Here is a 62,405-nt window from a genome sequence, read left to right on the forward strand (position 1 = left end):
TAACTAAGTTGAATAGTTGAATTTCTTTTTAGTTTTACTTTGTAAAGTTTTAATGAAAAAAGAATTTACTCTAAAATCACAAGAAGTTAGCATAGTATTGATCTAATGTTATTGAAATTTCTTTTGAAGCAATCTATAAATTTATATATCAGCAACCTTTGTCTTATTTTTTAATAGGATGCCCCATATCTTAAAATACATGTTATGATTTTCATTAGTATTTTATAACCATGCAGATTTTTTATATTATTAAAAAAAAATCATAAGTTTGGGATCAAACTTATGGCAGAATCCATTACTTTAGTGAAGGATGAAATGTTATGAATGTGTGAACAATGTGGCTATAACGTATAATGTTGCAAAATAATCCTTTTTGTGCATAGCAGAGTTTTTTCAATGCATTAAAAAAGAAGTTATTATTCATAAATATTTTAGATAAAGCAATTTTTTTTTCAATTTTTACTCCAGAGGAGATAATTAAATATCCATCATGGATTTCTTTAAGTGTGAACTATGCAATTTTTTATGATTAGTTGTACAAACAGGAATGCCCAGTAAATTTTTATTATATGATTAATATTACATACACGTTATAAACTTATTATTTTGGAGTTATTTTACCATTTTATTAATCAATTTCCGGGCGATGATAATGCCCAGGAGTTTTTCCCCCACAAAAATAAAAAAACAAAAGGAATGCCGAGTAAGAGTGAACCCAGTAGGGTCCACAGATTTCTTAAATCTAAAATAAGTTTCCTAAAGATTATGCTTATAACTTCTAAAAAGATTCCATTGTTCATAACTACAACGATTCTCTTATTGATGTGTCAGAAAGAGAACAAAATTTTAACGTAAATATTTCACTAAAGATAAAGTATATTTCTGTCTCTTTCCACTGAACATTACAAGTGTAAACATCATTAGCTTTGAAGAGGATTATACATGGTGGGCTAAAAGTCAAATCTCTCTTACATGTTGCAGATGTACATACTGTAAGATAGGAAATATTGATTCTACAGTTGATAATATTCAGCTATTACAATTACCAATCAATTGTCATTACCAATCAAGTTTATTTTTTATTTTTATTGAAAATAACTGGTTAAAGTAACAAAACATGAATGAGTTTTCATGTTTCAGTTTGTGAAGAAATAATTATGATTCTGCTGGCATTCATAAAGAATTAAATGCATACATTTACATAAAATTTGAAAATATTTTTGGCACTGGGAGATACCCCACTATTAGGCAGGCCTACCTATCAGCTAACTAGTTGAACTTAGAAAACAATAAAGAATATTCTAGATACATTACTAAAGAGCCTTAGAATTCAATCAGAAAGGCTTCATTAAGCTGCAAATATCCAAACAAGTTTATGAAAGATTCTAAAAAAATTGCTACTGGCCAAAAAAGTGAATGAAAGAAGTGTTAGTGGCCAAGATTACTTCAAGCAGTTCATAAAGATTTTGGCAGAAGGGTATTTATGGGAGGACATTATTTGTTGTAAACCATTTCTTTAGCTCAGTGATACAGTCTGTTGAAATATGGTTCAAATTTTATGCGTTAGTAAGCCATAACAATGGGTGTTTATTAATTTATGGAAATCCTTGGGTAATTATGAGAAGGAACCTAATTTACATGGAATTCATATTTGGTATGGAAACACAATAAAAGGAGTTGTTTCTTATTGCTTTGATGGAAGTGCAACAGACAATTCACATCTTGAAATACTATAATTTTTTGTTATCCCTATGCTGTTAAATAAACCTTTGTGTTGACATTTGGCCTTTGTTTTTTCTCTTTTGCAGCATGATGGGGCATCTCCTCACTGTACTCTTCCAAGTTAAATTACCTCACTTTGAGGAACATTGTGATTCAATTGAATCGAGGATAATTAAATTTCATGAGATTTAAAACCTGTAATTTTTTGTTCTTTGGAATTCTCAAATACATGATATTTTCTTGAATTCCAATTGACTGAACCACCTTAATTGAAAACTCAGTGTGTTTATAAGTCAGGGCAAAGCTTGAAATAAAATGTGTAATTCAGTGATTAAATGCTACTACAGTTGCATAAGGGTAAACACTTACTCTTATGCGTGTTACCTTACACTTACCCTTATGGGTGTATTAAACATATAATAATAAAAAACCTTGTTTATTAACTTCTTTTTTACTAGTAATTGGAGGAACTGATTTTTGGTCTACTTAGTAGATTGGTGGAGAATAGTGAATACTCATAGTATGGATTCAGGTGAACTTACACATTGTACACATTGGTTCTTAAACATACTTAACAAATGAGTGACTCCAATTACTCATTGCTCAATTTTTTGAGCTTCCTGCAAAAAAATCTGTATGTTTTAGAAAAAAAAAAATAATCTTATTTTTCCACTTTCAATATAAATTAGCTAGGTTTTGTAAAATCAACCTAAAAAGATTATAAAGCTTGAATATTATGTGCACTGATTTATATCTACTTGTTAATTATTATAAAAATATAATTGTAAAAATTATAATTAATAATATAATAATGGACTGCTAGTTTATGGAAGCACATTAGAAATTATTTCATAATGCTCTCTATAGATAATTAATAGAATTAACTTTGAGAAAAGGACAGTTGTATTGTACTGATAAGCTTTTTGAACAATTTAAAATTATTTGATATAAAAAATTATTTTTAAAATCCCTGCTGCTTTTCACCAAAAAAAAATCATGAGAATTTAATTAAGAATGCCAACAGAATTGTTGCACATGTATTGCTATCAATATGTAATTTGTATTGTTATCAAGATACAAATATTAACTAAGAGTTTAACACTAACTGCTATAAATATCTATTAATTTTATTTTGCATAATTTTGTAAAAACATTCCAATAGTAATAAAATCCCTTAAAAATGAGGAATAAAATGTTTTTTGAAATAGAATGATGTGAAATATAGTAACAATCAAACCATTTATAGATGTTTGGTTAAATTAAAATTCTATTAGATTTCAACTAGATACAGTAATGAGCTAATAGTAGTAATTTATTAAGAAGTTTACTGTACATTTTGAGTTAATAATCTCATTTAATATGTTATCTATAAATGTCATGTTTAGCATTAGAAACTTTTTTATAGCTTACTATATAATTAATTTTTGTTAAATTTTTATTTTACAGACACTATAGTCATTATCATCAATACTTTTTAACTGTACTAAGGTTGTCTAAACGTGTTAAGCCTAACACAGAAAGGTATATTTCCTCTGCCAAATATAGTTATTTTTCAGCAAAGTCTCCTTTCAAGTCGATACACTTTTTCCAACAATGCTTTAACCTCTTTAACCCTTCCAAATAGTAGCTGGCATCTTCCTCTGCAAAATAGGCGTTTACGTATGCGATAACCTCCTCATCCGATGAGAATCTGTTTCCTCCAAGCAAAACTTTAAGGTTAAGAAATAAGAAAAAGTGCTTAGGGCCAGATCTAGTGAATATGGTGAGTGGTCAACCAATTCAAAGTGCAATTCGTGAATTTTAGCCATGATGATTGTCAAAGTGTGAGCAGACGCATTGTCCTGATGGAAAAGTATTTTCTTCTTCTTCAAATGTGGTTTTTTTTGCAATTTCTGTCTTCAGCTTGTTAAGTAATCATACGTAATACTCTCTCGTTATTGTTTTACCTTCCTGAAGATAATCGATAAACAAAATTCCGTTTCTATCCCAAAAAAAAAAACAGTTGCCATTACCTTCCTGGCCGATGGAACCGCATCTTCATCTTTTTTGGAACAGGTTCACCCTTTTCAGTTCACTGTTTTGATTGTTGTTTTGTCTCAGGAGTGTAGTGGTGGATCCATGTTTCATCTACAGTTATGAACTGACGTGAAAAATAATAATAATAATAATAATTCTTTATTCCATAATACATATACAAAAAAGAATGTTTTTACAATATACAGTAACATATAACTATGATAACTGAAAAATATAAAATTAACATTAATAAACTAATTTACAAAATTTCTCTTAAGTTAATTAAAATCACAATATCCTTAATTTTGTTTTTAATTACTACTACAGTTAAACTAATTTAATTAATTAAACGTAGCGTTAAATGAATTTTCAGTAAAAAATGTTAATTCTTAAAAATTAACATTCATTTTTCATTGAGTGACATTAATTTATTAGTCATTGAAAAATCTGACACATCTTTCTTAAACTGCTCCAGCAGGGCCTTGGAAATGTTCATTCGAATGTATTTTTGGTCCAAAGTGAGCAAATACAGCACCCAACACGAAGGTAGCTTACGCATATCCAATTCTTCAGTTAATATAAGACAAATACATTCTTTTGATATCCCATAGCCTCTGCTATCTCTCTAACTGTAATTCATTGGTCTTCCAATACCATTTGGTAAACTTTTACGATGATATCAGTGGTGATTACAGTTTTTGGCCGTCCTGAACGCTCATCATCAACCAAGCTGGTATAACCAGATGTTTAAATTTAGCTGCCCATCTTTTCATGGTGGCAAATGATGGGACACAACCTCTGTAAACAGTGTCTAACTCGATTTTAATTTGCATAAGCATATTGACTTTCAAATGCAAGTATTTAATCACGGCACGATATTAAATTTTTTCCATTTTCACAAAAACACTCACAATGACTACTCAAATGATTATGAAACAACTGAATGTCCAACATGGCTGAAATTTTAGTGACTACCTTTCAACGCATGTGCAAATAAAATCCCTAACTTTCGTTGATGAGAGCTGCAATCTTCATGTTGAGGCTCAAAACTTTTCAGACAACCCTCATACTTTAATTCCATCTCTATTTATTGAAGTTAGCAATTATTATTATTCTTTCATCATGATTGAATTTATAAATTCTTATACTATTTATTTATATTGCTAATTAAAATATATTATAAACCTGACACACACACGCACACACACCCACATACACACACACACACACACACGCGCGCGCGCGCGCGCGCGCGCACACACACACACAAACACACAAACACACAAACACACAAACACACAAAAAACAACAACAAGACTAATATTAATCAATTAATCAGACTAATATATCAGAACAATTAAGACTAATATTTATTTTTTAACTCTTGTTCATGAACTAATTTCTAATTTTTTCCACCTTCATGGAGTGATAGCCTCTGATTCAGAGATCCCAGATTTTAGTCCCAATCAGGCAAAACATTCTTCCATTCATTACAAAACTCATTATCATCCATCAGTAAAACTGTTAATGGCCATAAGGCTTTAGTAGCTAGATAAGTAAATAAATAATTGTAAAAGTTAATTAGTTTCAACAACTATTACATTTATTTATTGCTTAAACAATTCATGAAAATAAGTATAATGAAAATGAAATTAGCTGGTTTAAAATTCCAGAATTTTGATAACTAACTTAATTTAACATTTCAGACTGTTGTTTTATTCACCAATTTGAACTACCAAAATAGTACATTTTTATATATGTAATAGCACATCTACCCATACTTAGTGATCTAAACAATGTGAATGCATCAATCTAAATAATATACGTATTATTCACTGAATGTAAAACAAATAAAATTATTCACTTTTTTCTTTCATAAAAAGTTAAATCAAAATGGTTGTGTAAGAAATATACCAATATGTGTGTGCAATTTAATGATATTGTATATCTATCTACATAAAAAGAACAAAATTTAACAATTGAGTAAATGGCTCAAAATGAGGTAAAATAACATGATAAAATTTTGAATAGGGCTCAAGTAATTTATGTTACAAAAATGGTCTATTATCTTATGTTATTAGTTAGAAATACCTAGAAATAGGAATTCATCATTTAAAAAAATGTTTATTTTCTGTTATAGTTGAAATTGGAGGAGAAATAACAAAAGAACAAGAAAAAATGGAAACTGAGAGAAAAAAAAGTACTGCATCTGCTGCAAAGTAAGAATCTATTTCTGAGTAAACATTTAACATACAGTAATAAATAGAAAGAAAAGTTATAAAATTAAATCAGATGGTTAAAAAAACCATTTCTTGAAACTCAAAAATAATTCAAGTAATTTGGTAGCAAACACAGATAGTAATTTGAAATAATACCATAGACGGTGTCATTGTATGATGTGTCGAAAGTCACCAACTTTTCATTAAAAAAAAAATTCAGTTTGCTGATATTTGTTTGAAATTAGACAAATTGAGTATTAATAATCTAATGAATTCACAAAACAAGACTAGGTTAAAAAAAATAAAACCATTTTCAGTTTTTTTTTTAATTTTTGTGATTTTTTTTAAAAAAATGTACATTTCTATTTGATAAAGAAGTATAATACAAAAGTGTTTAAAACTAGAAAGAACAAATAAGGCACTGATGTGATGAGTATTTTTAAAACATTTATTAAATTTCATTACTGTAAGTTTTCCTGAAAGATAAAAATTTTAATAACTTTTCCAGATCTGAAAGTTTATCTGAAGAAGCTGACCTTCCTGTAAAGCAACAAGAACATGACAAACTTGTAGAAATTCTGAAAGGAAAACTGAATGAGTTAATAGCAGCAAAGAAAAAAAATAAACTTCTCACAAAAATTATTGTTGATTATTATAAAAGTAAAAAGGTAAATAAACTATTATTTATCTGTAGTTTTTTCTAAATTGAGTAGAACTGAGTGGAAAGTTAGCCACAAAATGCAAAGAGTATAAAATGATCCAATCAAAAGTAAATATTTCAAATTTTTGTGATTTAAAACAAAAAAAATTAATTAATGAAGTTATCTTTTGGTGGCATTCTATTGTTACAGGATGTAAATTTAATACAATGAAGCAACTTGAAAAACACAAACACATTTTACGTCGCATATGCTCTTTTAATGCATCAACTACATAAAGGTTTTTGGAAACATTATCCAAAGAAGTTCTATTTAAAATGAAAGCTAGCTCACACCCAAATTACCGTAATTATAACTTTCACATTAAATTAAAGTACTGTGGTCAATTTATAAAATTGTTTTATATTTTTAAGAATGGTACATCATGGATGATACCAAAATTCAGGCTTTTAAATGACTATTGATATTAATATGTATATGTTTTTATAAATTTGTAAACAGAAAATATTTAAAGACCATTAAAAAAATTTATAACAGTTTTATGAGTTTTTCTTTTTATTAATTTATCTCATTGCCATTTAGTGTAGCGCTTCCTTTATACAAACTGTTATTTGAAGACACCTAAGTATGTGTATAAAACCATTAGAAAATGCCCTGTTTTCCAATTTATTTACAAAAATATAAAAAGAGGGGAAATAAATTTCATTTTGTTATTTTATTCTTGAACAAAGTAAGAGAGGAACATGGAATTAGGTCAGGTAAATTTGGTATGACATGCTTTCAAAAAGTACTTAATGAACAATTTTAAATTAAGTATTCTAAATACTAATTATAAAAATTATGTAAAGAAAGTGAGTAACAAGTTTTGGCCATTGAAAATTACATTACTATTTACTGTGCCACTGCTGGACAATTTGTGAGTGGTGTTGTTCTGGCAAATTTACTTCTGAGCTTGCATGATGAAAATATGTACTATTTTTAGAAAACTTAGTTCATCACTGGTTTTTAAACTTTGCCTTTTAAATAAATTTTAACAGGGTGGAGGTATTTTTTAATAAGTTTACTGCAGTTAAACAATGAGTTAAATATCACAAGTTTTTCTGTTTACAAATTCAGTTTCATCACTATGTTCTTTTTCCTTTTAAATAACTGTAATTTAGTGTAGTTTAATTTAAGCTGTATGTTAAGCTGTACGTAAATTATGTAAGTCATTTTAAGGAAAGTCTAAATTTCTTTCTACTTTTGATCTGTTGCCCCTAAGATTGAAAAACAAAATTTGTCCTACATTATTCAATCCAAGGAAACTTAGATTAAAAGGAATTGAAAATGATAATGATATTTAATGCTATAACAAACTTTTGATCAAATATTTCATAAATAAAAAGACATTAGAAATTTATTGTATTAACATTTGTACTTATTTTACACCTTTAACAGATGACTTATGTGTATGATGATGAGACTCCAACAACAGAAGCTGTAAGAAAATATGAAAAGCGATTACTACTATTTGAAGAGATGAAAACATTTACGGAAGCTGATCTAAAAAAAAGAAATGGAGAGGTTAGCTCTGATGTTTATAAAAATTAAAAAAAAAAGTATAAATAAAAATTAACATGCAAATAAAAATAATAGATCTTTAGATAATAAAAGCTAGTATTTTTGTTTAAAACTTTTAACATATTATTTTATTTTAAATCTTCATGTTTGGTATGATTGCGGATGAAAACAAACTGTCTTATTAACAATGAATCAAAATTAAAATTTAAAGACTTACTTACACATGTGCAAATTGTAATATTAAAGGATAAAAAGCATCAAACATAGTAGAAAGTCACAAATTAGGCGCAATAGAACAACAAGAAATTCATTTTCAATGAGGATAAGTTAATACATAAACCAACAGCTCTACAATTTAAAGGGTTTATTTTCAGTACATAAAAGTACATACTGAATAGATAACATTAACTGGTTTGCATAACATACTGGAATGAATGTTTGAAAATCAAATAAAAATGTAATGATTTGTTTATAAGAATTGTGAAGACATGGCTGAAGAAAATATTCTTGAACATGTTGATATAAAATACAATGGAAATTTATTAATATAATGAACAAACACAGGCATATAAATGAAGTAAATTACTCTATTCCTAACCATTAAAAACAATACATAGGCCAAAAACTGAATTAAGGCTCCAAAAAAAACTTTTACAAGCATATTAAAAAAAGTTTACAAAATGTAATTAGATATACAAAATAAAAAAGTTGTTATATTTACATTTAAAAAGTTCATATGAAACTTAGTGTTTCGTGTTACTTACTAACTAAATCTAGGAAATTCAATATCAGTAGTTTCCAGACCTATTAAAGTTGATAAGTAGAATGTTTTTAAATTATTAAAAATGATAAATAGCTCATTGGAATTATTTTTCCTAGAGCACCTTTTGGAACTACTTATGCAGTTCCAACTTCAGTTGAGTTCTGATGGCACTGTTATTAATGATGTCCATCTTAAAAAGGTTATAAAACCTATTGAGTATGTTGCTGAATAATATATTCAATCTACATTGTGTTTGTTCATCCAATATTTTATTTTTTGATGAATTTAGTGTTTAAAAATTTCATATAGTTACAAGAATGTTAAGATATTATTGACAGTATGTGCTGTGTGTGAAACTTGCATGCTGCAATTAATATATTTGCTAGTCTGTTCCCTATTTCTATAAGGAGATTTGGAAAACATTGTGTAGTTATGTATAGTGCTCGCTCATTTGTGTCCAGACTGTTCAACGCAGTATTTAATGCAGCCAAAAAAAATTATTAGATTATTGCATACAGTTGTGCTGCCATGTTTGTCAGTGCATGTTTTGTTAGTCTGCTGTATGATCTTATATGTTTTTTGTAGTATTGAGAGCAACCTTTCCCAAAAATATTGGAAATTTTGTATGACTTGTATATTATGTATTTTCTGTCTCTAGATTTTCATTTTTTCTATTCTGTGCAGCATATTGTCTATAAAAATGGGTGAGTGTCCATCTGTTAAGATATATGTATTATCAACATTAAAATATTAGCAATACACATTGAATCAATCATTTCGATCCCTACTTCTGTATAATTCACTGCCTCCTAAGTCTAACTGCTTAAATAGGGGTGTTTGTTGATATAGTTAGTTCAAATCTATTTTAGGATATAAATTTTTCTTGTTTATTTTATTTATTTCTAATACATAAAAAATTAAAATTATTATCTTCAATAAAAATAAAATTACTTCCCTAGAGTGAGCAGAGCTACTGCTTAGGAAGAAGTATTATTCACTTTGGTGTAATATAATAAAAAAGTATAAAACTTTACATAAATAGAATTATGAAGGATTGTATGGCTGGGAAATGAAGTGCTCTATTGCAAATAACCAATAACTGAAAAGAGTCAAATGAAATAAATGTGGGATATAAGTTAATATTATTTGCAACAAGAACTTACAATTATTTTTCCATGTAGTCACCATTTAAACTTAACACATTTCTCCCAACAGTGAACCAGTTTTCTCATTCCATAAACAAAGAATGCTGGTGATCTTTCCTTGATCCATAACCTCACTATATCTTTTAGGTCACCATCCTTTGTAAAATGAATGTGAACACACACACATACACACACACACACACACACACACACACCTCCAAAACATCAGTAAAAGGAAGTGGAAATACGTCCTTTTGTCTTCTCATCAGTCACAGAAACTGGTCACTGAAGTTCATCAATATTTGCTTTACCAGCTTTCGATGCACAAAATTTGCCTACCTACTGACAGTACTTCTATTACTAGCAACCACTTTTTCTGCTCTTAAAAATCTGATCATTGCACATTGTTTTAGATACATTAATAAACAAGCACACTTAACTCTTAACAATGGCAGGTGACAGAAAATGAAAGGGCGTGTGTAAATGAGTTTGAAATATTAATAGTAAAGGAATAAAATTACAAGATGGCAGCACCAGACGCATCGGTTATGTTCCAGTATGCATTACATTTCAGCTGGCAATCACACAATAATTTTTGAAATTTCAAATATAAAGAAAAAGATAGTGTAAAAAGCTAGACATTAAAATATAAAATAAAAACCAGATAAATAAATAAAATAAAATAATTGCAACTATCAATTATACAAAAGGATAAATAAAATGAAAATCCTCACTACATAAGAATTTGGTTCTGAAGCAGCAGATAATACGTAAAGTGTGTAATTTTAAAGAAGTTTAAAAAGGTTGCACTGAAACCTGTTTTTGGATAGTTCTCTAGAATTTTTAATATGTACTTGGGTAATTTTAATGATCAGAAGGCTGATTAATATTCATTTTATTGAAGGAGTTATTTTTTACAAAAGCAATGATCAATTTCAGTATAGTTTCAGTATAGGTCTATATTAATTTTAATTAATTATTTATTTTCTTTTTGATTTAATAATATTAATAATAATTATATTTAATGTTAATGAAATTTTTAAGAAAATTTCTAGAATTATAGTATTTTTAACCATTAATCTTTTGTATAAAAAAATTCCAGGTATCTGCAATTAAAGCTGAATTGGATATGCTTGAAGAAAAGTATTCTACTGAATTCAATGCATTTATAAACAGAGAAATCGAACTAGGGAAACTTTCTATAGAGTCAAAGACTGGAAAACCTCTAGATGAATCGGTAAAAATTAATGTCATCACATTTTTAATAAAGTAAAATACCACGCATAATCATGAAGAGTAAATGGTAAAAAATCTTAAAAAACCCAAATTAAGTCATTTTGATTGTTACACAATCATTTTATCATTAGATACAATGATTTATCATTAGATAGGAAATGGGCAAAATAAAAATTGACACACAAAACAAAACTTGAAAATAAATAAATATAAATATACAATAACACATATTAACAATATATTAAATAAAGACAGAATTCTAACTAAACACATGCTTTCTGTGACAATATTCTTAACATGTGTCTAATTAAAATATACTGCCAGCAGTAATATTAATGTTTATGGTGTGATAATAAGAAATACAATCTTCATTAGTTTTTTTTTTTTAAATTACAAAATTACATATTTAACTATTTTGCAATGTTAATATTTCTTTTATTCTTGAGTTATTTTATTTTGGTACTCTACTTTTGCTTCTTCTGAATTTATTAGTTTATTATTAGATTGTTTAACAATTGAAATACTCATCTAAGTTTAAATTGAAATACACATCTTTTAACTGTTTTTAAGCATTTTTTCTTTATAATTTTCTTCAAATATTCAAGCATAGCTCTTTTCTGTGATTCATGCCCAATGTTACCTTTTTACCTCTTACAAAAATTCATAAATGTAAATTTTAATTAGATTTTTACAAATTTACTTTAGAAAAAAACGCTTAAAAAATCAGTAAATATATTTTAACAAAAAACAAACTTGCAGAAAGTTAATGCAAAATAAGAAGATTGTGAACAATTATTTGTATTCACCTTTCGCATTAGATAGTGGATTAAATAATAACAAATATAATTATAAAATAAATAATTGTAATAATAGGAAAAAAATGTGTTGTAAAAGATATTTATTGTATAAACTGCTGCTTTTAGTTTCATGAAAAATGTACTGTATAAAAGTCTTAACATATAACAAAAGGTGTCATATATTTTTACATCACAAGTTTGTTGAAAAGTAAGGATGAAAGTGTTTAAGGACAACATAAAAGGTTTGGATAAACTTAACAGTGTTTTAAGAATTGAATAAACATCTTTAGTTGCACTTGATTCAATGAAAAATTCAAAGTTTCAATGAAAAAGAATAAACCGGTAACTGAAGTGAATTCTAACCTTTTTTAAGCTGAATTGACAAGGTTACTAATTAGAATGAAACATTTGTAATTGTGATAAAGATAAAGGAAAACTAATTGAATCATGAAAGTACTACTTAACATTAATAATAATATTGTTAAAAAGACTACAAATTTTCATTAAACTACCAACCAATAGATCACTCTACCGACAAATAGACCTCTGAATATTGAAAATAAATTAAGCAAAATTATTGGCAGATTAAAGTAAATTATAAAATAATGACAAATTCAGTTATACAATCTACAAAACAATAAGAATTTCTCTACCTAAATTAGTCCATCTTACTGTTGATGAAAATCTAGAAATAAATCAGATTAATATTATAAAAGCAGGTAAACTTATCTCTGTGACCATACTAGTACAGCATTCTGACAAACATAATCCTAAACAAACAAAAAAATGCGTGATGGTTTAGCATTTTACAATGTAACATAAGAAACAGCACAGCATTAATATGATAGTTTACTACCTGTGTCTAAGTTCTAGGCTTTAGTAATTTTAATCACCATTAACTTATAAATTATATGACACAGAAAAGCCTACATTGGTCATTTATCAAAAGATAAAAGCAATTTTTTTTATACAAATAATTTTATTCTTTTAAATTAATCTTGACAACAGTTTATGCTGCTACATGCTTATAAGGACATTGGCTTATGAAAAAAAATGTAAACAGTTGTTACTAATTTTTTTTCTCTTTTAAGCACATAATTGAATGAAATATATGAGAAGTGTAAATTTTACTGTTTCTGTCATGGATCAATAAAAACTGAGATAGTAATGTCATAAAAAAGAGGAAAATTTTGTTATTTACTTCTTGATGATGAAAACAACAAAATAATTTATATTTATATATGAGATTGGTTAAGGAGGAATAATTTTATATTTAAAGGAATAAAATATAATGATGAGAGGTATATTTTATACAGTAGATAAAGACAATAAATAGGAAAGCTACAAAATTGTTGCATTTACTCAACAATTGGTATATAGAAGTATTAAATAATGAGTGGGGAATTAATACACTCCCTATCCACTATTTAAAGATAGCACATTCTTTTAGGGAGAGTTAAGCAGGGTCATTTCTGATTGATTTTACTGATAAGGGCCAGCGGTCAGCTAACAACATAGTTTATTAATGTTCTTTTGCAGAGAACTTGAAGAGAGGGTGAGTGGTTCTTCCTGTAAACTGAAAATGGCAATTTTCAACTTGGCCCATTTCCAAGTAAACTCCATTTAAAGATTTTTGAATGGTTCAAGTAGACTTATTTATACCTGCAGTCACAGCAGCAACAGCCAAGCAGAGAGCTTTCCAGTCTCATAATCAAGAGGTCTCAAGTCAGAATTCCAGAGTTGGTTTTTTAACTTTTTTAATTCTTACAAATAATGAAATGATTTTTTTATAATAAGGCAATTGTAAAGGCAATATATATATATATATATATAAATCTCATGTTTGCTAAATATTATTTGAATATAACAATTTTTAATGTAAAAATCTTTATGAACATTTGGGAATATGGATCACACAGGGAATTAAGGATTAACAAATAGGCTTTGTTTTATAAAATTTGAAAAGATTTAATTAAATAAATTTATTTTACTTTTCAGCTTGCCTGTTACAATCAGGCAAGATAGAATGATAATTATTAAAAAATCAAAAGAAAGATCATAGATTTGAACATGAAACATCTTAATTATGAGATTGGAATACTCCTGGTTCGGCTGCTACTGTGAGTGCAGATATATAAACTAGCTCCTTGAACCACCGGAAAATCTGAGTTTACTTAGATATAGGGTCAAGTTTGAAGCTGCCATTTTGCTTTTAAAGAAGGGACCCATCTCCGATCACCCTGCAAAAGGCATCATAAACTCCATTGGTACTCCATTGGAAAATATAAAGCCTCCCACCCGTGTGAGAGGCTTTATATTTTTAGTATTTAATATTTACTCACATCTTTTGTTAGGAGTGCAATATCTTTCTGATACCTTACACTTTGAAATTAGCTCTCAGGTAATAATTTATTCTTTTACAGATATATCAACAGCTAGTACAAAGACATATTACCATATCAAACCAGTTACGTGAAACAAAATTGAAATTAATAAAGCTGCAACAAAAAATTACTATTAAAAAAAATACTTTAAAAAATCTTGATGCAATTTCTGGAAACCTTCGTTTAATTGATTATGAGCAGATGCGAATTGATAACCAGAATTTTACAGAAAAAATTGAAGAAAGGTATACAATATAATTATTTTATTACAAAAACAAAAAATTGGAAATCCTTTATTCAGTAACAAAAAGTGAACTCTTAAATTTTAAAATGCAAAAATAGTTTTTTTCTAGAACTTTGGTAGTACAAGTAACACTTGGCTACAATTTTAAATATTTGCACACATTGTATTTTAATTATGTTAAATTTAATCAGTAATTCTACTTGAAAAAATAAAATTTCAAATGTGAAATCACTTCCAAAACATGCAATTTTAGGTGAAAGATAACATAGATGGTTAAGATATTTTATTTGTAATCTTATTCCTCATTATATTTCTAGGGAAATACTGAGAGCAGATTCGAAATTAGCTTTTGATTACTAAAATCTTATCATATACTGTGTATATAACAATATTATTATTTAATGATAAGCATAACTTAAATTTATGATAATACAATTTTGATTAAATTGTTGAGTAATTAATTTTTATTGGTCTGTGTAGTATATTGTTGAAGTTCCAAAAATTATACTGTAGCTTTATTGATTGGTAGTCCCTTTGAATTACATGAATATGTCTGCAGCTTGTTACATCCCTGGATTATTAGGCCAGTATGTTGTTATTAGAAAACAACAACAAATGATGAATGGGTATCAAGTAACTGTTAGTATTATAATATATCTGTGCTGGACCTCAAACTAACTACATTCTGCAGAGGAAGGCCTTCCCAGTTAACTGCTTGCACCACTTTGACTCACTTTTACTAACTGAAGAAATCTGATATTCTGACTTTTTTTAATTTTATTGTGACTTTCTAAAATGGTTGTTCTTACTTTCTAGATAACAAGAACTAGGGGTTCTTGTTTGTAGTAAATAGTGTTGCATTGTAGTAAATTTTTGTATATCTATATGTTAAATTTCAGGTAAAATGTGATACAGAAAAGAAAACAAAAAAAAAATGCAAAAGAAATATGATATTGGTCACTTCTGACCAATCTCATCTTTTTTGTTTAAGGGTAATGAATATCTCAGTCTAATGTACTGTGTAAATGGTATTCTTTCATCCCAAGTGGTAGCATCTCTCCCATCATGTGGAAGATTTTGGATTCAGACCCTGGTCAGGATTGGCATTTATCATGCATAGACAAAACGCAATCTATCATTAACAAACTATAGATCTCCATTGTCTAGAAAAATTAAGTAAATGAATAAAATACAAGCTGTGATCAAAAGCATCCTACCTTATTTTTTATTGCAGTAACCAGATGTAGTGTGGAAGGGGAACCATCATAGAATGTGACCTTGACTTGTAATGAATGCCTATGGTTCTCTGTTTTGCTGTCATTGCAGCCAGTTGCTGATTACAAGCCGTGAAAGTTAAATATGTGAGTAGTCAATTGCTGCTTAGAAGCCGTGAAATTTAAATATGTAAGTAATGCTTGTCATGTTTTCATTGCCATTAATAATAATGGGCTGAGCAGAGAATCTGGATTAAATTTTGTCAAAAAGTTGATGATAGGCAAGTAGAGGCAATAAGGAATACTGAAACAGTTTTAATGATCAAGCTACAGGTATTATACAGGTTAAAGAGTGATATTGCTGTTTGCAAGATGGTCAAACATCTGTTAGTGATGAATGCTCTGGCAGAACTTCAACCTGCAAAAATCAACAAAAAAAATCAAGCATCCAAAAAATGTGTGACAGATGGGGATGAATGATCATCGAAGAACAATTTGAAGAGAATTTGAAGATGCAAGTACGAATTACATTTGGCTCAGAGTGACTGATTTTAACAGAAGATCTCAGGATGCAGTCACAGTAGCAAAATTTGTTCAAAACATTTCACTCATGAACAAAAGGAAAACTGACTGCACTGACGTGCTGCTAATAGTGGTGATCTGACTGAAGAAAATAACTAGAGATGAAACATAGATCTATGAGATATTGTTTGATGCTAAAATAACAGCCTTGGGAAAATGGCAATTAAAATATTCATCACAGCAACACTCCAGCCCATACATCACAACTTGTCCAGAGATTCTTGGCAAGACAAAGGATCAAACAACTTTAGCGGGCTCCTTATTCACCAGACATGGCTCCCTGCAACTTTTGGCTCTTTCCTAAGCTTAAATTCGGCTTAAAAGAAAGAGACTTGGAAAGAGAAAAATCAAAAGAAATGTGACAACAGGACTTACATGGTTCTCCCTAAAAGTGATTTTAAAAAATGTCTCCCAACAATGTAAACATTGCTGGATATATAAGAAGGGATTACTTTGAAGGGGAAAAGTAATTGAATTAAATAGGTTAAGTATTTTTATAAGCCAAGGTCAGATACTTTTTGATTACACCTTATATATAGATAGGAATCATCACTACTAGCATATACAAAAATTTCTGAAATTTCTTGATGATTTTATTCCATTTAAAAAATTGTTTTCTAAATACTGAAATGAAACTCAAATTATTAATAGAAGTGTTTTAATCTTTTTGTAATGTTACATTTATTGTAATATTTATTACATTTATTTAAGTTGCAATCTACTTTACATGATATTATATTAATTGTCATTGTTTTGATAAACAAGCTATTGTTTATTTAAAATGAAGCATTAAAAATAATGTCTAATTTATTTCTAAAAACATATTGTGTAAAAAGTTTTGAGTTCAGAATATTTCATTTTTTCAGCACTACATAAATACCAATTACATGTTAGACCTAACTGAAAATTAGAAAGTAAACATGTCCATAAAATTTAAAATTTATACATATATAGAACAATCTAAAATATATAAATAAATATTGCTGTTTTTCAGGGACAATGAGTTAGCACGTTTAAGATTAAAAGTACTGACTGCAATTCAAACACTGGCACATGTTCGTGAAAAATCTGATGAAGTAACAACAGACATTGGCCATACTCAGGAAAAATTACTCTCTCTAAATAGTAGAATTGCTTCTGTAAGTACTTTTTAAATAACATTTTTTAATAGGAAGTAAAAGACTAAAGCTATTAAATAATTACTTATAAGTAAATACCAAAAGTCACATCAATTAATGTACAAGTCATTGCAGATTATCTTGCATTATATCTAATTATGACCTCACTATTATAGTAATGAAATATGTTCTGGTAATTTATTGTTACAAATTTAAATTATTTATGTCTAATATTTTGTTCAAGATGTGTATGAAATTATTTATTTATTTATTTATTTCTTGGAGATGTATATATTTTTTCAAGTATGTTAAACCAAGGTTTTACTATAAATAAATGTGTATACTAAATAAATGAATAAATTTGTATAAATTTGTATACTACAAAAGTATATGAAAACAGTTGTTTATTATAGGCTATATTGTTACAATTTTCTTTGACATGATGTAGTTATTTACAAAAATTATTTTTAAATAGTACTTATGGACCAGTAACTAATATTCTTTAGAGCTTTGTAGGCCTACAAAACTACAAAACAAAAATATTAAATTGTACAAAAAAATACATAAATAAATAAAATGTTAAAGAAATGCGAGTAAAAGTAATATAAATATAATCATTATTAAATTTATTATAAAAAAAAATTATGAATACTGAAGAGATATTAACTTCGTATTATAATAAGCATAGAATTAATTTAATTAAATAAAACATTAATTCATACCATATTTTATATATGTAAAACATAAAATGATTTCATAAAAAAATAATTTATATAGTAGCTCTAATAAATAAATAATTCAGTAAAATAAATAAATAACAGATGAAATATAATGAATAATTAAATGGAAAAATTAAACAAATAAATAATAAAAATAAATGAATATGGTAGAATAAGCAATGATAAAAAAAAATCTGTATAATTTGGAGGTCTTACTTTTGTGGCAATGAGTAGCACATGTTCTGCATGCTGAGTATAAGTGTGGTAGAGAAGGCAAGTAGAAGGTAGAGGCAGCTTGTAGGGAGAACCCGCCTTTAGATTTTACATACACTATAATATAGACATATTAAAAACTATTTATGATAACTAAATTGATTTTAGTCTTAATTTTTTCACACCATATTGCTTTCAGTTATTCTTATTACTGGTATTTGTTCCACAGACATTTTTTACAGTCACATTTCAAAAAGACATCATTTTCAATTAAAAAAAATTATTTTTTTTTTTAAGAACATAAAATGATCCTATCTGAAATACTTTCTTGGGGAAATTATAGACAGTTATGAAAAATTATTTCTCTTGTAATATTGATACTTAATTCTCATTGTGAGTATAAAAACAAATTAGTTGCTAAAGCCAACTTTTTGCAGGCTTATAATTTACAATACCAAAAGGTGTGTGTGTGTGTGGGGGGGGGTGTATGTGTGTGTATGTGTGTGTGTGTGTGGGGGGGGGGGCATGCACATTTGTAAGTAATGTTCATAGTTCTTCTGTAATCAATTAAAAAAATAACATTTTGTAATTGTAAACTGAAAAATCATTAATTGTAACCTAGTTTGAAATGTTTTATAAAATATAAAAACATGGATGTCATTTCTAACTCAAAAAGTTTAACTATAAAAGTTTAAATTTTTTTAATAATATATAGAACTTGCAATTTTAAAAGATTGATATATAAAAAGCTAAGGAAAATTTGGTTTTTATCTTCTAAATTTTACAAGCTAGATTTATAACTACAGCTGTCTCTTACAAACATGATTATATTTTAAATTAACATGCAGAATCTAGATTAATTTACACCTGTAATGTTTCTTAAAGTCCTGATGAAACAATCATTGACAGACAAATAGTACAAACAAATAGTGAGATTTAAGTTTGTTACATCAATGTAAAATATAAGATGAATAATTTGTTGCATGTATTTACATTTTAAAATTAATCTCCCTATTAATAAATTATCCATCCAAATAGAATAATAGATTTATTCTATAATTCTAAAACAGAGCTTGCTGTTATAGAAACAACTTTCAGTCCTCGATCAATTCAGTATTCATTATTAGTAACTTAATGACTTTTAATGTTAGTTTGAATTTTAATTATCAATCTATTATTAATTCACTAATAATAATATTTAATGCTAAAAAAATAAATAATAAGACCTTAGAAAGGGAAAAACTGTTATAATGATCATTTCTGCACTTGATCATAGAGTATGTAAAATTTTGTTTTTAGATCTAACTTCAAACTGTAAAAAAGGTTTGCCAACATAATAGTTTGAAATTTCTCTTATATTGTATCAATCTTAATTCCCCTGATTACATAAACTATTTGAGATTCAACCTTACTTTATTCCTCTGTTTTAGGAAAGATCAACAGTAAGCCAATTAAAACAAAAACGGGATAGTTTACGTGAAGAAACAAGGAAATTGAAAGATGAAGCAGGATTATTACTTAGACCAAAATTACAAGTTGACCTGTACAATTCATTAAAAAAAATTGAGGCAGGAAAAGAAAACTTGAAAAAACTAACTAAAACATTCAATAATCAAAAACAAATTATTACAGATTTGCGAAAACATATAGACGAGTATACATAAAATAATTAAGTTTTTCCAAATGAAAATTTAAATTTACCTGTAAAAGAATTGAATGAAAGTAAATAATGAGAAAAATAAATCATTGTATTAAAAAAATACAGATTAAATCTTTTAATGATGTATATTATTTTATCAGTGAGAACTTATCACATGTATGTAAAATTCAGAATAATGTATTTTATTATGTAATTTATAAAGAATAACTGCATCAATCTATGTAAATAAATTATTTGAATATTTATTTATGGTGGATTCATAATTTATGTAATTTTAATATATTTATAACATTAAAGTTCCATTCCATAATGATTTTAGTTGACTTAATGTAAGAGAACCAATCATTCTCAAGAATAATAGGATTCCATGCCCGGCTTATTAGGAAAAGTAAAGAGTAAAGTGGTTTACTGTTCCCTTTTCTACTGAATAAAATTTAATGTTTGTATGTCACGATGGTAAGCCCACCAAAATAATAGGTAATTCATCTCTACACGCAAAAAATTATTTTAAATAGATACATCTTTACTTTATATTTTACGTTAGTAGCATGGGTCAGTGTACATTAGTACTTGTATTTAGTGGTGGAGCAATGAAAAATAAACACAGGTTTGACCCAATACACATTTTCAGAAATGTGCAGATTACAAGCCTATATTTCTATTTCTCCCATTTTATATTGGTTATTCAGCCCAACAGTTAAAATCTTGGCTAAAATATGAGTAGAGTTTCAAGTATATAAGAAAAAATATAATATTTAATTGATTATCTTATAGATTAATAGTATTATATTACTTATATGAGGAGTATCCAGAAAGTAAATACAGTTTTGTTATAAAAAATACAAAACTTTAAATAGATTTCATTTCATTAACAAAGAGCATATCTTAAATTACTTTTATAGATTAGTTTCACTATAATTAAGGCACTTTTCATATGTAATCAGTTTTTCATTCCTAATCATTGCTGTACAATATTTTTCCGTTTGCATTGTAATTGTAGCAATGAACAGAAAGGAATCACTTGAAATGGAGAAACAATTGATAGCCATTCAGCACAAAGTCAGGACAGTTAGGTGGGTGCTTCAATTTCTCCCAACTAAACTGTCCAATCAGACTTATTTCAGTGGTAAACTGTACTTATTTTCCAGATACATCTTATAAGTTTAATAATCTTAGCATTATAAAAACTAGTGTATGTAAGAAATATCAAAACACTAACCATTGTAAAGTTAATAATAATAATTTAATACTTAAAAATAATAATTTAATATTTTCTGGTGTGTAACCTTGAAAATGGATAATAGTAACTGCTGAAGAGTACAATTATGCTTAAAGCCTCTGGTGGGGGTCATGTAAAATCTCAAAAATAAACGTGAAAAATATTTGTAGTTATAAATTTAAAATTACAATAAATAATTTTAAAAAATGAATATTTATTGCATTTTGTTATTTTTATTGTATTGGTTTGTGATTAATTCAGGTAATTTATGAATCAATATAAATTAAAGTTGAAATTTTGTTAAATAGTTATTTTAACTAAATTTTATTAAAATAAACTGAAATTGAAAATTAATTTACCTTTCAATGTCTTACTTTTTATTAATCAGCTATATTAAACTATTTTAGTTTTACAGAATCATTTTCCAATAGAGGGAATACTTCTCTATTAATTGTTTTAACATCTGAAGAATGTACTTTGCAATCATCTGATTTTAATATTTCTACTACTAATTGAGCAGTTTCTCTGACCTCTTCTTTACCTATAAAAAAAGAATACATATCAACTAACAACAATGAACTAGGAAGTGATGTTCACTATTAATGTGCCTTTTATTTTGAAACTTATAAAAAATTACAATTTAAACAATTTGATATTCTTGAATATCTTCAAATATCATGTATTTGAATATATCACTAGTTAGTTAAGGGTCACATTAATTTTTTCTACCAATAAAATCATAGTATTCAAGCAACAATCCTATACAGTTTTGATGAAACCAAGTTACTGATGAACATCAACAAAGAACTGCAAAATACAAAGATGGCAAAGTTATTAGACACAATTTTGATCAATTAAAAATAATTTCAACAAGTAATAATGAAGTGAAATAAGTTACTTCTTTTTTGTTAGAACAGGAAAGCTAACATTCTTGCCTCTTAAACATAAAGGTTTAGGTAATTTGAATGTGATGACATAAGAGTATCATGCTAATTCAAACCCAAAACTCATTTCATAAAGTGTACTGGATGGTAAAAAAAAATAATATATATACTGTGTTTGAAAATGAATAACAGAGTTTTAAAACTATGCAGTATTTTTCAAGTTTCATGTGCATTGATAAATTATAAATGAAATGAAAGACCAACTCAAACAAGCTCTAAAGCCAGCTCTAAAACCCGCAGATTACGGTTTGTGTGCTGGCTTAATGAAATGATGCACTGTGAAGATGAAAACTTTCTTTATCTTAGCATATTCAGTAACGAATCAACATTTCATGTTAATGGAAAAAGTAAACACTCATAATGTGCATAGCTGAAGATCAGAAAATCTTCATGAAATATTGCAGTGTGAACAAGACTCCCCAAAACTAAATGTTTTTAGTGGCATATCCTGAGCAAGTTTACGGGTTGTTCTTTTTCACAGAAGCCAATGTGTTTAGAATGAACTATCTTGACTGTGACTCTTTCCTCAACTGCAATACTAACCACAGAACTTAATTTGGCAACAAGATGGTGCACCTCCTCACTGGCATAATGCTGTGTATGCAATTGCTTGAATGAAATTCTCCCAGACTGCTGAATTTGTCGCCTGGGACTAGACGACAGGGCTTGTTTGCCATGGCCTCCATGTTCACGCAGTCTGATCCTGTGTGATTTTTTTTTTGGGGGGTTTATAAAGGATCAAGTGTATATGCCATTGTTACCAGCTATCCTGCCACAGGATAGAAGCAGCTGTTGAGTCAATTAATCCAGACTTGTTGATTAAAATATGGGATGAACTCTCCTATCGGTTGGATGTGCGCTGTGTGACAAACGGTGCTTACACTGAACACTTACAGAAAAAATTGTTTGAGTAGCTCTTTCATTACATGTATAATTTATAAATTTTTAAGTAAACATTAATAAATATTATATAACTTTAAAACCCTAATATTCATTTTGAAACACACTGTACTTAAAACAATAAGGAAAATTAAATTAGAAAAACTAACAATAGTACAACCATTTCATGTATATGTGTTAACACATATAACCATTAAAACAAGTATGCAGGCATTAAGACAAGTACTAGGAGTGTTCCAGGAAATTCCAGCTAAATTTTACAAGCATATTGCTTTAATTAGAATATGAAGAAGGTTCATACAAACACTGGTTAAGAAATTCCTTGTTTTTGAGTTACATTTAGCAAATTTTTATTATGATTTCTGATTCAACTTTAATTATTGAAAGAGGTTATAGGTTGCAGTTGATATTAGCCAATTTGGATTAGTGAAACCATAAACAACAATGAGCATGCTCTACACCAGTATATGACTCCATGATATGTAATTACTCATTTACATACGCCGAACTGACGGTGATAGGTGGGAATGAAACTTGAAGATTACTGTATTCAGTGATGTATCAACAATTCTGTAAGATATTTACATTCTTCATTATTAAAGGTTATTTTAGTTACTAATTTATAAATAATCTGTGTATATACATAGTCAATATTTTAAACAATACCTTTTGTTTGGCTAATTGTTTTTTGTTGATAAAAAACTGTCAGGGTGAGTAAAATCGATTAATTTTTTATTTCATTTTAGGCCTAGAAATTGTGCAGAACCTCTTTTATTTTTATGGAGAAATTCTTTGGGATTTTGGTATGATAAATTAGTAATGTGCGCTGTTTCATAGATTTCTGATTTTTGTCAAAATATCTTATTCTTTTTTCCAATGCTTAATATCATTTAGATGGGTTTATTACTCATTTCCTGTTTTGGAGTTTCAATGAATATAAAAATATATATTTTGTTTGTACATGTAATATGCTGCTTTGTACTCATAATTCGTCTCGGAGATTACAGATTATTCCATACAAAATTTGTACTCTTAACATTAACAACTAAAATTATTTTTAATATTCCATCTTCAATTGTTTCATGATTAATCTAAACTTACATTTAAAAAAAAGAGAATAATAATAATAATTTTTTTATAAAACAGTAAAAATGTTTCGTTCTAAGAAGATACTGCAATTATAAACATTTAAAAACTAGAATTTTTCATTAAAAACAAAAACACTTTTTAACTTACATATAGAAACTTCAATTTCATCCTTGCTGCTGAAACTATAATCTAATGGCATCTTACAATGTTCAGCAGTATTAAATAGTTTTATAAACTGAGGATTGGCATTTAGTAATAACAGTCTACCTCCATCTTCATTAACCTCAGCAATCAGTAAACATAGTTCCTATAAAAAAAAATACAAGAAAAAAATAATAAGATTGTTGTAGGAAGTTCCCACATGTGTTAAAATTAAACGATTAACACATAAACGAGAAAGTGGAATCACATAGTTTAATGAAAAACCCTCCAATTAAAAAATAAATAAGACAGCATTTTTAACATAATTAAAAATGATTAGAATTATTCCTAAATGTTTTTAACTCAAAATTTGATAAAAGTTCCTATTGGAAGTGGCGTAGCTAATCTGAGGGTAACAAACATCCTAGACTTACTAAGAACAGTAAGAAGTGGTTTCCTGCTGCCTTCTCAACTGTGCCAAACATACTGCTCCTCATCAGTATGCCAAGTCCACCAAGATGCAGATATTCAGATTTACAATTGAACCTTCACTTGTTCACCCAAAGACTGGCCGGTATACTAAACATCATCACTCTCAGAGAAAACTACCTTGACTAATGTTTCTTATACCTCAGATGCTTTATATGTGTTAGAACCATAAGAATGTCTGAGATATATACTGTAGCACAATAAATTAATATTGAAAAACAACACAATATATACATTGCTTCTGCTTAGAAGGAGGTAGGTTTTCATGTATAAAAAATAAAAAAATTAAAACAATTTTCAATAAATCAAGTAGTTTATATATCATAAATATAAGATCAATTTTTAATTTAAAATAACTGATTCTTTTGTTCCAGAAAGTCTTCAGACATCTAGTGCTGCCTACTTAATTCAGTACTATAGGCAGTTGTATACCTTGATCACGTATACCTGATGAGTAGCTTGAATTCTAGCATACTTATGTTTCTAAGTGATTAATTTATTTACTTTTTCATTTATGTTCACAAAAAGAAACCAAATAAAAGATTGTTTCAAAGAGAAATGGCAGGTAAGAAGTTATGTTACATTCAATTAAATAAAATACCTAAAATAAATTACAAAAAATTAAGGTTCATTGAGCCGCTTTTTAACAAAATTAAAACATGTAAAAGATGTTGGTTATATATGTAATGGTAATTAATATAAATCCACACTAACAAAACAAATATGCACACATGATATGCGCACACAGTGAATTTTAAACACATAGCAAATCATTAATTTAGGATACTTATATTTAGTACAAATTAGGAGACCCAACTTTACTTGATACATACTTAAATGTATGTATCTCCAACTGGCAGGAGATAAAGTTCCTGATTAGTACAAGAGCCCAGTCTTAGAATTTTTATGATGTAGAAATTGACAGCAATGTTTCTCTTTCTGGGCAGTTTGGTTAAGAACAGCAGTGTGGGAGTCATTTGAAAACCATTTCTCATTTCTTGCCTACTAATATACACATATCATAATAAGTTATATTGCAGTGATTACTTGTGATAATTTAATTACAACTTGTAAATATATTTCCAAGAAATTAATACTAGTAAATACAGATTATCAGTTTAATAATACTGTATGCTTAATTTTATTTTCTTTAAGGTGACAGTAGTGGTAGTTTACTGCACACCAAATAAATTATTCATACCATATTTAGATCACAAAATGTTTGACTATGTAATAGTTTTTACCATTCATAGTTTAAATATTTTAAAGCTAATTCACTTAATAGTTATTGGTATAATTTAATGTGACTATTTTTATTTTCATTAAAATTAATGCTGGTAAGTTCAATGTATCCCAGCTGCTATTTTTTTCTTCTTTTTGTAATTGGAGTTATAAAGGATAAATAAATTATAAAAGGGTAAATTCAAAATTAATTAACAAACACATTAAATAAAAATAGTTCAAAGTCATGAGTACTACCCAGCAACAATTGAATCTAAAAATTATGTTAAATTTCATAAATCTGTATGTTAGGTTATCACACTTATAAATATTAACTTAAATTTGATTTTCTTACTACTGAAGAGGAAACGCTAAATAATTGATATTGAACTAGTATAGACTAATCTTTTGTTTATGGTAGGGATATTGGCGTTCTATTCTAAGGCAGTTCCATCCACATAGTCCTAAAGAAACAATCTTATCCATTCTTAAAATTATGCAGAAAAAGATCTTACTAGAATAAAATATTAAGTGAACTATGAAAATGGATAAATTAAAAAAAAAGAACTAATGGTAATGATAAATAGTAGAATTGAATAGAATTAGACCGGATAAAATGAAGATGTAATGTTGATAGAAAAGAAGGATTCACAGGATAATATAGATGCAAAGTACTAGCAACAAAGTTGTACATACTTAAAAGGGATTATTTTTCATCTGTAGATACCAATTTAACCTACTCATATTAATAGATTTTTTTTTTTTGTTTTTACTTATCCTTTTTTCTGTTAACATGAAATTTTTATTTTTATTTTCAACTACTTTATTCTTTGATACATCTAAATAAAATTTGTTGTGTTTTTGTAAAGATGACCAGCAACGAAAATTATTTAAAATTATGAACTTTTGAATGAATAACTATTTTAATCATAAAATGGTTTTAATAACTTCAAAATGCTTTCACTTGCTCTTGCAGCCAATCACTGCAGGTCAAAAGCAACTGACAACATTCTGAAATAAGAAAAAAAACTCTTTACTTATAAAACTTGTTCACTGAATCATTTTAAAGTTTAATTTTAAGTAGTGTAAATAAATACACTAGACTCTTTAAGTAATATTTTATTTGTAATCAAAACTTACCTTAGTTGCAGTAAAATCCATGCCAGAAAAATAGGTACAATCAATAACAACAATGTTCACTTGTTCTTTAAGCCGCAGTTCTAAAATCGTGTTACGAAGTCGACCCAAACTAGGGAAATAAAGCCCTTTGTCTAGATGCAATAATACATATTTTTGACCATTGCAAACCTAAAATATTAATTTATTTTATAATTCTTATCAAGAGATTATTATTATTATTATTATTATTATTATTATTATTATTATTATTATTGTTAAGAATTTATATTTTATATCTGTTACCAAGTCTGCAATAAATTGTAATAAATTTACGTAACTAGACCAACAAATAAATGTTGACTATAAATGTATTATAACAATGGTTTTATAATCCACAAGTCACCACTTTCTATCCCTAAAAACTATTTTTCAGAATATTTTTTCTCACAAGTCTGTAAGCCAAATTGCAGTACAGTAGTTAGTTCATGTAATCTTTTAAAAAGTATCAATTTTAAAAAGACAGTACCATTAATTAAACTCCAATTATAAATGTTTCCTATCTTATATTCAAATTCAATTAAAAGTAACTTTTTAATTGGATTTTAACCAGGGTTCTGGAGTGCTACAAACAAAGTTTCTGATTAGTCCATAGAAAGCCTCTAAACAAATCACAACAGGGATCGAGTCGTTATACAGATCCTAGCTTTATACGTATGAACTGGCAAGGTCTGACCTATACTCATAGATCCCAAAATTAATGAAAATGCTAAAATAAAACCAACCACTGGGTTAGGTAAGAAAATTATTTTCAATCCCCTTTAATCCACGTTTCTTCGGGTTGGGCCTTCTACAAAATTTCTCCATCTGCCTTGATCATGAACCACCTCTTTTTCATTATTCTTGTCACATTCCCTCTCTTGTGTACTTCCTCCATCATTGTATTTATAATTTCATTCTTGGACTATCCCTTGGTCTTCTACTTATTTCCTCTGCATGCAGTATCCTATTTGGTAATCTTTCCTCATCCATCCTTTCGATTTGTCCAAACCATATGAGCTTTAATCTTCCCAAGTTGACTTTAATCTTGTCAAGTTGACTTGACAAGCCTTCCCAATTTCAGTTCCTTTCTAATCATACTGCTCTTTACCCTATCCCTTCTTGTCTTCTCTATCATGCTTCTCTTCCAGTTTCATTTGCTGCCTGTACTCAATCCTCATCTTTCTGCCACCTATCCCGGTTTCTGCCACATAGGAAAGAATTAGTACAACTTTGCTTTATACATAACTCTGTTACATGCAACAGTACCTCCTTGATCCACGCCAGACTTCTTATACTCTGATAAAATTCACTTGCCTTCTGTACTTCTGTACTTATTTCTTTAACCATTCTCTCATCCTCATAAAAAATGTTTCCAGATAAGTAAACTCTTTCACCCTTTCTATTTTTCAATCATTCATAGTTATGTCGATTGAATTTCCCTTTTTCTATCTTGCACAATCACTTAACTCTTCTCAACATTAAACTGCATTCCACATTTCTGAATTTCTTTATTCCACACATTTATTGCATATAACCAGGTCATCTGCAAATAACAGGTTGCTCATTCCTACTGCTATTTAACTTTCTTGAAGATTCCATCAGTAGTTATTATAAACAAAAATTGAGATATCACACTTACTTGTCTCAATCCATTCTCTATCTCAAACAGATTTGTCTTTCCCAATCTTGTCCTGGTGCAACTCTTGCTCACATCACACGTAATTTTAACCATCTGGATGTCCGCTTTATTCACATTTCTTTCTTCTAGCACCTGCCATACAATTTCCCTAACCACATTATCATATGCTTTTACTATGTCCAGAAACACTATTATCCCACTCTTTTCACTTACTTGTTTCAGCCCAAATATTGCATCTGTAATGGATCTACCATATCTGAATCATATCTGTTCCTCTCACAACCCCCCTTCCATCTTCATTCTGATGGGGTTTTCGAATAACCTTTAAAATAGTTTTGCCATGTGTGGAAGTAGTGCAGTAAATTTATAATTACTGCATAATACCTTGTCCTTTTTTTTAAATATGGAGGTTATTACTCCCTTTTTCCAGCCTTCTCGAACCACCTTCATTTTCCATATGCTTCTAAACAGTCTGGACAGCCACTGTAAACCAACAACTTCTGCAGCCTTCAACATCCAGTGGTGCTTACCTCATCAATCAATCAATCAGTTCCTGGTGCCCTGCTTCCTTTCATTCTTCTTAAAGCATCTTCTATCTCCTTCATTGTTATGTAACATCCCTCTTCTTCCCTCAGTCTCCTCGCTCATGTTCTGTACTTTCCTCCCTTCTTCCTCACAGTTGATTTGGATTTAAGTATTAACTAAAATATTCTTTTCATCTACAAAATGTTTCTTCCTTCCTTACCATTACATGTCATAGATTGTTATTAATAAACCTTGTATTTTCTCTCCCTTTTCTTTGACTTTTAGTGACACAAAACAGCATTTTCTTATTCCCTTTGTGAGTCCTTTTCTAGCTCTTCTGTGAACTCTTTCCAAAATTTGTTCTTCTCTCTGCTTACAACTTTCTTACATTCTCTTTTTACTTTCCTATATTATTCCTGTTTTCATTCTTATGGCTTTGTTTCCAAGTCTTCCATGCTATCTTCTTTTCAACTGCCATCCTTACATCATCATTCCACCACGTTATTTCTTTGCTTTTCTTATCCCACTGGTTCTACCAGATACCTGCTCTGCTATATCCAACATGGCATTCTTGAAGCACTCCTACACTTCCTCCATCTCTTTTATTTCTTATTTAGGTAAACTCCTCTATTCTTTCTTCAAACTCTTCCCTTTTCTTGTTTTCTTTCAACTTCCACATTTTAACTTTTCTTTCCCTCATAACCTTCACAGTAAGAATTTTCCCAAATCTAAACTTAGCCATTACCAACTATGGTCTCCTCTAAACACTATTTCTTCATTCACCACCCTCACATCTATCAGTTCCTCCTTATCTCTCTCCATGAACACGTAGTCAATCTCTCCGCATCTGTACCTCGTAACTTTCATTCCGTTCTTCTTATTAAACCATGATTTACTGCATTATTATGATCACAAAACTGTATCATTATTTCATCTTCCCCATTTCTTCCTCCATATCCATGTGGTCTCAGTACCTCCTCTATTTCCCATTTTGTCTTTTTCCACCTGTGCAATCATATTTCCTATTATTACTGTTTTCTTATCCTCCATGCAGCTATGCAACTTTCCAGTTTCTCTAAGAATTGTCTTATATTTTTTTCAACACATCCCACCTGTGGTGCATACACTTGTATGATATCCTGGGTCTTACCTCCAATCCTTAGCCTTATGATTCTATCATCTACTGCCTCCATCCTCTCTATGTACTCCTTTAACTTCTTACAGTAAAGCCAACTCTACTTTTTTGCCTTTTGCCCACCACTCCAATACAGATTTTATTTAATTTTATTATATTAATGTGAGAATTCAGTGCAATACTTATTAAATCAAAAAAATAAACGAATGAGTAAATTTATTAAATTTCACTGTGGCTATCAATAACTATAGTGATAACAATAAATAATAAAAATGTACTACAAAAATTTACCTTTATTTGTGGAAAACATAATAGATACTATAACAAAAAAAACAACTTGTTCATGGCATATATTACCATTAAAAACACAGAAATAAGAAATGAAAAATAATATTAAAAACCATATTTGTGAATTGCGTACAATCTGTGTGAATTAACACATCCATTAAGGTGAAAAGTAGCTTCATCCGTAAAAATTATACAGTTTAAAAATTATTACGTGGGTAAATCAAATATAAATGGGATTTTTGTTCCTGAGCGTCTATGGTTAGTAGGACTGGATCCATACTTCTAGTATGCTTTGGTAGGGTCATTAGGAATGGGAGAGCTGGCCATTCAACACTCCCAACCAGTTTCTCAGTAACACTCATGATATTGGAGCAACAGATGCACCCCTCCACTGCACAACGCATAATTATAAAATTTCTTGCTCGTGAAGGAGTTCAAACAACAGAAATTTTCCAGAGATTGACTGTGCAGTTCAGACACCAAACATTGTAAAGGACTTGTATGTTTGCCTGGCATAAAGAGTTCAAGGAAGGATGAGAACAAGTGGAAAATTAGGAACACAATTGCCATTCTCGAACCAGCATTACAAATGAAAACATTTGCACAATTTAAGACATTCTTGAAGACGATCGACAGGTAAGAGTATTTGAAATTGCAGAACAGGTCGAAATAAGTTATGGGAGCTGTCAAGTGATCATCATAAACGACCTACAGTTCATAAAGTGTGTGCCAGATGAGTCCCTCGCCTTTTGACCGCAGATCAGAAGTTGAGACATTTGGAGGTCTGTCGGAGGCTTACAGCAAGGTTTGCAAAAATGAAAACAAAATATGTTTTTTGATTTTTGTAAAATCAAAAAACAAATTGAAAATTTTGTGAAAATCAAAAACCTTATTTGTTTTTATTTTCTTTACGTTATGAAAACTCATTTTCTTTCTATTCATTTTCTTTATATTCATTATGTAAAAGCTTCATCCATAAATTATTGTTTTAATTTGGTCTTAACAGTTTCATTTTTTGTATTCAAATTCTTAAGAGTTTCTAGAAATTTTTATAAAAGATTATGGCACTGTATGCGTTTTTTACCTATATTAAGTTTACTTTTGGTAATACCAGTGATTTTTGTCTTGAATTACTGTTTGAATTTTTATATCTATTTTGTAACTGTTCTTAGTTATACATAAGAACTGATAAAATATAAATTTGGTGTAGATTGAGTGGTTTTGTATGTTTGTTTTGTATTTTTCCATATTAATATAACAAGTCGATTTTGTAAACTTAAAAAGAGAATAAGTGCATTTTTATATGTTGATCCCTGTGCCATAATCCCACAGTTTGCTCTACTATTAAACAATCCATAATATATGGATAATTAAATCTTAATATTTAAAAATTTAGTCAATTTTATAAAAATATAAAGTGAAAATCTTAATTTTTGTGTTTTTCAAAACGCTGGTTTCATTTCACATGCATATTGCACATCAACTTGTACTAGTCACTTGTTCTAATTTTTGTTCGTTTGTTTTTAAAGAAAACGAATTTATGTTTACTTAATTTATAAACACTATATATACTGTCAGAGATAGTAAGCTGTCTTTACATCAATCAGCATCTATTTTTAAGGAATGTTCCATTTCACTATATGTTTGTACCCAATTTGTCTTCAGAACAGAAGATAACAAGACAATATCATCAGTAAATGTTATAATACATTCTTCAGGTAGAAGATCTAAAAGGTTGTTGATATATACCAAAAACAAAATAGGTCCTATCAACATCAATCAGAATTGATGTTGGATCCCAATATTGAATATTTGAAAATCACTTATAGTTTTTTTTATTTTATATTCACTGATTGGAGTCTATTTTCCAAATATGACAATAGCAGCATGAGCTTAGCCATATACCATAAACATATAGTCTTTTAAAACGTTTTTGGTGATGTCTAAGCCTATGTCGATAGCCTTAGCATAAGATCAAGGAAAGTTGTTATAATTGGTTTAGTTTTATCAAGGTATTCATACATAAAATCTGAAATTTGATCTAAGGCCTGACCGGTATATATTACAATTAAATAAAAAATACATGTACTCTTATTAGTAACATAGAAGAAATATTTGATAATACCTATAAATGTAACACAATTTTTAAAATGATTAATACCATAATCTGATAATATAACTGGATTATATGTTCTAACATCAGTCAAATGATGATTTGGAAGTGACTAATTCAATCAACATCAATTACACAAAATCTAGGTAGCACTAACAAGTTAAACTTGTAGGGATCTGTTCCTTTTACCCTCAGAAGTATACACGATCAAAAAATAATAGCTGGATGAGATTTATATAAGAAAGTTATATCTCATCATAACAATTATCAATATTATAAAACAATGAATTGCTTTTGTACAAACTAAATATGAGTAATTCATTGAAGAAATGTGCAGTAAAATTTATATTACTCATCATTTATTGACCAGTCAGATCAATTTCATCATCTGAGGAAAACTGGATTATCACTAGATTCATCAATGCTTGCTTGTATTTATTTATCTTCATTACTTTCATAGGATTATGATTATACTCTTCCACATTGCATTGAAACTGTACTTAGTATCACTCCTAAATGTTAACTAACAAAATAAATGAAAAATATTTAGTTGTTAAAAAAATATACTTACTACACAAACTTCTGAAGTAATTTTAGGATAAGCCCAAAGATAGATGAGATGTAATAAACTTAACATAATTCCAGACAATAATCCAATTTCTACACCAAGAATTATGCACAAAAAGTATGTTACCAACATGATAATAAAATCTTTTTCTGAAAAAAATAATATAATATGCAACAATACTTTTCAAGTATTCATTTTTATTTATATTTTTGTAATAGTATATATTTTTTACCTATTTAAATACTGTTATAAATGGCTTAAATGGAGAAAAGAAAATTATTAAATTTTCTCAAGACATGGTACTATCCATAAAAGTTCTCTAAAGATGTTATTTTAATTTTAAATCAGTAAGCTACATAGGTTAATTATCTCAACATTCCACAAAAATTTATTCCACAATTTAATTTTAAGAACTCCCATTATTCTATAAAATTATGACCTAAAATTAATTGAAAATCTTACTGTTCAGAATGATCTGTCATTAAATTACATAAATTGATTATTTATTTTAATTAATTTAATTTATTTTATTTTATTTTTTAACAGACCATAACAGATAAATCACAAATTAAACAAAAATTTAATAAAATTACTTCAGACACATGAAGGTAGCCTTCATCAGTGAGTATTCCTGTTGTACTTACACCCTTATCACCTTACATTGAGTTTCGTTTTGAACTGAAAAACTGGAAATTCAGGATTTTATCAGATCATTTACTACATTTCAGAGTAAAATCTATTTTTTTATGACTGTTTATATCTGGTTAACAAAAAGTATTATGTTACAATATTAAAAGAAACCATATGATCTTCACAAATTACTCATATTTTAGATTTGATTTAAATTTTTTTTGAAAAATCTCAGATTAATGTGTAGATGCAATTGCACTAATGAACTGTAAATGCTAATAAACATGGATGCTAATACAACATTTTGTATTTATATTTTTATTTTTTTTTATAAAATTGATGTAATGAATATTCATAATATTTTTTAATATTACAATAATGTAATGTAATATATTTTTTGTATTTTTTTTTTTTTTAATATTATGTTATTATTTTTAATGATATTATAACATTATAATTGGCAGTAATTAAATTCCTCTGTAACTATGTTTATCATAAGAAAATGTTGATACAAAGACTTTCTGTGTATTATTTACAGATATAGTTTAAATACATCTGTTTCAAAAATGCTCAAATAACTTAATTTTAAAAAACCAAGACTTACTAGATGTTTTCCAAAGAGGTATTAATATTTCCCATTCTATAAGAAATATAATTGCACAAATAAGAACTGCTGCAAGTGTGGCACGTGGTATAAGACAAAAATATGGTGATAAGAAAGAAACTGCTAGAAGAACAATTGTTCCTAAAAAGAAAGAATAAAAACTATTTAAATATAATATTCATATTTTTCAATCATTAATCACAATTATTATTATTATTAAATCAATTTATTAAGCATATTAAATGTTTACTACTTGGTCATAAAAACAATATGGCACTAACTGAAGAAAAGTAAAATATAAAATTTTGTTACTTACATTTTGTAACACAAAATTATCCATAAAAATTAATTGTTTCCCAATATTACATGTTGTAATCTATAAAAAAATCCGCAGACATTAAAAAATACACATCTACTAAGAAATTACTTTAAACAAAGTTAACCTGGTAAGCACTAATGTGATAAAGTAATGAGAAGAAAACTAGGTATGCTAATAGAAATGGTATGATCTATTTCCTTCATACTGAAAATACTTTATTAACCAATGAATTACCTAGATGATAATATACATTACGGATGTAATGTAAAAAATGTTCTGAATATCAGTCAACAATTAGCTTCATTCATGGGTAGAGGGATAATGGTTATTACTTAGTATTACAATAACAGTCTGTAATTTAATTAATATTATTTAAAACTGATTTTTTCTTGGCCTACTTTATAGAAACTTAAAAGATATTGCTTTTGGTTGGGCCCAACAATTTAGATTAAAACAATAAAATGATACAAGAGAGGATGACTCTTTTAATATCACATACAAAATTTGAATGAAATTGGTGAGCATAAGTGTACAAGGGTGACAAAATTCCATGGCAACATACACAAATCTTTTTTTTTTAAATGCAAAACACTAAGATGCATTTGGTCTAAAATAATCAAGGTCTGTTAAAATTTAAAAACAATTTAAAAAAAAAAAATCTTAATTTTTTCCTTTACAGTATTTACATGAGAAACCATAAAAATGGGAGTCAAATAAGCATACTTCTAGATCATCATGGATAAGAATGTAATTCTACAACACAATATTACATTAAATCTTCATTTAATGTAGAAAATTTAATACATGGTTAAATCTTTGATGATAAAATGAACTTGAATTCTTGTGTTCACAATCAACACATTCTGGTGGCACCCTTCTTCCTTTTCCTAATGAGAAAACGTAAAAACCATAAATTAACTGTATATTATTACTTGTATATTATTTTAAACCAACCCTCTAATCACTCGTTTCATCCAGCTGTCACTTTTATACTATATCAATAAGATATTTTATCACTTCTGCCATCTGCTTAACTTCCTCATTGTTATCCTGCCTTTCAAAGTAACCCCACAGCATATTTTGTGTACATTCAATTTTGCACTATTTATCTTCCACATTCTTTGACATCACCCATGAGTGATGGATGAAAATGAGAACAAAACATCAAAAAATGATTTATTTGTACTGCCAACAACAGGCTAATGCCCTGTTTAGTCATCCATTTTTTTAAGATAAGATGAATGAAAAAAATTATGAGAAATTAATTAAGTTCTTTTTCAAAGTAAAAAATATTTATTATCAGTACTTGATCTATGCCCATGATTTCCTGAAGTTCTTCTGAGATTTAGCTCTTCTGAAAGAAAGTTACATAAATTTTCCAAGAAAAAACTAATTACATGATATATTTTATATCATAACAATATTTTTATTAATAAATATAACATTACTGATCTATCAAATTAGATAATATATGAAGCATTCCTATTAATTTAAGGATAAGCATAATTTTTAAATAATTACCAGAATATAAGCTGGCTATCGGTGATTGTACCCCACTAGCATTACTAACAGCACTTCTAGATAAAGCACCGCATGCAGGCATACCTCCAAAACATGAACCCAATATGTTACAAAAACTTAGGGCAAACATCTCCTGAGTTACTTCTATTGTTTTACCTTTAGCTGTTTGGTAAAAATAAAAACAAATATCTGATAACTTCAACACACTATAGATACAGCAAAATTAAAAAGTGTGTTATATTTTATAAACAAAAAAAAAATTTTAACCATCAAAACAAAGTAACAGTTGTTTTCTTCAATAATTACCTGCTGACAAAAAAATGTAGCTTAAAATAATTTACAAATGACTTGCTTTATCTGTAATCGAATTCTGTTTATTATTTTTCACTTACATCTATTAGAGGAAGAAGCTGGAAGTACAGCACAAAATGGTAACACGTAGCATAAGATTCATTTTAAGTGTGAATCAATTATTCTACCACAGCTCATTATTAAGGTTTTACAAGCTTTTACTGTAAACATTGTATAACACTTTCTGAATTAAACAGCTATAATAACTCCAATAAAGATAAAACCCACAATTTGTTTATAATTGCAATTCAATAAATAATTTGATCAAATAAGACATACAGATTCTCTCTTATTAGAATAACAATAATTGTTAAATGACCATTTTTAATTTTAACAGTTCTACTAACTAATGAAAAACAAAATAATCACTTAAGAAAATTACTTAAACCAACTAAATGTATAAATTAAATCACATAAATCATGAAAATTACCCGGTGACAAATCCATATAGCATAACATTTTTTTATTCAAATTTTTTTAATTATATTATATTATTTTTTAATTTAGTTTATAACATCATATTATTCTTTTTTTATGAACATAGTTTTTGTTGCACAAGATGAAACCTTATTTAATATATCCAATTGATAGTGCAACATTACAGCTCTCTTATTTATGTAATGGTCAAACCAATATATGAAATTATCACAAATATACGTACACATAATGTACGTATATAATGGTGATCATTTGAAAAGTTACCACATTTATTATTCAACAGCTATCAGTCGCATTGTACTTCTGTTTATGAGGATGTATACCATTCTCAGGGGGGGTGACATTTTTAAAACTAATTTCAAAGGGGTGGAACCAACTCTCTTCACTACATCTTTTTTTTTGTTTAGTGTTGCAGGAGAGAAAATCTGCAACCAGATGCTTAGCAGCCCATACTGCTGTGTGTGTGGGGTTTCTGCCGAAGCAGGGACACACTAAAAACCCTCTCCCTCCCACAATGTGCTGGCGAAACCACCCAAGGTATAGCATCACCACCGTATGTGTCTGCAGGCCTACCAGTGCTGTCCTTCCATGAGAGTTATCAGCATCCCCCAGGGGGCACCCAGCGACGGCGATCTCGTTCGACACCTGCTGATCACTCCTGGGAGCTGCCAATCACTGCCACTTCTGGATCAGCTACCACCCTATGCTCTAGCTTCTTCTCTTAACATTTTAGTGAGCACTTTTCGAAACCAACTCATGCATTGTCTTAAGCCTGCATCCAAACCTATCATAATTGTCATCACCTCTTTGGGTATGACCTGTCAATCCAATAGTCTTTTGGCTTCCCATCTCAGGCATCTCATGAAGGTGTGCACCACACTGTCAACACCTTCACAGTATTGGCACCTCATCAATCTGCGAATCCCTCTAGAGTGGAGGTAGACCCTGAACAATCCATGACCTGTAAGCCACTGGACTGTCCAGAAGTCCACCTCCTCGTATCTCCTGCCAATCCATGTTTTAATACATGGAGTCAAAAAGTGGGTTTACCAACTGGTTCTGCAGCATCCCATCTTTCTTGCCACTTATCCAATAAGACACTTCTTGCTTCTGTTGGATCCATGCCCCGGTATCTTGCTAGGTGTTCTTCTGCAAGTAAGTCTACTGGAGGCATTTCCACAATAACGAGTGCCACCTCGAGACACACACCCCTATATGCCTGTGCCACCCTAAGCGCAAGGCATCGGTACATGCTGTGTAATCTCTGTCGGTTGTGTCTCATCCCAAGAGCACTGCATCAGATCAGGGCCATGTACATCGTAGATGTGACTGTTGAGGCTATAATTCTCCTCTTAGTGGTTCTGGGGCCCCTGACGTTTGTCATTAATCTGACAATCACCAAGATAACCCTCTCTGCCTTCTTGCAGACTTCCTCAACATGGGTGGTGAACTCCCTCATCTGATCGAGCCAAACACTGAGGTATCTGCCCTCCAAGTTGGAGTCATCTCCACTCCCTCCAATGCCACTGTAAATGTCGGTAAGTGCCTCCTACCAGCCATTAATGTAATTTCCAATTTATGGGGAAATACTACCATACTTTTTTCCATCATTGCTCTTACCTGAGAGCCAAGGGCAACTTCCACCAAACGCTTGACCTCCTGCACATTCTGTGCACCAATGACAATGGCAAGGTTGTCCGCATAGACCATTGGTTCCACTTCCTGTGGCATCCTATTTCTCAGAACATCATCATAGGCCTCATTCCAGAGCAGAGGGCCCAGTATTGATCCATGGGGTACCCCCTGCTCTATGGCCAAGACAACCTCTTCTCACTCTCTTGAAACCATGTGCATATTTCTCTCCCCATCAGGTACTGTTGCACCATACCAATAAGGTAGGGTGGTACCTTTCTTTTAACCAGTGAATCCAAGATTGCACTCCAAGAGATGCTATTAAATGCATTGCATACATCTACCTTAATTTTCAGCGGAATTTCTCTATTATGTCACGATGCATTTACCTGCTCCATATCTCTTGTTATCGCGTCTACCGTAGATCACTGCTTTCTGAATCCATACTGTCCTTCTGATAAGCGAGTCCTTCTCTCAATAACCATCTCTAATCGCTGAGCCAACAAAGCCTCAAACAGTTTGCCCAGAGCATTGATGAGTGCAATTGGCCTAAACCCCTTTTCCTCTTTTCTAATAAATACCAGAAGTGCCAGTTTCCAATTTTTTTGGAAATATCTCTGTAAAGACTTTTATTAAAAACATCAAGTATACTCTACCAGTTCTTTTAATATTTTTGCAGTTATGCCATCAGGACTGGGCCCCTTCCATGGCTTTAGTCTATTTTTCAATGCAAAATGTAGTTCATCTGTCGTGAACAGGGGAATATCCCTGGCTACTACTTCTCTCTTCCTCCATTTATGGTCCTTGGGAAAGAGTTCTTCCACAACCTCTCTCAGTTTGGAGAGAGATTGTTTGGAAAATCAATCAATTGGGTGGTTGCCTGCCGTCCAATTGATTGATTTTCCAAACTGATTTTTCAAACCTGACCATCACCACTTTGCATGCATTCCCGAAGGGGTTCTCTTCTAATTCGTCACATATCTCCTTCCAGTTGAATTTTTTGACCTGAGGATCACCTTCTTCAGTTCGCTATGAGCTTGTCTTAACCTTTGTTTTATAATCTCACTAGCTGATGTGTTACCACTCTTCCACCCTCTTGTGAGCCTTTGCCTAAGTTGAATACAATTTCTTCGTGCAATTTTCACTTTCAGACACACCAGTAGACCTGTTTACAGCTCTCTCTAACTCTTTTCTCACCAAGGGTTTCCCTACAGGATTGGACCATCAGGCCATCAACCTCTACCCTTAGGACTGAGCCACCACCTTCTCCACAAATGCGGTTCTTAACTTCTGAGACGACCTTATTCTCCAAGGTCCCAGTGCATGGACTTCATTATTGAGTTGCCTCCCAACAACCTATGCAGGGATGGTTGCTGAGAGTCTCCTTGTACAGAACATGCCAGCTCACATCTCTCATCCAGGTCTTTTTGACAAATAGAGGTCAAGTGTAAAATCTCTGTCGTCACCTCTATGATATGTGTGAACTCCGAAGTTGTTCACACACACCATATCAAGGGAGGCCACAGCTTCAGCCAGAATTCTCCTCTCTCTGGTTGGTTTCTTCACAAGCTAGCTTATGGGACTTCGTGTTGAAGTCCCTGCCCATAGCAGTCCTCTTCATATCTGCTGTGAGTTCAACCATTCTGCTTATGAATTCTGTTAATGGTATGTTGGGCAAGACGTAACAACTATAGATCATCCCGCCAGCGACCTCGTGTGAACCCTGTTCCACCGCTACCACTAACGATCTCATATCTCAGGACCTTGGCAAGAACACACAAGCAGTCCTCATCTGTATACCATCCCCCGGCCTTTACCATGCTCAGATTCGGCACTAGGAACCAACAACAGGTCTGCTTTATAATTCACTTGCTAAGGCTCATAGTAAGTCATGCAATCGCTCTGACTGGTTGGCGTTCAACTGCAATATATTTATTGCGCTCTCATAGTGAACTGCCATGTTTGTGGTCCTCCGCACCACATTTTCTGCATATTGCTGGCTCCTGACAGCTGGCCTTGAAATGGCCCTCCTTTCTGCAATTGAAGCAACTCTGGGATCTGTCATGACCCTGGACTTTGAAGCCTTGTGACCAAGATCCCAACATCTAAAACATTGTTCCTGCTCTGAGTCTGGAGTAACTCAACATGAAACCATCCTGACCCGCAGGTACCCCCCTTTCAACAGCTTCTCTGCCTCATCACCATTCATCAATAGGGAAGCTACCTGCATGCCTGAATAAGGCTGTCTTAACTTAACAGCCAGTTTCTGTTCTTCCTCTAATCTGGCCTTATTCTTGACCACATTAATCACCTTCTCCCTAGTGGTAAGTGCATCGATATCTCGAATATTTATTCTTCTGGATCTCACATTTCTCTTGTAAATGACTTGATCTCCTTTAACACCCGCCTGGAATTTTTCAATCAAGATTTTGGGCCCTTATGCTTTGTCCCTTACTCTGATCAGGAGGTCCTCCCCCAGTTCTTTATGGAGAGAGAGGGTCTCAGGGTCCCCCTCCTGGACTCCACCCTTTACCTCCTTGTGAAGGTTCGCAAAAAACTTCTCTTGTCCGTCAACTGCTTTCACAACTAAAGTTTTAGCCTTATCTGTTGGTGTCCTACTTACTGATCTATTCCTCTTTTTGTTTGTTCTTCTCAGTTCTCTCCATATAGATTCCAGTCCAACAATCAGTCTGGCAGCCCACATATTCTAGTAATTTTCTTTTCATGTGAGCTGCATCATCCTCTTCCACATCAAACACAATATCTTGTTTGACCTTCAAAAACACCTCTGCCACATGCTTCCTCAGGAAGGGAATATTAGCTTCTCCCATTCTATAGTCAATGATGATGGTGAATACAGTATGATCAGAATCCACCGCATCTTCACCACTTAATCCAGTTGCCAAATCTGCACATGTGAGCGGCTGTCCTACCTTGAGCAGTCCCTTCGTGTGCAGTTCCCTTATCCTTGGGACCACCTGTTATATCGCCTGTTATATTTAGGTTTTAAACCTAAGACCTACTTTTAGGTTTGGCCAGGTCAAATACTACAGCTACATCCCTTTCTCTTTCGTCAAATACCGGGTCTGCAAATTCTATCATCTGCTGGAACCATTCTCTTTCCCATTTCACAGCTATCAACACATCTAAGTCTTTGTTCTTAACTCCCTCTTCAATTTGCTTAAGGAGTTTGTTATTACCAGCCATTGATCTTGTTTGGCATGACACTTCAATTTCTTCTTCACGAACGGGTAAGATTCAGTGAATATTCTGAAAGCGATAACCATTTTCTCCATGTCACTCACGAGCTCTTTTAGCTTGCGGGCCATGTGGCTTTTCTCAGTGTACTTGGGTAAAGTAGCACTGATACTTATGAGCTCTCGTATGTATTTCATGAGCTCCTTCTGTGGGGTGTTGACCATCTTCCCCACTGCACTCTTCTCAGCCTCAGTCAAGGTTGGCTTCTTTTCCTGCGATCTTTGCTCTTGTCTCCAGCTACCACACCCTCCATAGAGTCACTGGAGCTAAAGGTGTATTGCAATGCCTTTTGTTGCTGACTTCTGCTTCTTTTGACCATGTTTAGAAGCAGGAGTACTTACAACTACTACTAATACAGAAACCTCCTGTACCCACTATTGTTGCAGAAGCAGAAGGTACAGGAATTCTGGGACCTTTCTATATTTCTAATTAAATTAAAATTTAATCGCAAAACATTCACAATGGAATATTAATACAATAATGTTAAATATCGACTAATAAAACAAAGATAGCCCTACCACTGCTACCAAGCAATAATAAATCCACCTGCTTATCTCTACCACCCTTAGCTATTGTTCAGATAAGATTACAATGACTACTCGCTGGAAAACTGTTGATAACAATAAAATAATACACACTACACACAGTAAAAACCTTACTAATACACACAGTTGTTTACTAATGTTTAATAATGTTAAGACACGCAATTTTAATCCTTATTGCCTATTACCTCAAAAACTTATAAGTTCGCTATCCAAATCATACAAACAGTGAAAATACTTCTGAGAAATATTCCCCCAATCTTTGTTCATATCCACACAAAACAAAAAAAAAAAACACCAAAATCCAATAATAAACCACAAAGAAGCAGCAAAATTGTGAAAATTATTTTTAAAATTACCAACACAAAATTTTGCCTTTATAATAAATTTTCAAGGGTTGAAAACTTATTTTTTTATATGAGACAATATAGGGTGTGACACCTCATTGGAAGACACTTTGAATGACAAGTAATTTGGTATAAATTTAAAAAAATTGGTTCACTGGTATTGAAGTAATGATTATAATATGTTCTTTTTCTTTTTAGATTACATTAATATTTTTTTTAGGTTATTTTGGGATACAGTGTACCGTATTTTACTGTATTGAAAACAGAAATATAAGAATCCCCAGTTTTATGGGATATTTTACAAATTGAGCTCTGAGAATTGGCTGCTACATTTCCCAAAATTTCAACCGTAGTTAATTCATCTAAACCTTTTACCCTGCACATTTCTTATTTATGACATTTATGACTGTTTCTTGGAATTTTTTTACAAGTTTTATTATGTAAGAGTGTGAAACATTTTTATTTAGATGCCATTCATTAAACGCTTGGGCAGTTCTTGTAGCACATTATTTTGTTCTCTGTAAGCAAAAATTAGTTCAGTCTTTTCTTCCAGATAGTAAGCCATTTTAGTGAGATACATTTACAAAAGACAAAAATGAAAGGCCAAATGGCAGAACAATAACACAAACAAAATGACAATTTTGTTTGTTACCTTGAAAATTTAGAAAACATTTAAGGACAAACTTTTGTGTTGCTAATTTTAAAAATAATCTTCACAGTTTTAATCCACAGATTATGATTATGTCAAAAGGTTTAAGAAGTTATGTCACATAATTTTATAGTTATTTTTGTTTGACTGAAATTTAAAAAAATTACTAACCCAAATGGTTTTTTGCACCTACCAAGCAAAGGGGTGGGTGAAATTTTTTTTTTCTCACCAAAATTCATTATTTTTTTTTGAATTGCCAAGTAATGTAATTAAATGTTATCATTGTCATTTAAGATTTTTGAGTAGGTGTAGCAAAGAGTGTGGGTTCCACCCCTCTGAAAATAGTTTTATAAAGTTCCCTCCAAAAATGGTGCACATGCCTGCAAATACAATGGGACTGATAGCTGTTGAATAATAAATGTGGTAACTTTTCAAATGATCATCTGGTATATGTATATATACATACGCGCGTGCGTGTGTGTGTAATATTTAGGATCAGACTGTGTAACTTTTCTCCAAAATAACAATTTTAGAAAAGAGCCTTCACAAGGTGCGCCTGGGTATATCTGGAACAAATAGGAGAAATTTATCTGGTGAATTGAATCTAAACAAACATCACAACTTCACTTATCATCAAATTACACCTCACTAGATCTCATGTAGAGTTGTAACTCGGGACCTAGTCCCACCACAGGTCAATCATGAAACTCTTGATAGTCAACCATGAAAGGTCTTTTAAGGAATACTTCATTGACTGAACCAAGCAACACCAGAGTTCAGAGAAGGCAGCATTCAGATACGGTGGGCTGCCACTTGGAAGGTAATATGTGATCAGAAGCACTGGAATGCTCCAACACTACACACACAAACAAAAAAATACGAAGTCAAAAATCAAACCAAAGCAAATCACCTACATTTCCATAAACAATGTAAACTTGCTCATGCAGACTGAAACTTATACTGAAAATAGTAACTGGCCTAATGGACCAACACAAAATTCTCATCATGGGTCTGCAGGAAATACGAAACACTGACCAGACGCCATAGAATCTCAAGGATATAGGCTCTACAAAGGCATACCTGGGAAAGGAGTGATGAAAAATGTACCACGGTTTGGAACAGGATTTTTAGTCAGCCTCAAAATAATAAACTCCGTACAACAATTCATCACAGTCTCCAACACTCACCCTAAAAGCATATAATATAATTTACACCATAATAAATGCCCATGCACCCACTAATAATAAAAATAACTTACAAAAAGACCTTAAAGAAACAGAAAAGTTCTGAGATTTACTCAACCTAACTATAAATAATATCTCCAGAAACCATGTTAAACAATTTATCGAAGACTTCAATGCTCAACTAGACAGAGAAAGAAGATATCGCGACATCATCGGAAAATGGCCCGCCCAAAAGAAAACAAACAAAAACAGACAGATACTCGTTGATCTCTCCAGAAACCATAATCTTATCTTGAAATCTACATATTTCAGAAGAAACCTCAAAAACTCAAAACCTGGAAACACGCCAGGTTTCCAGGTTCTCCTGTACTAAAGGAGAATGGCAGCTAGACCATCTTTATGGACAAACACCACAAGGAGATCTACAATGTAAAAGCTTTCTGAGGAGCAGACACAGGCTCAGATCACTATGTAGTTAAAATTAAAATTAAATTTACATCCCAAAGAAAGCAACAAAACCAATCCCCTAAAATTAAAAGAAAAATGGACCCTAACAACTAATCAAGAATGAAAATGACCAAAAAGCAACTGAAAAAATAACAATCACAGATAAACTCAAAAATCTAGTCAACAACCTTAAACAAATCGCAGAAGAAGTAGCCCCATTAAAATCCTGTAAAAAGCATCAATGGTGGAACAGTGAATGTGACATAACAATAGAGAAAAGATCTAGCATAGCTATTTCACCAGTCCCAAAAATAAAAAATATCTTCCAACATCTAGGAAAAACAAAGAAAAGAAATCACCCATCCCTACGGAGAATAAAAAGACAACACTATAAAGACACATGAAGTCAATAGAAGAATACAGTAAACACAGTTGAGAGGCTACTACAAAACCTTCAAAAATCAGCTCCAAAAATATGAACCCCTAACCATACTAATAAAGAATGAAAAATAAACCCATAACAATAAAGACAACACAGAAATCCTAGCTAAATATTTCAAGAAACTACTAAATTGTGAAGAACCAACAGAATTCCTAAACTTCAACATCAACACCCCCAATAACAACACACCAGTAAACATCAATCCTCTCACAATAGAAGAAATCTACCAAGCACTGGGTGAGATGAAGAATTACAAAACATCATGAGAAGATCAGACTTTTGTAAAGATCTGGAAACATGCAGCAAGATCAGAAAAAATTGCCGTTCATCCACAGCTTGTCAACATCTCGATCAAAAACATCTGGCCTCAAATTATCATTTGAAAAGACAGAAATTATGTTCAAAAACCAGCATTATTAAAAAGAAGTAAACATAAATGGTAATAAAATCAAAATAGTAATCCCATTTAAATACTTTGTAATAAAACAACCTAAACAAAGAAACAAACTAGCTAAAAATTAACTTGGTACACTTACAATAAAAAATGCCTATCAATAAATGCAAAACCAGGACACTACAACACAGTTATAAAATCAGAAGCCACTTATGCAGTAGAAACACTCTTCCACCTGAATGAACAATCAAAGACTGACAGACTCCAGAAAACTGAAAGAAGAATTGGAAGAACCTGCATTTATAAAAAGTACCAGAAAGATGGACAGTGGTGGATTGTGCCCAACAAAGTCGTTTACAGAGTTACAACCCATCATTGATACCATGCGTAAGAAGAGACTAGGATTTTTTTGACATATCATGAGGATGCAAGATTCAAGACTTCTGAAACAGCTAATATAGTGCAACCTCGACTCGAAAAACATCAAGACAGGATGCAGACTGATCACAGAAATAAGAGAGGATCTGAAGGAAATTGGCTGTACACCAGAAGACACCACAGATAAAATATAATTGAACAAGAAAATTAAGAACAAAAATAGTCATTTCACACTAACAAGAAAAAAACTCATATCACGAACATTTTCAACACTAGAAAGGGCACAAAGATCGGAACGTGTGAAAAAGTACGGGAGGACTGCAAGGCTCAAAAAGTCCCATCAAAGAGACTTGGATAACGGACTGACTAAAGTGATCTTATGCAGTTATAAAAAATAATATATATATATATATATATATATATCTTTTTTAATTAGAAAGGTTGCAAAAATTTTAAAATATAATTGTAAGTTCTCATTTATAGAGTTTCATATATCAAACAAAAAGTTAATTTTCACCATTTCTCTACCACCTCAATATTTAAGTTCCTTAAATTTTTTTTTCTATTCTCAAATCCTTAAAAGAATTCACCTAATCTCTACAAAAGACTAGGTGGAATCTTTTTTTTTTTTAAATATCTATTAACAAATAACTGGGAATACATAAAAACTCACAGAAAACTTTAGCCATGGCAATATTTTCAAGAACAGCAATAAGTGGAAGAATAAACATTCCAGGACCAATGGTCTTAATCATATCAGTAAATGTATATGTAACATTACCAACTTGTGAATAAACTGGAGGCATTTTAAATACGGGAAGACCAGAAACAACAGAATCTGAAAAAAAAAAAAAACTCTTACATGATAAGAAATTGCAGTTTAAATCATTAAGACATTTCTATAAAATAAAATTTACTTCATATTGTAACAATATTAAACCAGAATGTTTACTGTGAAAATACCAAAGGCAAAGAAGTAGTAGTAAATTTAAACGCATTATTTATTCAATAAATATTTTATTTTCATATGTTTAAAGGAAAATAATTTATAAAATACTGAAATGTTTGATACTATCCTTTAAAAAGCTGTAATTTGGAAAAGTTAGGTGGTAGTTAGAAAAGTTGAAAAAAGTTAAGCTCTGATTCACAAAAAAGGGAACAGGTTTGTAATCTGTTCATATTAATTTTAAATTTTTACACAGAAAAGCAAGATAATAAGTAAAGCAAATACAAAAAAGTACAATGAAATTGTAAACTGTATGCTAAGAGTCTCGCAGGTATAATTTCTTCCACTCAAAAAACAAAAATTTCTGTAATATAAATAAAACTGTTTTTAACAAAACGATACTGTTATCAAAAAAGGAGACATCACATTTCTATTATCAAAATCTGTTATTAATTTAGAATTTTCTTTAAAAAAAACATGTTAAATATATGTAACAGACAATAGAATGTTTAAGCATTCTATATAATAAACAAACAAAAAAATTGTTACAAAACTCTTACTGGCTTAAATTTTATTTATTAAACAACAAATAATCATAAGAATTGTATTATGTCTGTAAATGTGATGTGTTAATATCACATGGAATATTTTAATATTGAAGTAAATTTGTTAAGATTACAGGATTAGCATAAGACTGAGGAAGGAAGAATAGTATTATTCTTCTTTCTACATTCTACCAGTGCATCAATATTATCTTAAAGCATTCAATAATAGCATCATCCCAGTCAAATTACTGGTCCAATATACTGCAGTATAATAATATGTATTAAAAATTATAAATTCAAGAGCAAGCTGTGATATAATAAATTATAAAAATATATTTAAAAATCTTATCAAATTTTAACAAATAGTCAGTGAGTGAACTGTTACACAAATGCATTTATAACCAACAATAAAGTAGCATTCCACTAAACATCTTGTACATTTTTTCATTTATTCAGATAAAAATTCAGTTAAGAGTTATTTTCCACAAAACTTACTGACTCAAACAACTTATACAGCACAAGTATCAAGTCATTTTTACTAGTAGCTGTTTTCACAATTAAAAAAAAATTTGTACAGTAGATGCTAATGTGATAACCTGTACAATCTTGATTATGTGCCTGAAAAGACCCTTTTTAAAACGATATAAAAGATAAAAAACTTAATCCATACTTGTTAACAGATTTAACACTTTGTTGGCTGACTAAATTGAATACATTTAGTTTTAATAAAGTATTATTTCAGATATGAGTCATGTAAATATGAGAACAATAAGTTAAAAATATCAGCTGCATTTAATAATTATGTATATTTTTTAATTAGTGACCTCCTGTCTAAAGTGACCATTTTTCATTAGTTGGAATCATCATTAGTACAGACTGGTTCTACTATAATTTTCATTAATTAATACAGACCTCCAAGAAGTAGAAAAAATTATCTAAAATGGCACTTAAATATATAATTTTACTCTTTCAGGAATGGATTAGTGTTCTATCAAATGTTCCTTATATCTAGCATTAAAATTATACAAAATATATTTAATAAATTCAGCTAAGAAAATATTCATTAGCCTAGTACTCTACAAATAATTTAATGCAAAAAAATATAAAATATGTGTATCATTTTTAGGTACTTCAGACATAACCTTACCTGTTAAAGTAAATGGAATACTGTTAAAATGATATTGTAATAATGCAGTTAAAGACATGCAAAATAGTACTACAATAGCATTTCGACTAATAGAAATGAACCATACAGTTGACTTAAGAAAACTCTTTTTATTTTTTTCTCCTTTTTGTTTAAAATTTTTTAAGTACTAAAACAAACAAATTATTACAAAAATAATTTTATAGGATAAATGCTACAAAAGCATTCTTTACATAACATTATTACATAGCATTATAACATTATTTTTATTTATTTATTTATATTATAACATTATTCTATAGGCTTTAATGTAAGGTATCAAGTCTTAAATATAATATAAAAGTACTCAATATATAAATACTTAAGTTTTTAATATACCGACTAAATTTTATTAACAGATCATCATAAAGATCATATAAAAATTGTATAGATCATATTTTTTATATAATCTATATATTTAAAGAATAAAATCGTTTTTTTCTAACCATTTCCTTAATTTGATTTTAAATTTATACTTTTTGAAATTTTTTTTTATTCAGGTGATATATTGAGATAGAATTTATTTCTTATGTAATCTGGTTTGTTTTAAAAAAGTTTTAATTTATGAATTAGAAAAATCTCTATGTATAGTAAAATAAAATTGGCACATTGAACCAGATATTGTTTGCACTCTATGATATAAACCTTTAAAACAATACAGATGGAAACAATTAACAGGATAAATTTAATAAAATATTTTTAACAGCTACTATTTTGAATCCCTGTATATACCATTTCATTAATTAAATACTTAAAGCTGAAAATTGTAAACATAAAAGGTTTTTGTGTTGTATAATGAAATAACAAATATTATACTTACTATAACTCTAACAAAATCATAAAATTAACAAAACAAAATTCCCAACCATACTATGTAAAATAAAATTCTGAATACACAAAACGTAATACTTACACGAAGAAAGAGAAGAATTACTACACAAAATATTCCTAGTGCCAAATCATAAAATCTTATTTTATCATAATTCTTCATTAAAGAAACAATATTGTGTATAACACCGCTTGATTTGAATTTAATACCCATCATATCCTTTAATTGTGATACAAAAACGATTATAGCCACTGCTGAGACAAAACCACCTATAACTGGTACTGGTACAAAATCAACTAAAAATCCTGTGACAAAATCAGATATTATTTCTTTATTTAATTAATTAACAAAAAAACAATGATAAAAATGTATAATACAAATAACTGACTGAAAAAATTAATTTTCAGCTGATAAACACATATTTCGGCTCTGTTTAATTGTCTTTACATAACTATATCAAAACTGATTTAAATATAGTTTTTGTCAAGATTTACATAAAAAGAAGAAAACACAGCATGGGTTGTTCTCATAACATGTTCATACATTTTTTGTATAATGTATGCATGACTAGAAATTTGTAAATATAAAAAAAAATTTTGGCTTTCAAAGTTGCAACTGAACTTGTACCTTGAAAGGATTTTCATAAAATAAAAATTAGAAGATGATTACTCCAATTAATCTCCATTTATTTAAATACCTTCTAATGAAAACATATGCAACAACGGATGGATTTTAGGTTTTCTGTATCACCATATTTCTGTGACTACTTGGGTAATCATAAGACACATTGAATAAATATAAAGAGAACTAATATAGGCATAAGTTTTATCTGAACAAAGCTTTAAATTAATATATAATGCACAATCAGATAAACTTCAGTGCAACAATGATGACCCATAAAATATCAGTGTTTATCTCTTTAGATGATTCTAACTTGTTCAAAAAATGTTTGCCATTAAACAATGAATCTGCCATTAACAAAACCTGTTTATTACATTTTAAATTCTATAATATAAATCACTTAGCACAGAATATTGGGATAAGACTTAAATTACCTTCATTTTATCATGAAAGTACTTTTGCAGAGTCCTGCAAAATGTCTTGATTGAATTCTTTAATTGAACAGCAAATAAAAATTTCTTTGAAAGTACTTTCTTGATAAAATTAAGGTATATTCTGTACTAGGTGATTTATATTATAGAATTAAAAATATAATTTAACATTACAGAGGAATATTATGAATCTTAAAAAGATTAATTTCAATAAAATAATTTAAAAGAAAGCAGCTGGTATATAAGAGACATTAGTCAGAAATTTGATTTTTCTAAGATAAATTATGCTTACTATACACCCAGTCTCAGTAATAAACAAATGTCAGTACAAATGATGCTTGTAAAATGAATAACACCTCTATTTGTCATATTGATGTACAACAGCTTATTTAGTTCAATGAAGATAATAATAGTAAAACAGTTTACTCCTCATTTCATTAATAAACCTTGCATAAAAAATTTATATTCTTAAAAGTGGCTGAATAATTTTAAGGACCAATTTTGTTTAATGTCCAAAACTGCTTGTAATAGCAACAAATATATAATGATACGTAGAAACCAATTTTATTCAGTACTTATACACATTCCAGTACATTTTTCATCTTGTTTAAATGTCTGTTCTTATTAAGATTATTGATCTTTTATTTTTTTATTTAGAGAAATCTCTTTCTATAAGATAGTTTATTTTTTGGTTTTTCCAAATAACAAAACTGTATTTTAATCTAATAAAGGATAATATTTTGGTTTTGAATATTTTGTATTTTGAGGTCACCAACAACTTCATTTTCAATATTGGTTGACTGAAATTGGGATAAAATATTTTTAAAAAATAGCTCACTATTCTACGATTGACTTGTTTTATATATTGCTATATTTTTTATAGTAATATCTAATAGTATTACAGTTTAAATTCTATCTCAGTATACCCCAAATAAAAGGGATATTTTCAAAAATTAATGCAAATTAGTAAAGTGTTATATGTAAATTTCACATTTTACTAAGGTAGTACTAAATTTTATCATCATTTTTTGGGTTGTCCTTTTTAAAAGCAAAAAAAGAGTTTATTTTTGGAAATTCCTGGTCAGGCATGGCATTTTTAATATGCAAAAATACAAAATTTCACATACAAAATTTCCACTTCATATTCCCATGCACAAGCTTTGAGCTTATATGGCGAATTAATCATTAAAAAAAATTAAGTGAATTAATTTCTTTCACTTAGAAGAGAGATCTTTTTTCAATAAACACCACCCAGATTGAATGAGATCCATCACTATTCATGGAAGTAATCATAAAAATAAACTTAACTTACCTAGTTTAAGAAGACCCATTAATAATTCAACACAACCAGACAAAAACGTAAAGAAAATAATAAAATCTGGACTCAAATTATTTGTATATGTTGTTGCTAATATAGCCATAAGAGATGTTGGACCTATAGACACCTCCTTGATTGTTCCAAATATAGCATAAACAAAGCAACCTATAAAAGCCGAATTTAATCCATACTGAAATAAAACAAATACATATGTTATATCTAAGTAAGAAAAAAATATTTAATTTACTAAAAATTTTAGTAATTATAATCTCTTAAATATTTTTACTTAACTAAATTTACATTTTGATTGTAAATCATTTTATTACCTCCTACATTAATGCAGTTTAATAAACTAATAATAAGTAAATGAAATAACATTATTAAAAACTAAAAAGCAACAGTTTTTAAATTCCAATTCAAAATTTAAAACATTTTTAAAGTTAAGAAGTTGGCATCAAATTAAAAAAAAAAAATTGAACAACTTTTAATCTCCTTAATTTGCTACTAATTTCAGAAAATTAAAATTTATTGAGAAAAGTTATTTTTAATTTCTAGAGCACTTTTTAAAATAAGTTTTATTGTTTTTTTAAGTCTATTTTATAACACATTATTTATCTTTATTTAATATTTAGTTAGGCATTCAAAAAATTTAGGTCATAAAGATAAACTGTTCGCAGTACATAAATGCAAGAAACTTTATAAAAATTGGCAAAGGAATGCTGAAAATTGATGTAAAAACACTGCTACGAAGTGTGAACAAGGGCTCCCTAGAATGTAGAAATATGAGTATATAGAGTTTTTAACCTAAGTTTTTAAATTAACTTTCCTGAGTTTTCACATGAAAAGATTTTCTATATCAATATGAAATTAGCAATAAATAATTATTCTGTAACAATCTAATCCAACACTAAGCAATGATGAAGACAAAAAAGGATAAAATAAAATATATTTTTTTCACTCAGGATGTTAAAATATTTTTATATTGTTTTTGTAGGTCATTTTTCATTTAAAATTTTTATTGAGGCCATCTGGAAAAACTTGGACTTGACAAAACATGTGTAAACACTGATCGTAAAACCATCAATTTTTACATTCACGATTAGATTTCTGCATTTTCCCAAATGACTTTACTTCATAGAAAAATACATAATTTGTTTGTCAGGAATTATATCTTCATAAACTAAATTCTAATAAATGCAGTTGAAGATGATATAAAACTATATTTTTGAGAAAAAAATCAAATATATTTTAAAATAGCACATGGAATTCGAATTTAATATCAACAAAAAACATCATCCAAAGAAAACAAATCATTTCATGGAAAAAATGAGAAAATTTGTCTTCAGAAACATCAGATGATGTATGCAAGCCAATGAAAGACGCTAAACACTTGGGTTGAGCAATTTACATTTAATAACTTCATACAGTTTGTAGTTATAAATTTTGTTTTCATCTCATACTAAATAAATTTTATTTTACTATTCTGATAGCCTTCAAATATTAGTAAGATTACAAACTAAGCTGTAGGAGGTGAATTTTTTGCTATTTTAACATCTGAATTTTTGCTTTAATAGTTAGTTGTAAGTTACCTAAATATAATATATACCTGAGGAGTAAGACCAGCCAATGCAGCATATGCTATACTTTGTGGAATCATTGTTACACCAACAGTAACACCAGCAATAATATCCGAAACGAATTTCATTTTTGTGTATGACTGTAGCCAACGTATAACTGGCAAATGCTTTGATAAAAATATTGTTCCTTTTCTTGAGCTCATTTTTTTAATATATATAAGTATTCTTAAACTTTTTTATTTTAAAATACCTATAATGACATCTATAAAGTCAACAAATAAAAATAAAAAATTAGTGAAATAATGAGTTTGAGTAACAGCATTATAAAATCTGACAACAATATAAAACTATTTCTTAATGAATGACTTGTGATGATAATGAAATTTTTTCTTTCAAAGTTATTTCACAGCTAATCACAAGCTCCTTTTTCTATTGTTGTCATTAACAATAGTACTTGATATTCCTCTGAGTTATGATCCAATAATAATTTCTAAAAGACCTTCAGAAGAAAAAGTTCCATTATTTTGAAAATTACTTGTTTAATAATTTTTTGAGTTGTAGCTGAATAATTGGTAAAATAAATATCAATTTTTATCCGAAAGGGATGCCCTTAAAGCTACAATATAATTAGTATCTATATTTACCACATGAATTATGACTGCAAAACATATTCACGAGAACAACAAACTAATAATGAAAACACTACCAAAAATTTGAAATTTGAATACGATTTAATTAACTTAAAAGTGCATGTTTATAAAGTTCATAATTAACTTAATAAGCAACAGACATCAATAAACACTGAGTACCTCAAGCCAAATTAATCAAAATAAAAATAATTATAGAATGATGAAATTTAAAAAACATAAACCAATAATTTGCAAGCAACATTTTCAAAATGGAAATAGATAAAGATATAGATCCAACTATTAAACATCCCATGAATTCGACTTGGATTAAATTTCTTCAAACAACAGATTATTTTATTTATAACACTCACAAAAACAAATATTATTACCAGGGCTACAATGATACACATAATAGTAATGTTATGCATACTTGCTTGTTTCTACCTAACACCTAATCTATAAAAAAGGTTTTTTGAAATATAAATGGTTTAAAATGAAGAGTTAAAATGTTTTCATGTTAATAACTGGTTCTAGAATACAACCAAAACCAAAAAAAATTTAATTTGATAAGGAAAAAATTATATAATAATTTTTTGTTACAAAACATTTCATTAAAAATGTTCAAACAAAATCATTTATCTTGCTTTGTATGATGAAACGTGATACCAATTATTAAAGTATTAAAAAATTTTAAACAAATAACTTTCAAATTATGTTTCCAGAGATGCTTTCAGAGCTTACTATATGTCTACCAAGGACATATCAGTGTGCTACCAGGACACTTTTGTTAGGGGCAACTCTCTTGAAGTGGCTTGAAAACACCATTAGTACCTAGCAGAATACCATATTTCATTTATATAATGTTGTTTATTTAATGTGTTGCTTTTTCAAATTTTATGAAGTTATATATTTCAGTGTTAAAGTATGTTGAGATCATGACATTTATGTACTGTACATAAACATGTGTCTTTTGATTCAACAAGGTAATTGGCAAAGGTCAATCATGTTGCTGAGTGTAATGCTGTAAGTGTTTTTGAACCTACAACAATAAATATTTTATTTGTATCAGTATATAATTATACATTATACAAATTAAATAGGAGTATGCAGCTATTCTATTACAAGGATAAAAAAGGAACTGCCTAGCCAATTACCAAGATGAAACAACAGAAATAGTGGTAAAACCTTGATCAAAACAGTGTCATAAAATACACAATTTATCACTAAAAAGTAGAGCAGTCCATATTAATAAATATATGAAAAGGCAGTAAAGCAAAATGTATGAGCATCATAGTTTGTGCTTCCAGCCTGTTTGAAATATTATTTAGTGGGTCACTATAGTTCAGTTTGTGAACTGTGTTTTGCAGTGTCCGTTTTATAGGTTTATTGTATGATTTTGTGTATTATTTAGTGGTTTTGAAATGAATGCAGAAAACATCTTTCATGGAAATATTGACTACTTTGTATGATTGTTGATTAATATACTGTAGCATTACATTGGCTACTGGGTATGTATCTGCCACCTTGTCAAAGTGTGGGTTAGTAGCCATTAAACTGTTGGTATCTTTATATAACTAGTTATTTTGGGTATTTATCCGCTGACGAGGATGTATGTAATAGGCAATGCAACAGATGAGTAAAAGCTGTGTAGGACCTATTACAACTCTATGTGTGGGATTAAATTACATTTGTTAAGATAAGTACATCAATTTATAATGAATTTTTATAAATATTTAAAAAATCTATTTACTATCTACTTTGAATGATGTAAGGTCAAGAAAGTAAAGTAATTTGTTGTGTTTATATTCGTCTTTGTTGTTGTTTCATTTATTGCATTAAAAACCATCTTTACTTAAAATGTAGAAAGTTGTAGTAATAATAATAATTGTTGATGTCGTCATTGTTATTATTATTATATACTACTGCAGTAGTTCCCAACCTGTACTCACAGAGCCCTAAGGACTAGCATGCACCTCCCAGGGGCTCATTAGCTACTCCAGAAAAATAAAATAAATAAAAATTGAACAAAATTAAAGAATAAAAAACAAAAAATGGAATCAAAATAGGAATTCTGAAATTATATTCTGAATGGAAATTTGCCAAGTTAATTTTTGTGCCTTCTCTAGAAACAAAAACAACACCTGGTTGTTCTGCTGCCACAATCTTCAAGATTATTGCAGCATGAGACATTATGGCAAATTTTGGTTTTTAAAATATAATCTCATTCAATGGGCATTGCACAGTTGTCTAGATATTTTTTTACTTTATATTCCGTAACTATCCATCTCCTCTTTGCCTCCCTTGTAACACTATTCTAGAAATACATAAGTTGGTTAGCAGTAGTTAGTTAATTAACACCATTAATTAAACAAGAAATAGGTTAGGCCTAAGGAGTGTCATAGAAAGTGATTCTAAAAAAGACTCCACAAGTCTAAAAGATTTTAAACTAACACCCTGAAGTACAGTTTAAGGTAGTATTTACCTCCTTACAGCAACCAATCTTATTTTAATTCAGAGAAAATGTATCTGTTAGATTTACTGGTCGCGAGAGATTTATGTTCTTATTTATGTAACATCAACCAACTTTTCGATTGATCAAAACTAAAGATGTATGACATCCAAGCATTTGGAAAGACTGAACCCGCATATCTTTTCTCAAATACTGTCTGTTCATAAAGATGCAAAACCTGAAAAAATTTCTAAAAAAACATTCTTACTAGTTAACTACAAACAGAAATTTTTCTATATATTTCCTTTTTGGATATATATATTTTTTTCTATATTTTTGGATATAAATTTTATATTTAAAATAAGGAATAAAGAACTGTACCACTGAAAATATCATATTAGCATGGATTTAATCATAAAAAGAAACAATTTTTACACAAAGAGCAAAACCATAAACATTTTTATAGAGTAATCCGTGCAGCAAGAGCAAGCAAACATACAAATTTCTGTAAAATATCTATTCATTATCTTCTGGTTATACTGTTTTTTCATAATACTTTCAGAGCTATATATCATTTATATCCATTAAATTCAAATTGATTTTAGGTTAAATTCATTAAAAAATGAAGTGTTTAATGAATTAATTTTTTTTTTCTTTAATGAATATCTTTAATTCACAACTTCACTTCCAAGTGGGCATGAAGCTTAAAACCTTCCCTGAGATAACACAAATGTATCCTGCAAATTTGTAAGGAATAGGTTGGTTGGTTCTCATGTGATGTTGATACAAACAGACAAACTTTCACATTTATATTAAGATTAATTAAAGAAAGAGCATTTATTTAATAAATTTGAATACTATATTATATATTAACTGTTTTATATAGCTGTTATTGTTTTTATTCATTTAGAATAAGCGGTATTTTTTTATAATTTATAGGTAGTATTGTGTAGTAAAAATTTAAGAAATAGTTTCTTTTTTGTCTTTCTCTCCAATCAAATAAATTATTATTTAATTTGAGATAACTATTATGCTCAAATTAGAGGGTGATCAAAAAAGTATTTTATTTTTTAAAAACTCATTAAAATAGTTTCATTTATTTATTCTTTTAACTGATTAAAATTTATTATACACTTTTGTTGTGAATCTGAACCCAATGACCAAAGTGCAATAGGAATGTACTTTAACACATTACACATCAATCTAACAAAGAAATTATTCATTAAATAAAAATTATATATGTTGTTATGAGACAAATAGTTCCAGAAACTGATGTATTTGCCTACATTATCTATTTCTTGATTAAACTGGTTATGATTTGTATAACTGTAAGCTTCTATTTAGATAATCAGCAAACTACTATTTTCAATCAACAAGAGTAGAATATATATAATAAAACTTGTTAGAGATTCAACCTTGGTAAAAACAAATTTTCTTCATGAGTAAAAAATTCAAATGATATTCTCTTGTTATCAGTCAATTTATCCTACTGTTAATTTAAAATCTATCTAATCAAATCTCTCCTAATGAATAAGGCAAAGTATTACTATATTTACTTGAATGTTACTGGAACTCCCACTTGGACTATATAGATCATTCTGATTGCTTTGAACCAAATGAATCACAATTCAGATTGTTATTCATCTTTTAATCTGATGAAATATACAAGGCTCGGCTGATAAATTTTGCACATATATGTGTAGCATGGGAATGAAAAGAGACATTGGAATGAAATAAAAAATTAAAATAATAGTACAATTCCTTAGCTACAATATTCAGTATTTATTTTTCAATATAATCCCCATTTACACTGATACACTTTTCCCAACGTGTGACAAGTTTTTGCATCCGTCACTGAAGAATTCTGGTGGTCTTTCTCAATTCAAATGGCCACAGCTTCCTCACCTCATCATCGTTGGTGTCAGGTAATGATTACCTTTGAGATCCCTCTTGAGATGAGGGAAGAAGTGGAAGTCACACAGAGCCAAATCCGGTGAGTATGATGGATGTGGAATAGGCTCAAACTTCAGCTTGCGGAGAGCCATCAGAAAGTTTGTGCAGTACCCATCATGCACAAATTTTACGGTAACCCAATTGCTCAATAATATGGCCTATTCATTCTTTAAATATGCCTAACTAAATAGCGATGCCTAACTGGGTGATTTGCTGGACACTTTGAAGTAAATCATCCACCTCCTTTCGATGTTTCTCATCAGTCACAGAAACTGGTCATCTGCTATGAGGTGCATCCCCAATTGTCGCTTTATCAGCTTCACATTCATGAAATTTCAATGCCCACCTATTCACAGTACTCTTGTCAATAGTTCTACTAATGTAAACCTCTTTTAAACGATGAAAAATATTAGTAGGGTTCACATTTTCTGCTGTTAAAAATTCAATCACTGTGTGCTGTTTTAACCATGTTGACAAATTGGCCATACTTGATTCGATTTTAACTGTTACTAAAAACAAACCAGTAAATGGATTTCAACGTATCACAGGTTTGTGGAGTGGGTTTTAGCTATCATGTGCTGCCATGCCCAACTTGATAGTTAGTACCTTTTGTCTCCATGTAGCATGCTAGTGTGTAAAATTTATCAGTTGAGACCTATATTAAAGCTATAACAGTTTTACTCACTTCAGATAGAAAATGAGAAGCAACTGCATAAAGGAACTGAAATAAAAACTGGGAGGAATGAAATAACTTTCAGCTTAGCTGATAATTCATTTATTTCCTTTTATTATTATTACTGGAGGAACAGGAGTCCAAATTTTAATAAAATAAGACAGGAAGCTTCAGCTCTTTCTACTTTTTATTTCTAGAATACAAGGATGGACTGAGAAGTTTCCGACCTGACAGATAGATAATGCCAGCAGGTCTATTTCTTACGGGCATTTTATAGCATTATCCTTCACTAGCTTGTATACCAAATTGCAGGTTTGTAACTCTGTCTAGGTTTGACAACCTATTGAAAAAGATGCCTTTGTTACTTTTATGAAAATGGAGAAATTGAATAACGTGTGGTTATAAAGTACTTCCATTAGAAAGGTTTAACGTTGTTTGAAGTCAAAAAGGAAATAAATTCAACACTAAAATATTGTTCTTCATCATATTCTACAATAAAACAGTGGGTTTCTGAAGTTGAAATTGAACAGTGGGTTCATCATCAGTGCATCTGGATGGTTAATGAACCCATTAAGGTCACAATTTCTGAAATGATAGAAAAATCCATATAATTGTACTGGGGGACCGCAGATTAAAAGTGCATGAGATAGCTAAGACTGTTAAAATGTCAATTGAATGTGTAGGTGATAGTTTACATAATCATTTGGACATGGAGAAGTTCTGTGCAAGGTGGGGCCGTGTTTGGTAACTCTTGAGTAAACGTTGTGATGGAAGAATATTTCAACTGAGAATTTGGTACTGTACAAGTGGACCCCCAATGAATTTTTGCATCGATTCATAACTGTGAATGAGACTTGGATCTACCATTACACTCCTGAAAGTAAACAACAATGGACCAAGTGAACCAACCCCAAAGAAGGCAAAAACAAATTTATCAGCCTATAAGGTTATGGTGACTTCTGGAATGCAGAAGGAATTATCTTTATTGATTACCTTGAAAAGGGTAAAACAATCAGTGGTGAGTACTAAGAAAACTTACTGCAACATTTGAGTGACAAAGTAAAAAGAACCGACCACATCTAGTGGAAAAATGATCTTGTTTCACCATGACAACTCACCAGCACATTCATCAATTGTCACAATGGCTAAAATCAACAAACTGAAATTCCAGTTACTTTCCCAAATGCCTTATTCGCCAGATTTAGCACCCAGTGACTACCACCTGTTGTTACCTAAACTCAAAAATATATTGGTGTAAAACAATTTGAGAACAATGAGGAAGTCATTGATGGTATAAATGGGTTTTTGAGGAGCTCGACGAATTGCATTATAAAGTTGGTATAATTGTAATAGAGCACCATTATTAAACATATATTATTCTTTGTGGAAATTATATTGAAAAATAAAAACAAAAACATTAAAAAAACTGTTGCTTTCTTTGTCAGGCCAGAAACTTTTCAGTCCATTCTTGTACTTAGAATATTTCACCATTTTAAATATATGTGAAATAAATCTTACATTTCAACAGCTAAAAAATTGTTGAATAAGTAGTTCTTATAAATCACGAAGGTTAAACAATGTAGGATGTACGCACAAGAGTAATTTGAATGGATTTGTAACAAGGTTAACATTTGGTTACAATATCAAACAATGACACCTAAAATTATTATTTTTTTAAATAATTAGAATTACCAGTAATGAATGAAAATAGTAAATTTATCATCAGAAATACAGTAAAAGGAGAGTAAGACAAAATATCAAACAACAATGATTTCAAATCATAAAATCAATGTTACTATTCAAGTTAATGTAGATGCTATCAGCTCCTAAATACCATCTGAACATATTATGTTTTTAAGTAAATAAACATTCTGGTCTTGCAGTCATTATTCAGGGTGGTAATTTGCTATATATATAGTGAGTATACAAACAAGGGTTACAGCTGACCTACAGGCCCCAATACAACAAAGCTGAACTAAATAACTGCAAATTTCAAGAATATTATTTGCATCAAAGAATATAAGCATGTAAATAAGCATAATAATGTTCCTGTTACTATAATTATGTACAATGTTATTTTATATGTGTAATAACAACCCTCCTTTAAAAAAAATGTATAATGATATAATTTTTCTAGATGTTTCAAGCAATTTATGATACAATGACATATTTTTCTTTATGTCTATTATATTTCATTATTTTATATGATAAATAGATACTAATAGATAAATAATAATAATAATGTATTTATTATATTATATAATGTCTAATAGATAAATTTGACAAATTTTTTTTCATGATTAACAGTAAATAATTTTAAGATAAAGTAAATACTAGATAAATAAAGGTTTTTTTTACTTACATATACAGTATTATTTACTCTTTACCAAGAGTATCAAAATAAGTGATGTGAGTATCACTTATTTTGTGTAAAT

General features: G+C 29.4%; 1 protein-coding gene across 1 annotated transcript; it reads right to left on the minus strand.

The window, feature by feature from the left end:
• Positions 1 to 6,380: 6,380 nt before the first annotated feature.
• LOC142330436 (sodium-independent sulfate anion transporter-like) lies at positions 6,381 to 54,469 on the minus strand. Its single transcript, XM_075375672.1, has 13 exons — positions 54,296 to 54,469; positions 52,684 to 52,879; positions 50,400 to 50,624; positions 49,455 to 49,595; positions 47,490 to 47,654; positions 36,755 to 36,916; positions 34,915 to 35,055; positions 33,684 to 33,829; positions 27,395 to 27,562; positions 24,551 to 24,710; positions 21,830 to 22,011; positions 8,045 to 8,158; positions 6,381 to 6,497 (listed from the first exon to the last, which is right to left on the minus strand). The coding sequence occupies exons 1-11, from the start codon at positions 54,467 to 54,469 to the stop codon at positions 21,869 to 21,871; spliced, it is 1,821 nt and encodes a 606-aa protein (XP_075231787.1). The 3' UTR covers positions 6,381 to 6,497; positions 8,045 to 8,158; positions 21,830 to 21,868.
• Positions 54,470 to 62,405: the final 7,936 nt, after the last annotated feature.

The sequence above is a fragment of the Lycorma delicatula genome, chromosome 9, assembly GCF_047948215.1.
Source record: "Lycorma delicatula isolate Av1 chromosome 9, ASM4794821v1, whole genome shotgun sequence".
Classification (NCBI taxonomy): domain Eukaryota; kingdom Metazoa; phylum Arthropoda; class Insecta; order Hemiptera; family Fulgoridae; genus Lycorma; species Lycorma delicatula.

Excerpts from the sequence above, each read along its gene's own strand:
- LOC142330436 (XM_075375672.1), bottom strand. The coding sequence starts at position 54,469 with ATGAGCTCAAGAAAAGGAACAATATTTTTATCAAAGCATTTGCCAGTT. Across the intron at positions 52,880-54,295 it reads TGGCTGGTCTTACTCCTCAG|TATGGATTAAATTCGGCTTT; the intron begins GTATATATTATA and ends GTTTTATTTCAG. Across the intron at positions 35,056-36,754 it reads GATAGCCAGCTTATATTCTG|GAACAATTGTTCTTCTAGCA; the intron begins GTAATTATTTAA and ends CTTTCTTTTTAG.